Consider the following 71824-nt stretch of genomic DNA (forward strand, 5'->3'; position numbering starts at 1 on the left):
AAGCTGCAGAAGAGGCTCAAAAGAAGGCTAAAGCAGAAGCTGCAGCCGAAGCTAAGAGGCAGAGGGAACTAGAGAGAGAAGCTGCACGTCAGGCATTGCAAATGGTAACTGGATGTGTCATTACATGGGTGGAAGCATTATACAGCCTTGTATTTAATTTAACTGCAGCTGATGAATATCTGGGTTTGTGCAGATAGAAAAGACCGTTGAAATTAATGAGAATAGTCGGGTTCTGGAAGATCTAGAAATGTTTAGGGCTGTTGATGAACATGTGACAAATTTCACGGAGGAGACCAGCGCGGAGCACATTGAAGACGAGCTTGCCCGGCTTGGTAGCTTCAAACTACAGGGAAGTAGTAATCCCTTAGAGCAACTTGGTTTGTTCATGAAACTGGATGATGATATAGAAGAAGAAGAAATCGAACCTCCCCAGAGTGCCCCAAAACCAGAATCAGCACTTGAACCAGAACCTGAGCCAGAAAGGGAACCTGAACCTGAACCTGAACTGGAAGGGGAACCTGAACCTCAACCTCAACCTGAAGCAGAACGAGAACCAGAACCAGAACCAGTAAATGATGCTGAACCAAATGACGTTGAAGAAGGAGAGATCGATTGATCTGTTTATCTCTTCATGTTATTGTACTGACCGAGAAAAAAATGGTGGTTCTGAGGCGCGCCGAGGCGGAGACTTGGGATGCTTCTATTTGGATTTGTTGGTCGCATTATCTCTTTCCTGAAAGGGAGAAGATGGGCTTAGCTGGAGAAGAATTGTCAGCAACACAAATTGAGTGATGGATTGGGCTTTTCGGCTTGTTCTTTGAAACGAATTTTTTTTCTTGATAGTTTCTTTTGGGAAATTTAGCGGGCGAATCTCGAATATAACGCGATTCGATCCAATTTTGCTGTGTAAAAAGAAAAGTTTAATTTTAGGTACAAGGGTCGGCTTAGAATTGTAAAATATCAGCCTCCTCGGACTATTTTGGCATTCTACCCATTTTTATTTTTTCCTTGGGAAAATGATGTCTTCTCTTGTTGGAGTTTTTAGGAAGGAATAATGGCAGATTTGGATTTTAGAAACACGTTGGAATATCTTGGTTTCGCTTTTCTCATGTTTTTTTCCTTCTTATATTTGACATTCTATGCCCTGTCTTTGTGTTGGTTATCATTTTCGAAACATGCGAGTCACCAGCACATTTATGGTCGTCTCCGTCACCGCCTCTATACCGGTCGTTGCTACTACCGTCATTGCTGCCACCATTACTTCCGCTCTTATCTCTAACGGCACACTTCGACCACAATGTCTAGTGGACACTAAAAGAGGTGGCGATGTCGTGATATACATGAATCATAACTAAAATTATAATTGGGATCCTCAAAACCTTACGCTTTGATACTATATGGCATGATCCAATCTTGATGTTCACTCGAATATCAGGGTTGAGACGTGTTATCTAATGCCCCGATTACTAGTTATAACAATTGTTTGTAATGTTGAATTGCGATAATAAAACTAAAAACAAAAAATTACTTTTGTGAGTTTCAAATCTTAGTTTAATTTTTTTTTTTCAATTTTTTTTTAGCAAAACTTTTCAATTTTTTTAATGAAAACAAAAAAGAAAAAGTTATCTTGAACATTTAATTGATCATGTTTGAAACATAAAAAAATAAAAATTTCCTTAACGTCCCAATTCAAACGACACGTCGTTTTTGTCGTCTTGTACACAGTAGAATAGATACGCATTGCTCACCCAGAAGCTGCCTCCTGAGAGAAACTACGGCCGCCCATCTTTCACATTCTTCCCATCTTCTTTCTCTCTCTCTCTCTCTCCCCCTCAGAACTTCGATTGATTCTATCTTCTGGCGACCGTACTCGCATCTCTTGCTTCTCTCTGTTTCTCGCCAGCCATTCTCCTACTCTCAATGGCGGCCTCGATCGCCTTCAATACCGTCGGAGCTCCGGCCCGACTCTCCCGCCAATTCTCCATCCGCGAAGCTCCTATCCGCTTCTCGGAGGGCTCAAACTCAGCCACGCCGCGCCGGCCCGATTGTCGAGCTCCTCATCTTCCTCCTCCGGCTCTGGTACTCGAAGCGCATTTTTCACGTCTTTGTAAATTGAAGTTTGTATTGGAACAATTTGGTGATGTATTAATTGAAATGTGATGAAATTTCAGGCATTAGGGCACAGGTGGCGGCCGTTGAGCAGTCTAGCTCTGCTGTGGCTTAGAATCCGAAGGTGGAGGCTCCGGTGGTTATCGTCACCGGAGCTTCTAGAGGAATCGGCAAGGCTGTTGCTCTTGCTGTTGGCAAGTCTGGTTGTAAGGTCTCTCACCATCACCATCACCATCGTCATTCATCATCATGATCATGATCATCATCTTCATCATCGTTAATTCTTGAGTTCGTAATTTTACGGTGATTCATAACGTTGCACACTTGAAATGTGAGGTCGAATGTCAGCAATTGTAGCAACTTTATGACTTGATCATGTACCGATTGCTGACTGCTTCGTAGTTGAAATGTTTTGTTAAAGGTCGCATTTTTAACATATTTAGGGTGGTTTAATTAAATGCTGTAGATTGAGGCATCTCTGGTGGTCAAGCTCTAACATTTGGCGGTGATGTCTCGAAGGAAGATGATGTAGCAGCAATGATTAAGACGGTAACGTGCCCTTTTTTGGCTAGCTTTGTGTTTTTGGGTTGGATTACTTCTTGCTACATGACAACATTTGAATTGAATGAATATAGGTGGTTGATGCGTGGGGAACGGTTGATGTCTTGGTAAATAATGCAGGTCAGTCGCCATCACTTTGCTTGCTGTATTTTAGAGTCGTGTGTCGCCTTTCCTTTTGATTTCAACTTACTGGTCTACAACCCTTTTCAGGAATTACACGGGACGGCTTATTGATGAGAATGAAAAAATCCCAATGGCACGAGGTTGTTGATTTTAATCTTACAGGTGTGTTTCTATGCACACAGGTGAGTATTCCGGGGGAATTTGTTTATCTAGTAATTCTAGTTGTTCAAGCTTACATTTGTCGGATTTCTGAGCGAGGTTGTTCGTGCTTTCTGCAGGCTGCGGCAAAAATTATGATGAAACTGAGAAGGTAAGCACATATGTTCTTCCCTTCTTGTATCGTTTCAATTGAAAAATCCGATTTGCTTTTAGATCCGCTTAGTTATTCATCATATTGCAGGGAAGAATAATCAATGTAGCATCTGTTGTTGGTCTTGTTGGCAATGTTGGACAAGCCAACTACAGTGCTGCAAAGGCGGGAGTTATTGGATTCATGAAGAGTGTTGCAAAGGAATATTCGAGCAGGAATATTAATGTATGTCAGTAGTTATGCAGTTCAATCTTCAAGACATTAAACACGCAAGCAGATAGATTTTGACTTTCTGTCGTATCGCAATCTTATACTTTGGGCCCGAAAGAACATCTCTCTAAAGGTTTATTTTCTCCTAGGCCAATGCTGTTGCCCCTGGTTTTATCGCATCTGATATGACTTCCAAGCTCGGAGAAGACATAGAAAAGAAGATCTTGGGGAGCATCCCCTTAGGTGAGAACACAATCAATTGGCTACCAGTTATTTAAGCATCAATTGAAATTTGATTGATTCTTCTTCCTTTGTTCACCCAAACTTCAATTCTTAATTTTGAAGATTAGGACATAAATTAGATATCAATTTACGATTCTTTCAGGGCGATATGGTCAACCTGAAGAAGTGGCTGGACTGGTGGAATTCTTGGTGCTTAATCCCGCTGCCAGCTACATTACCGGACAAGTAATTTTTTCTTTAAGATCTGATATTTTGCCTTGGACAGATAGGAAAAGGGCACAGTATTGATCTAGTTTTTCTGCTCATCCGTTGTAGGTCTTGACCATTGATGGAGGGATGGTGATGTGAGAGGCTGAGTCCGGCACCCCTACGAGCTTCGTCCTACTGAAAGTTCAAGGGAAGAGAGGCTTTTCTTTACATTCCATTCTTGACGGCTGCTAGTTTCAACGAGGAATTGAACAGACAAGTCGAAAGGATTTTGTTACTTGGTATTTTTAACGGGGATTGTGTCCGCTGATCGCTGCATGTATGCAAGACAAAAGAAGATTACTTTCGAGTAGCGGTTTCGATCCAAATCGGGCAATGAGAGTTTGTAAAATTTGGAGTTCGTAACAAATTAAAGCTTCTGTTATTTCTTCCCCTTGTCGTTTACATTTTCTTTTAATCTTAAATTTCTTCCGCTTGGGCATTCCAATTATGATAGTTTTGAAATAAAAAATTAGGAGCATTTTTATTCTCACCATACATCTAAAATGAGTCTTGCAAACCAATTGTTATTCCGTTAGTTTTCCGTTCAATTTGAGGCAGCTTAACGAAAAGGGTTTGGGTTAAGTTTGTTGTAACTAAAAATCGTCTTATAACTGTATTTAATGAAAAAAGGCTTACTTTAATGAAAAGAACTTAAATTTAATGAAAATGACAAAAGTTTAACATAGTAAAAAATAATATAAACTAAAGTAATCAAAATAAAATAAAAAGTGATAAATCCGTCACACTCTCCCTCACTATTTCTTAAACTGACTATATTTGAAACTGAATATGTGTACGTACTACACTATTTCTTAAACTGAACATTTACTGTTTCTAAAAAACCGAGCACAATACTATTTTGGAAGCTGAACACGGGTTGGAGTGCGCCTTGCACGAGCTTTTGGTCGGATTTTATTTATTTATTTATTTTCCTTTTCTTTCTTTCATCCTTATTATCAAATAAAGTTATTCGATAGTTTTTTTGTTAAAATTCAAATTTTTGAAGTTTTTTTCATTAATTTTTCGTATTTTATACCACATAACACACTAACGTAAAATTTAACATAAAACATATGGAAGGATCTAATTAATTTGTGAGACTCATTTTCAAGTTTCTTTACTTAAAACTATACTTTCATCTCATCTGTTTATTTCAACCTAACAATTTTTATTTAGATGTGTAATTAGCATGTGCACCAAAAAAATCCAAACAAGGAGAGAAATTTACAAAACAATGATAGCCCAAAGCCCAACAAATAATAATAAATAATAAATCTCAAATAAAGAAGTTTAACTATAACTAGTTTTTGTTACTTAAAATTATGATCTAGTTGTATTTTTCTTCACTTGTAAGTGAGAGCTTTTCGGTTTAATTCTTGTCAAAAACGAGATTGAACCACATCATCGCTCTTAATATAAATAATATCGGTGGTTCAAAAAATAAAAAATAAAAAAACTCTACTAAAGTCCATATAAATAGGATCAGTTACCCTTTCCATATCTCCTAGGGTTTCTTTTTTCCGAAGAAGAGAGATGAATTCAGACGCATGCAAACACTGCGGGAGGCTCGATCACGCCCAGAAAGAGTGCAGGCTTCTGAAGAACAATGTGGGTGCTGCAGACGCAATCGAAGTCATCAATGACGCTCTGTTTCTCACCGTCGACAGCCCGCTGGAGTCCTGGATCTTCAGCACCGGCGCGCAGTTCCACTGCACCCCGCACAAGGGGATTTTGGAGAAGTATACCGCCGGCAACTACGGCAAGGCCTACTCCATCACAACGGATCCTGGGCTGCACATTGTTGGAAAAGGCGACGTCCGGATCAAGTTGCCGGGCGGGGCGAGGTGGATAATCCACAATGTGAGGCACATTCCGGGTTTGGTGCGGAATTTGATTTCGGTTGGGCAGTTGGATAAGGAGGGTTATGCTCTGCAAATGTCTAGTGGGAGCTGGAAGGTACTGAAGGCAGGAGAATTGCTTTTTACTTATGAATTTGAGCTTCCTCCAGGCTTTATCTCGATGATTCGGTCTGATTAGGGTTTACATAATTATCTCAGTTGATGAAGAAATGCTTGATTAGTTGTTTAATTAATTAATTAGTAGTACATCGTTAATCCCGAATCAAACTCTGCGAGCCGTGTGTTAGTGTTTATATTAGCGTTTGAATGTCGGTTATCTATGGTCTGTGCATTGCTAGCCAATCCCGAATCAACCTCTGCGAGCAGTGTGTCAGTGTTTATATTAGCTTTGGAACGTCGAATTATCTATGTTGTGTACGTTTTTAATCGTAATGAAGATCACTATTTTAAATACATTGTTCAGTTTATTTAATTATGATTGACAATCGGAAGAATGTGCTTGTCGGTTATGTGGTTAATAGCGTTTACCCTTGCCGCCGCGTCCCTCTCATCCCCGAGGTTGTAGCTTTCTAGGTGCAAATCCTGCAACCCTAATACCGCTTTTGTGAATGCCACCAACTATTGCTGCTGCTAAGCAATTGGGATCCCCATTTGGTACAAATGCTTGTGGTACAAGAAAGAGCATTTGTTAAATCGCATCCTGCATCTGCTTGCATTTTGCTGTTGGAAATATCTAGAAATGGCACGTAATTGTGCAAACGAAACGTCTTAGTTGCAATTCATGGCATTGCTATTTTACATTGCCCCAACTTCAGCTGCAGTTGGTTCAAGGGTTCATCATGAACATCCGCACGGGTTTTGTATTCTGCGGCAATTTTCTATTTCACCTGTTTCCGTTTTTCAATCAACCGAAAAATGACTAATTTCTGGAATGCAGGGAAAGTTTTCTTCGCACCATTGAAAGGCTTTAGGCATTACCAGTCTGCATTCAGTGTAGAGTTCCGTGACTTCTCCATGCTGATACCTCATGACTCGTATTGGTTTGCCACCAACTGCTGCATCAATCATTTGAAAATCTAAAAATGTTAAATAAAATTTGGGGTTTTCTTAGTTGTTATTATGTAAATAGTGTTAAAAGTTTTAAAGAGACATGCAGCGGTTCACCATTAATAGCATCGATAATGTCCCTAGTTAATCACTAGTGTGATCAATATGTGTGAGATTTTTATGCAAAATGCCTCGATGCAATTAGAAGTGAAACTATTTAATTTAAAGTATGATTTGTTTTTTGAGATGGCCGATGTGAGACTTTTTACTTTAGTCAACAATTAATAAATTTCTTTGCTCTAAATTGGTGATTTGTGGCAGGTTTAGAAGAATTTCACTCTTGCATCCCAATTACATTTAAGTTTCTCTTTACTAAGGGTTTGTCTTCAGTAGTTCGGATTACTAAGTAAGTCAACTTTTTGTTGATTAGATTGGTAAGTAGAAAAAATATATATATTTTCTCAATTTAACCATGACTGCTATTTTCCATACTACTTAATAGTCTAGGTTGTTCAAGAAAAATTATTTACTAAAGGAGAACCCAATACAAAACAAATAGACCATAAGAAATCCATTAGTCAAGCCCCAAAAGAGACACTCCACCCCTCCCAATTGCAAGGGGATTGGGCGATTCAATCCACCAAGACAAACAAAATGAGCTCCACTCCAGCCCAAACAAGTCGGGCTACAGTGAAAAACAGGAGGCCTAACTACTCACTCGGGCCGAAATCGTTCAACCCACTGCATGAGGCAATCTGACATCAAGGTGACTTCACCCACAATGCAATTTTTTTTGTGCTAGGCGATTGCGCTTCACGCGAGTGTGGACGAGAGTCGTCCGACCAAAATCTAAGCAGCAGGCCCCCGCTGGAGCATTCTGGGTTTCCGGATCGTTGTTATTTTGAGGGGTAGATTGTTTGCCCCTTCTGTTGGATGTTATTTCCATCCTCTTTTATTTTGTACGATTATAGTTAAATCATGTTAACATTTTATATTATTTTTTTATAGAGATAATAAGATAAAAATAATAAAGATATAAAATATTAACTTGATTTAACCGTGATTGCACAAATAAAAGGAGATGCCAACAATCTGCCACTGTTATTTTGTAGTGCCTCAACCGCAGCTACAGTTGGTTTAAGCTTATTTATTGAACAGCTCGTAATCTGCAAAAAATTGCATTCTAATGTGCTCCCTTTGATATTGATAAGTCAACATCGACGATTTACAAAAAAAAAAAAAAAAAAAAAAAAAGAGCAAAGAAAAAATGGATGACTTTTGAATTGAACTGTTTCAATGAGAATTCAACATTGCACTACGAGATAATGAAACATATCACGAAAAAAAAACATTCCAAAGGGAAGTGTCACTTCAAATGGATCTAGCAAATATTGCATGGGCTAGCAGCGTGATTTGTTCATAATTAAATATCATGATCTTTATTAAAAAAAAATTCCATAGGGAAGTGTCACTTCAAATGGATCTAGCAAATATTGCATGGATAGCGAGATTTGTTCATAATTAAATATCATGATCTTTATTAAAAAAAAATTCCAAAGGGAAGTGTCACTTCAAATGGATCTAGCAAATATTGCATGGGCTAGTAGCGTGATTTGTTCATAATTAAATATCATGATCTTTATTAAAAAAATTCATTTCCAACGTAGTTGAGTCGAGAGAGCATGTTAAATCAATAACGTGAATTGCATGCAACATTAATAATGGTGAATGGTGGGGTTTATGAACTAAATGCTAAAATTGCTTTATACCCAAAAGCGATAAGTGCATCTGTCAATAAAATCGCTCAATAATTCAGTCTTCAATTGGTGCTTTTACAAATTGATTATCCGTTTTATTTTAGTTTATTTTACTTTTGCTTATTTCTTTAATATTTTTAAATTCGTTTTTCTGATTTTAGATCTTAAAATCAACATTTTTCAAAACTTTGTTTCAAGTAATTAATTAAGATTTGATTTTATATAAATTATTCATTCAATTCTTGTGGAAGACGACCTTACTTGAGATATACTACGAATACATTATTTTCTTGCAAGTATTTTTAAGTGTTTTTATCCTTACCTTTGCAAATGGTAAAAATTTTATCAGTTCTATTGATGGTAGCAAAAATGTGTGCTCAAGCCATATTCTGCCTGATTTTAGATATGTGACCAAGAAGAAAATGTAGGATCCACAGGCGACGGCACAAGTACTTACAGTTCTTGCAGAAGCTTTGAGGAAATTGGAATGGTGTTTAAGCAGCCAGACTACTTTTAAGACAAGGCAAGATTTAGCCAGAAGGCTTTGTATTGAACCAAGTGTTCAGTGGACTAATCCATCTCTTTCGAAAGGTTTGGCAATAACTCTGCGTAGGTTTTTGTAGGCTTCCAAGCCTTCCTTCCGCTTAATATAACTGTTGTAACCTTTCTCTTTATTAATTTATGTTTATTACCGTATTTACTAAAGGTGATAATAAACATATAATTACTAACATTTTTCCTTCATCTTTTTATTTATGATCCCACTACCAATTTATTCTTTAACTACAATCTTTCTTCTTCCATATTTTATATCTTGTACTTATTGGCCAGGTAAGGGTGTTTTTGTCGTCAAACTTTGGACTCATTCCTTTTTGTGCATATAGGTTTGAGTCAAACAATAATTCACTTGGGTTGTTGTATCCTGAATAAAATAAGTCAAAAGATATATTGTTGCATCGGTGAACTTTTTTGTGCTTCTCTTAGTAGTATGAAAATGATTTTTCTATGTTCTAAATGCAATGGAAATGGATATATAATGTACATATACCACATGAAAAGTATGTGCAGAGATTCGCATGTCGATACACAAAGATATGCACATATATGTTGCGTGTAAGTATGTCGGTGTGCCTATGTATGCCTATGTACCAAGACATATATATAGATAGCCCGATGTGGAAGTGTGACAAGGATGTGATGTCTGCAAAATATATATATGTATATGTGTGTGTGTGTGTAGAGAGAGAGAGTAAAGCAAGTGTCAGTGTCGGTGTGTGTGTATATATATGTATATATATGCGAGTGTGTGTGTGTGTATAAAAGCAGATGGGTGTGCAGACTAGGTGTTTGGTAAGAGAGACATGCTTTTAAGCTTCTATGCTGCAGCTGATGCTTTCGTCAGTTCGACAAGATGGGATAAAGGTTTATATAATATATATATATATGTAAGTGTCAGACAACCTTCTTAGTCAAATTTTCGTTAGTCAACTTTCGTAAATCATACGAAGGTGTCAATCTACTTTCGTAAACCACAGCAAGGTGTCAGCCGTCGTTCTTAAATCATATGAAGGTGCCAGGCCACTTTCGTAAACCACGGCAAGGTGTCAGCCCTCGTTCGTAAATCATACGAAGGTGTCAGTCTATTTTCGTAACCCATAGCAAGGTGTCAGCCTTCGTTTGTAAATCATACGAAGGTGCCAGTCCATTTTTGTAAACCAAGGCAAGGTGTCAGCCCTCGTTTGTAAATCGTACGAAGGTGTCAGTCCACTTCCGTAACCCACGGCAAGGTGTCAACCCTCATTCGTAAATCATACGAAGGTGTTAGTCCACTTCCGTAACCCACGGCAAGGTGTCAACCCTCGTTCGTAAACCATGTGAAGGTGTCACGGGAAGTTGTCAAGCCTCAGCCCTCGTTCGCATAATAGAACAAGGGAAAAATAATCTTTCGTGCACCAGCATTGATTTGAATGCCGCTAGAAAAGTGAGATAGGAACAAGATGTGTGCTCATCACAACGACTTTGGTCATGCCACCAATAATTGTCGAAGCCTAAGGAACCAAGTGGAAGCTATGTTAAAGAAGGGGATGTTGTCACGGTACCCCGTAGAATCAAAATACAAATGTAAGAATGACAGAGGACTTAAAGCAATAACAGGAAACATCGACGCGGATGAGAGATTGTTGGATATCAATGTCATACATGGTGGACCCCAACCGCCTGAGGGACGCAAAACACAATCTCGATCGCAAAGACGAAAAACCGAGAAGTCTAGACACGTGCACAACATAACATCAGCCCCTGAAGCGTCCAAAGCATTAGAGAATCTCGAAGTCATCATCTTTAGCCAAAAATACCTCAAAGGAATTCAATTCCCTTATAATGACGCACTGGTCATGACACTACATGTTGCCAATTCAAGAGTGAAAAAGGATAATAATTGATGGGGGGAAGCAACACAGACATTCTATTTTGAGCATATTTAGAAGGATGAAATTAGACAAGAAAGAGATAAGGCCAAATCCAACTCCCATTTATGCGTTTGAAGGAACTAAAGTCCGAACCATTAGAGACGTGACTCTTTCTGTCACTACAGGAGGTAAAACTCTTTTCGTCATTTTTGTCATCATCGACGCACCAAGTACGTATAATGCCATTATAGGAAGGGACTAGATCCATCAAATGGATGAAGAAGCGTCAACCAGATGTCAAGCAATGAGGTGTTTGTCGACGAATGGTCAAATGACAATCGACATCAAAGGGGATTAGCTAAAGGCCAGAAAGTGCTACATCGTGGTAACAAACATCAAGACAACCAGGGAAGTGCAATAGAGCTCGGACTTGCATGAGAATAAACCATTATAACAATTAGAGGAGGATCCACCACAACAGGATTAGAAAAGTGATGATCAAGAACCCCCGACTTTAGAACCACTGAAGAAAGAGGTTTTGGATCCAATCGATCTTGAGAAACGAATATGAGTGGACTTCCTCCTATCTGATGCGGAAGTCGAAGAGTTGCTGAAATTTCTGAGGAGCAACACTGATGTTTTTGTATGGTTCCATAGGGACATGCCAGGAATTGACTTGGAAATGGCATCTCACCAGCTGAAAGTGGATCTGAGTTGTCCTCCACAGCAACAAAAGTAGAGTCAGATTATTAGTGCAGAAGTGGATAAACTCCTCGAAGTTGGATTCATTCGTGATGTCTGGTGCCTAAGTTAAGTTTCGAATGTCGTGGTGGTAGGCAAGAAAGAAAAAGGAAAATGGCACATGTGTGTGGATTACACTAACCTGAACAAGGCATGCCGGAAATACTGTTTTCTAGTTCCAGAAATTGACCAGACGGTGGATGCTATGGCCAGGTACGCACTATTATCTTTCTTAGACGCTTATTCCGGTTATAACCAAATTCTTATGGTTGTTGAAAATCAAGAGAAAACTGCTTTTATCACTAAGCATAGGTTGTATTGTTACATCGTCATGCTTTTCGGACTCAAGAATGCCAGCTCGACTTATCAAAGGTTAGTGATGTGAAATATTCTAACACTCAAATTAAAATTCTATGATTGTAGTATATGAAAGTAGGGATCGTTTTAGGCCGGGGATTATAAGGGATGCTAATCTACTCTAAACTGACTTAAAAACACTTAACTAGACTTATATGACTCAAAACAAACTAAAAAGACTCAAAACACACAAACTAAGTTAAATTGACTCGAAATAGACTCTAAGAAGTTATTTGGATGAATTTTAGACTATTAAGACTCAAAACACTAAATTGGACAGATTTGAACACGTTTCTAACTAATCTAACATACGTAATTAAAGGGGAGATTGATTTGGACAAAATTAAAGTAAAAACAAACAGATTTAAAGACTTAAACAACTTTGGACAAAATTAAGGAAAACTATGGATGATAAGCTAGCTAGAGGGTCCTTCTCCACACATGACACACATGCATACAAATCGATTTCCAATTATTATTCCTTTAAACCATGAATGACAATGGCCCAAGTTAATTGCATCACACAAACAACCATCAGATTTTCCTTATTTCATTGAATTGAATGAATACGCATTACAACCAAATTATCATTCTCAAGTTCCCTACATGAAACGCATGACAGAGATACATATCAAAAGCCATTAAGTTCTGTGAAAATCATAAGCATTGACAAGGCATTCATCACTATGAAACGCATGAGACTCCTGCCAAGGATTCACTAACACAATCATAACTAGTGACTTCCACTACTTGTGAATATAAGTGAATAACTATTGCGTGAAACTTCCTTATATTCTAGCACCAAATTCATGTATGCAAACTAAGTAGGCCTCCTTAATCAACATACAAGAATAAGTTATCAATCAAACAGATAAGTAAATCGCATTCATGATTTATGAAATAATAATTGGATGAAATCAATTCATATCACATATATGTTCATGGCTTTGAATTCACCTCTACCTAAAATGAATTTAGTTCCTTATGTTCGCAAAACAAAGATAATTAAATTTAAACATTAAAAACAAAGATAGAATACACCTAGAAACACTCCAGGTGGCTCTTCCTTCCTTCCTTGCTACCCACAATGGGGATTTGTGTGAATTTAGTCTCTTAAGGTGTGGTGGATGGTGTGGTGTGAATTTGGGGTAGAAGGTGGTGGTTTATGAGTGTTGCGGCATCATGTATTTATAAGGTGAAAGGAAGACACGAAATTGGGCTGAAAATGAGAGGAATTAGGACTCCAAATCACCAAAGAACAAGGACATTTTCAATCAGATTCCAAAGAGGACGAGGAATGGTCCTTGTGGCAGATTCTAGAACTTCTAGAAGGGTTACATGTAGCATAAACTTAGGGCACGAAAATAGGGCTTCTAGAACCTGATATTTAGGTGATTTAATGTGAAAATGAGTCATCTTTGAAGTTGGAATTAAGGTAGGAAAAGATTAGGATAAGATAAGATAAGATAAGGTTGATAAGGTTTGGATAAAATAAGGAAATTTGGATAATATTCCTTCTTTGTAGCTGATTCCTTATCTTCCAAGTCTTCAATTTAATTCTTCCAGATCTTAATCACATTCCTAGCCTCTCTTGATCTTCAAATTCGTCCATCCACCTTGCTCCATGCATGTGCAATCCATTCCAAGCCCAAAACTGCTCTAAAATGCTCCAAATTGCACTTTCTTGCCAACTTTGTCAATTGAACCTAAAAACACACGAAAATAGCTTAAAACACTCTAACAAGTAGAAATTAGCTATGTAAATGCAAGAAAACAAGCTAACTAAGTCGTACAAATATGCTCCTATCAGTTAGTGAACAAGATGTTTAAAAGTAAAATCGGAATTACAATGGAGGTTTACATTGATGATATAGTCGTCAAAAGCCGAGAAAGGTGCCAACACATCAATCATCTACACAACACTTCGACGTATTGAAAAGATATCGCATGCGGCTAAACCCAGAAAAATGTGTATTCGGTGTATCATCTAGGTGGCACATAGTGAACAAACAAGGCATTGAACGAAATCCAGCGAAAGTTGAAGCCTTGTGTAACATGCCGAATCTAGTAACACCTAGAGACATTCAAGTGTTAACTGGGTGAATTGTTGCCTTTAGTCATTTCATTTCACAATTATCCGATCGATGCAAACATTTTTTTTCAAGCCATACGAAACAGGAGAGGAGGTGCGTGGGGGCATGAGCAAAGAGAAGCTTTCAAACAACTGAAGAAGTATCTCACAAGCTCATTGTTGTTGACTATCCCCAAGCAAGGGGAGCAGTTGTGCATGTATCTAAAGCTAAGCAAATGAGCAGTAAGTGCTGCGTTATTCAGAAAGAAAGGTTCGATTCAACAACCCATATTTTACGTGAGCAAAAGTTTAATTGATGCAAAGAAGAGGTATTCGCCCACTGAGAAGGTGGTGCTGGCCTTAGTAACCGCAAAGAAGAAGCTTCGTCGGTACTTCGAGGCACACACCATTGTGGTGTTAACTAATCAATCGATCAGGGCTATCTTATCTAAACCGGACTTATCAGGAAGAATTACGAAGTGGGCCATCGAACTTAGTTCATTTGACATAAAGTATCGGCCTCAAAACGTAGCCAAATGACAGGTAATTGCTGACTTTCTTGTAAAGTGTTATCTTCATGAAAGTTTGCAGGGTGAATGCTAGGAAATTGCGAAAGTCAACCCTAGTGAGACAAAGTGGAAGTTGTATATAGATGGGTCATCCAATCATGCAGAAGCTGGGGTAGGGATCATTTTAATTTCTCTTGAAGGGGTAGACTTAGTGTGTTCAGTTTAGCTGGATTTTCCTGCATCAAACAATGTGCTAGAATATGAAACCCTGATACTAGGCCTCGAACTTGCGAAACAATTGAAGATAAGCCGTCTTACCGTGCATAGCGATTCACAACTCATCGTCGACCAAGTAACTGAAGAGTATACAACTAAAAATGTAAGGATAAAGACATATCAGCAGCTAGTTAAAAGGCTGGTGAATGGATTCAAGTATTTCAAGCTAAAGCAAATACCTAAAGAGATGAACGAAAGAGCATTAGATAGCGTGCGCGGCGTTAGCCATACAAGAAAACCTAGGGGTAACAAAAGTAGAATATCTGTACTCCGCAAGTATCAGAGCAGTAAAATTAGATGTGATGCAGATAGACAGGAAAGGGGTGAGACTTGATAACCCGTTGCTAGAGCAGGCTCAAGTTAAAGATGATGACTGTTGGATGACGCCAATCATAAACTACTTAACAAAATAGATCCAGCCAGATGATCTTGTGGAAGCGAGAAAACTCCGAATGAAATCAGTAAGATATCCAATCCTCAACAACACATTCTATGGGAGGTCATTCTCAGGACCTTACATGAGGTGCTTAAATCCAAGGGAATCTGAATGGGTCCTAAGAGAATTACATGAATGTATGTGTGGGAATCACTCTAGAGGAAGAAGTTTAGCACATCAAGCATTTACTCAAGGCTATTTCTAGCCGTACATGGCTCAAGATGCAGAGCAGTATGTAAGAAAGTGCAACAAATGCCAGAAATATGCCCAGGTTATTAGACAACCCACCGAAGAACTCAATCCAATCGTAAGACCGTAGCCATTCGTAAAATGAGACATGGACATCGTAGGCCCATTGTCGAGGGCGCTCGGGAATAACAGGTTTGTCTTTCTCGGCATAGACTACTTTACTAAGTGGGTAGAAGCAAAAGCGTACGTTTCTATTACACAAGATGATGTTGTAAGATTTGTATAGCAAAACATTATATGTCGGTTTGGTATACTAAAGGCGATTGTGACGGATAATGGGATGCAGTTCGACAATCGAAGATTTAGAAGTTATTGCACAGAGAAAGCGATCACATTACAATTCTCCTTCAAAAGTTATCCCTAGGGCAATGGCCAAGCGGAGAAGACAAATTGAACGATTTTTTATTTGTTAAAGAAAAAGTTGGAATAACGCAAAGGAAAATGGCATGAAGAACTCCCTAATGTACTGTGGGCTTATCGTACCACAAAGCGGAAGCCAACAGATGAAAGCCCATTCTCTTTTGCTTATGGAACTGAAGTGGTTATCCCCACATATGTCGGTCTACCTATGATCAAAATATCAATTATGGAAAATGGCAAGAATGATCAGTAGCTCGCCTATAACCTCGACTTAGTAGGGGAATAAAAGGAAATCATCGCATTATGACCTGCGAACTACCAGAACCAAGTTGCCACTTATTTCAACAAACGGGTCAAGTCGAAAAGGTTCAAAGTAGGTGAATGGGTATTGAGAAAGGTCATGGAAAACACAAAAGATTTGAATGCAAGGAAGCTTGGACGCATATGGGAAAGACCATATGAGGCGACTGAAGCCTTCAAAAATGGAGCTTATAAACTCAAGCATGTTGAAACAGGTCTCTGAGCTTGAGATGAATTATTGGAACTATCGTCACTAACCGAACTGAAGGTGGGAGGAGCTGACTGCTATTGCATGGGTCTAAGGGTTGTACCGAAAATAGTCAGCGAACCACGCCTAGACTTTTTGGGCCTATCCGCCAGAGGACGTTTAACCGATCTGCTTGCAATTCTAGGCACTGGAAGATCACAAGAATACGATACAATGCAACGGGACAGGGAAAGGTTAGGAGGTAGTGAAGCCATAGTAAGAGAATAATTCGAGTCGGAGTTCGTGTCCATTTGCCTTGTCTCCTTGTCTTCTTCTTTTTCGTCTTCTTCTTCTGAGCCCTCCGTTCAGGAGTCGGTCACAAGTACGGGAGAGTCTACGCTAAACTGAAGCTCAATATCAAGAGCGAAGATAGATTTAAGTAGGGGGTCTGGGGGCAATGACCGGTTGACCAAACAATACGAGAAGTAAATGATAAAGTTACGGAGAGTGGTGATTTGAGTAAGAGTGTCAGCAACTTCTCTAGAACTCCATATCTTCCTCGTCACAAACCTCTTTAGCCAACACTTTCGGTCTTTGAAGATTATCTGTTCGGGACCATTCGATAAAACTACGAAAGAAGCTCATGGTAAGTTATGTTTGCGTATTTACGAATGAGTCTATTGTCTTTCGCAAGTTACGCGACAGTTATATTATGGGTTAGGTGTCAATAAGTTATGTGTCAGTCCACGTTCGTAAATTTTGCGATGTCAGTTGACGCTTGCAAATTATGCGAGGATAAGTATGAAGAAAGCTAGTAAAGCATTCGTAAGTTAGGTGAATGAAACGAATGCTTTGGTAAATTTACCTTAAGTAAATTTGGCCTTAGAAAAGTAACTTCCACAAATTTTATCCCTAGCAAGAAATGCTTAAAGTTTTAGCCTGGCTTAAAGAATATAGTTTCAAGGCCTAATGATCCAAAAACTCAGTTTTCCTCTATTTTGCATACTTAAAAAAGGAAAAATGGGGCATTGTGGGAGGATAAAATCCGGGTTTGACTCATGGGCCAATACCAATCATCCAAAGATGGTGCTATGCAAGATAAATTATGAGGAAAGCCCACAAGAAGTATACAAACGCAAGAGAGGCGTGTCTAGATAACTACCTTTCTACCTCCACTACAGAGGACCACTAAGGAAGAGGGAGAGGAAGATAGGTCATGGTACTTGTTTCCCAAGCATATAGTCCTATAAATATGGAGAGAAGCCACATAGCAAGGTACGTAATCAGAACCCGAGAGAAACCAGAGAATAGAAAATCAATCGACTAACTTGAGCATTGGAGTATCTTTTTAAGTACCCCACCTAGGCAAGCTATGGAGAAAGACTGCTCGGGGACATATCTAATGAAGGATTCGACAAACATGAGGATTGCGGCAACAAATCTGTGGAGGTATTTCTTCTCGTAGGAAGTTTTGCTCCAACAGTGCTCATTCCTATTTATGACACATCATTTAGTTTGCAAATTTGGTTTCACAATTTTATCTTCGTAACATTACCCGAACTATTTTTGAGAAAATAATTCTCCATCATCCCCGTGGACCGCTTATATCGGTTATCGCCCCTTGTGAGTATCGATGAGTGAAATGGACATCATACAGAAAAGGAAAGGACAGTTTTTTAAAGGAAGAAAACATTTTATTATATTTGCTATGCATGAAATTACAATGTTTATTCACGTTTCTTAACAAAAGTCTGCTTAATTATCCTATTTAATAAGAAATTAATATCAAGACCAGTATATAATAGTAATTATTAAATATAAGTAAAAACTCGTTTGGAAGTGTTTTTAGAATAACCGAAAATGTTTTACAAAATGTTTATGAGTACTAAAAGCACTTAAAGTGCTTCCTGTAAAAAACATCAGTTATGTGCTTCTTATAGGAAGTACTTCAAATATTTTTTCAAAACTCACTTGCATTTTTACTGAACCTTGATTCTAAAAATATTTTGACAAAAAACGAGCCATAAGTTATGAAGCACATCGGTGAAGTGGGAGCAGGGATGAGGGAAGGTTCCGCGATTTGTGAAAACTTAAATAAAATTTTCACTTATGGACAAAGCAAATCCTTGCACCACAATCCCTTTTACACACACATATGCATAATACTACTCGATCATAAAATGCGAACTAGCACATATTGATATATATATATATATATATATATATATATATATATATATGATTTATGGGAAGATCCTCTCCGGACCTAAACCCACCGGATCCTTCTTCTTTGAAGGCCAAGTCGGCGTCGTCGGCCTTCCCTGAGTCGGCTTCATGCTTCCCCGGAGATCTATTTTATGATGACGCGATCAGTTGCTGGGAATAGGCTGGAACAGAGGTCAGCGTTGGACATCTAGTCGTAGAACGTGATGAAAGCAACAGTAGCACCATCGTTCATGTACGCTTAATTTATAGACTGAGCTCAAGGTACCATTACCGATATGACTTGTCGCTGAAGCATTTGGTGGCTACTATGATCTCAGCCAGTGAAAATCGGCCGCATAATTCCTGCTACTCGCCTTCAAAGAAGAAGGATCCGGTGGGTTTGGGTCCGGAGAGGATCCTCTCCCATGATTTATCTAAAACGGCAATACGAAAGGTGAATCCTTGTTATTATTCACAGTTGGCTCGATCATAATTAATATGCTAAGTTTTTTTTTTATTTTTTTACTAGAAAACCTGACGATATGAGATAGATTTATTGATATAAAAAATAAGTTACACTTAGTTTGGAAAGGATAAAAATCTTTCCCTTCGTAAAGCAAGAAAAACAAAATACAAGAAAAAAGGAGGGACAGACATCTTACCCCTCTAGAAAAAAAGAAAATACAAGAAAAAAAAATACATAAGTAATTAAGCAAATTGACCAAAAAGAAGCACACTACATAAGTAATTAAGCAAATAATATTTAAGGCTAGTTATGGATTAGCAAATGGCAATCCAGAACCACTGAACCTCTCATCTATGATCTGATCCATACGTTTTGCCATGTCATCAGTGAAGAAGTTTTTCCAATCCCCAACTTGGCCTTTCCTGAAGAAATCACTGTTCTCGACTACAAGATTGGCTTTAACAAAGTACTGTTGCGTCCTGGAGGTTTTATTTATCTCCAAACTGCTCAGATTCTCAAAACTACAAAGCTTTATGATCTGCTGCACCACCCCTTTGCTCTCCTCCTCCTCTGAAAAAGGTTGACCCAAGAACTCAGCCAGTCTCTTCACATTAGCAAATGGCTCCTTCCTCAGATCCTCATATTTTAAGAACAAAACTTGCTCTGGCATTTCCAAGCTTGCTTTCCAAAACCCTAGCACATGGTCCCAATAGGGCCCGTATGGGCAGACTCCGCGGCAGAAAAGGTCAAATGCTTCCTCTAGTGAGAAGGGTGTAAGTCCTGTGTTTACTGCTTTAACTTTGCTCCCGAACTTCCATAAAGAAATGAATACATCTTTAGGGTTGCGGCAAACGTAAACGAATTTTAACACACCGCAAGTACTACTAGAAGTAGTCACAGATTTTGGGAACAAAGAGTAAGGCAGGTGGGTCGCAAAGAGTTGAGCTAGTGCTTGTAGGGATAACTATCAATCATAGCATCACCACTATCACGATCGTCGTGATGATCATGATCAAGTAAGGTTACGGAACGGCTGTGATCATGGTTTCCAAGCATTTTATCCATCTCCAAGAAAGGAAAACAGTCGTGGGGCCCAGTTGTGAGCAAGGGATGGTGAGGAGAGGCAGCATCATAGAGGCTTCTGTTGAGTGTAGCAAACATGAGTGCTCTAAGCCACGTCGTACCTGATTTCGGAAGTGTGGCTAAGAAGTACATGGGCAACGACCCACGGGCGGCGCTGGTAGAACTTCCGGTTGTTTGGAATAAGTTGAAATGGTGTTGAAGCTGCACGGCTGCTTTTAAGGCATAGGTAGGGGTTAGCCAGACCCCTTTGTACTGAACCAATTGTTCAGCGATCCAACCCTTCTCTTTCGGAAGATTTGGCAGCATTTCTCTACATATATCGGCATCAATTTTCCGGTAGGCTTCCCCGTCTTCCTTCACCTCGATATAATCGGTTTTAGGAACAATAGGTTGGGACGTCGAAGCTGAAGTCATTTGGGGGATAATGCAGGATATCTAGGTTTAGAAGCCCTACATATTCTCTAATATATAGCTAGTGATTCTAATGTAAGCAATGACGTGATTAATTAAAATATAAAAATAATGCTACGGTGATATATATAAATATATATATATATATATATTCTCTAATCAATAGCTACAAGTAATGATTAAAATATAAAAGTAATATTACAGTCACCAAATTTGTATATAAAATTTGTAAATTAAATTCTGTATCACTAATATGAATAAGCATGTAAATAATAACTCAATTATGAACTCTTATGTCATTTAATTTATAAAATTTGTATACAAATTTATGTTCTCTAACACTATTCAAAATATAAAAGTCTAGCCGGACTACGTTTATATGGAAAAAAAAAAAGGCCATCCGATCAAATGATTCGAACCTTCCAAATTTCATCCAATGATAAAAAATTATTACAGCTTTTCGTTGAGCTGTTGAATGAAATTTGAAAAGTTTGTATCATTTGATCATGTGATCTTAATGGAAAAGATCTGGAAATGATCTGTTTCCCGTTTGTATGGCTTTAATTGCCATCATTTTTGGGTCCCACTATTAATATAATTTAAAGAAGAATGCTGGACGGACTGGATTACTACGTGTATTTGCCTTCTATTGCCTTTATTATTGGGTCCCAGTCCAACTATAAATATAATTTAAAAATAATAATTTTTAAACGAAATTTCTCTCTCGTCCTCTATTCCTCACCCACTCTATTCCCCACCTTCTCTCCATGCAAATGAAACCCAGAAAGTTGTAAAAAATTTCTGGTTCCTTCCATCGCTCAGTATTTCTGGCTCAAGCGTCTCAGCGCCTCCAAAGACAGCAGCAATGTTTTCCATCCAAGAAATCAAATTTAATGTGGTATGACACAGCATAGCATCTCTCTCCGTTTCTGCCAAATTTGACAAGAACTTCAAATATTTTTAATTCATCCAAATCGGGCAAAGAGAGTTTGTAAAATTTGTAATACATAACATATTAAAGCCTCTGTTATTTCTTCCCCTTGTCATTTACATTTTCTTTTAATTTTACATTTTGGATTGTAGGAAATGAACAGATATGGATGTTCGTCCCCAATTCCTTGAAAGAAAGAGAAAATATACATATGCAAGCTCCTCACAAAAAAAAAGGGATTCGCCATGCGTAAAACATCCATTCTAAATATGTAACGAAAGTACATATATCAAGTCAATGTTTTTTCTATATTCATTTAATCCAATGATGCATCAAATATAAAAATTAAATTATACCTCTACTTTGTAACGTTTTGATTTTGTTTCATCAGCAGCTAAACCAAAATTTCGACAGTTCCCAGTATAATTATGTGAAAAACCAGATAGCAACACCATGTAAAAGTCATATTGGGTATCCACACCCACACCTATCAATTTACACATAAATTTGAACTTTGAATTACTTGGGTTTCAAAAATATTTGCACAAAATTTTAAAAAAGATGAATAAATTAAAACAAAGTAATATCTACTGGCAATTGAGACTGACCCAAACCTATTATCAAGCTCTGCTATGCGAAATAGAGACGGGCCGTGAAGAGAACTGTGCAGTATCGACAAAGTCTATAACAACCTAGAAATTTACCAAAGTCAAATTTACAGCCAAAGAAGCAATTATTTACTAAATTACAAAGAAAAATCTTCACAAAATAGTGTCTAGTTTTACAAATAAATGAAACCCAAATTAAATTTCTTGATAGATTAACTTATTAAGAAAAAACGTATGAATCCTACCATAAAAAAGATGTAAATTTTTGCATTGGCAAATGATTCATAATCTAAAAATGATATCTTAAACAAAATACATTAATCCAAGTCAAAAGTTTCCAAATTTAAATCAACTAATACGAACAAAATATAAAACATGATTCATTGTTTCTTTTTGCATTTTAAATCGCATGGTGTTTCCCAATATACTATTGTCTTAACATTTCATATACTCATGCATTAGATAAAAAATGATACCATGCTAAAATTACTTGGATTGCTTTATCACGGTTTAAGGAAGCAACCCCAAATCATAGTATCTACATATTTTTTCAGATTATCTAAAACACACTTAAGCAAAACCATCACTTCTCCAAAAACAAAGAAATCAATCTTCGAACACCAAACAAAGATTCAAACCCAGAGCTAGTGTAATTCACCAAAAAAATTGACAGAATCGATTGAAGAAAGTGCGAAAATTATTAAACCTGATCTTCTGGATGTGATGCGGTAGGGAGAAATCACATCAACCAGCAACCACTCATGCATCCATAATCTTCCAATACGCAAGAAATCGAAATAAAAATGGAGCTCCGAAAATCACACGAAACATAACTTAAAGTTGTGAATCAACATAGCACAGAATTCTGAATAGATCTGCTTGTCTAATAACAAATCAAATTGACAGTAGCAATTCTTTGTTCTACGTTCTTCCGATGATGATCGGGCAATACTGTTGTTAATGTAAATAAAGGTAAAGGACACAAACCTATAACAGCTAATTCAAATATATCCCTTTCAATATATAGACTAATTCAAAGATCTGCTCTTCCTGGATATATAGGGAAAGGAATAACATCTCTAATGTTGTCAATACCAGTAGCAAACAGAACCATCCGTTCAAATCCTAAACCAAAACCACAATGTTTGACAGCCCCGAAGCACAATAAGTCAATGTACCACTCATATGGCTCAGCAGCAAAGATAAAATCCTTTGCAACACATAAATGGAAACACCAAGTCATCCAGCACCAACACCATCCAAACCATAAAACAACGTAGCAAAGACACCAAAATTAAAAAATAAATAAATCCCACATATTCGACTTTCACATTATAGAAAACACAACTTTCACAATATTAAAAAGTACAGTTTGTTGCAGAAAATGCTCAAAGGAAAAAACCGAAATTATTTACCTTGAACATAATTGGCTTCCAAGCTTGTACATAGAAGCCCCAAAAAATGAAGAGCAAAGTGACCTGAAACAAACACAGAAGCAAATCATACAACCAAATAACATATCTAAGGATATAAACAAAACACCCAAAATTACAAAAACTAAATTCCAAAAAACGTAAAGCAACAGGTTCTGAAACGAAAAACACAAACAAATCATCGATCCAGACAACAGATCTAATGATATAAAGAAAATACCTAGAATAAGAAGAAAAAAAATCATCCACAAATCCCACCTCAACATGGAAAACTACTAGGAAAAAAAAAGAAAAAAAAAAAGGTCAAAAAATACTCACCAACAAAAGATGGTGGACCTTGGAGGTAAGGCCATATCCAACTGAAGGCTGGCCAGATGGCTCGTTTTAGCTATGTCACAAAATATCATCTCCAACCAAGGGCCAAAGGGTCATAGGGCTAAATATAATTTATTATTTAAATTTAAAAGCTACAACTTAAATTTAAAAACTATAAATTAAATTTAAAAACTACAAATTAAATTCATAAAAAATAAAATACAATTTGGCCCAAATTTTTTTTTTTGAATCCAACGGTAACTAGCCGTTGTATTTGAAATTTTGCCCTACTATTCTTGTCGGATATAACCAACAGAAATAATGAAAATTTTGGCCCGTGCCGGTGCTGGCTGCTTTGGGCCAGCCGGTTGGCCATTTGGCCCTTTTTTGTCCAGTGGGGCCCACAAGCCCTTTGGCCTAGCCCTCGGTTGGAAACGGTTTTCGGGCTATTTTTGGCCTTTTGGCCCTCTCGACCCTTCGGTTAGAGATGGCCTAACAAATCCACCCTGATAAAATGGAAAAACCAACCAAGACAAAAATTAATAGAAATAAATTATTGAAATTAACACCCAAATTCTAGAAATGAAGAAAAAAAAAAACCTTAATATGGAAATTGAAGCTTTACTTGCAGATCAGCAATGGCAAGAAGCTTTACTTGCAGATTTGCAATGGCAAACGACATCCAATGGTAGGGTACGTCAAGAGTGAGAGAGACAGAGCTGAGAGATGAGTGAGAGATGCAGAGAGAAGTCGAGATTTAAGAGTGATAAAAGCAGACTTTTGTGAGAGAGAAAAGTGAATACGGAAGGAAAAGTGGAGAAAATGTCGAAGCAGAACCTTTTACTGATGATCGATGCATGGGCAAGGTGGGAAAATCCAGAAGATGGAGCGATGATGAACGCGTGGGCGAGAAGGGTAAAGCGGCCCTTTTACTGTGTGAAAACGTAAAAAGCTGCAGATAACAAAGCAATCGGAAGACATTTTCGCCATTTTACTATTAATGAACAGTAACATTGTGTTTGGGTTTTAGTGTATATAAATGTGTCAATAATCAATGCTAAGCCCACTCTTCTACTCTTTTAATGTATGTAATTTCATTTGTTAAAAAAAAAAAAAAAAAAAAAACAGTCTTGGTCTTTTTCTTTAAAATTTTTTTTTTGGTTAGCTGCACGCCCTGTGATATGACATCAACATGGTGAATAATGTCATGTTTTGGTTTTTTTCTTTTTAATATTTTAATGTCTTGGTCTTTTTTTTTTATTAATTTTTTTCTGGGGTAGTTCCATGCCATATGATATGGCATAAACATGCTAATGCTTAATCGGCTGGTACGAAATATAAATTTTAAATCATCTTTGGATGTTAGTGTTCGAATTCCGACAGACTAGAAAATTCGAACTTTTGGCTTGTGTGAAAAAGAAATCGAATTCTTAATTTATATGAGGTGGGCTAGCCGAATGAATTAATAGGACGGTCGAATTCAATTTGAATGGTAGTTTCGAATATAATATTAGGAATGTAATTAGCAGATGAAACTTCGATGGCTGCGAATATTTTCCATAGCGCAAATGAAAGACCAACATCTCACATGGCACCATTCCTAACTTTAGACAAATTATATTTTCTATACTACAATTTCAGGTGGCTGTACCCCGCACAACTTATATGGTAGGATACGTATCCCATGGATGTAACCAAATAATAGTTGTGTATTGAAGACCGGCACTGTATTATCCGTTTTTCAACTTATAATACACTTCCATGACATCAATGTGTCCAAGTGTTTTGTGAGGAAACGAGTTGAAAGTTTGAAACTCGCATCAGAGAATTAAAAAAACCTTACATGATAAGAATTAGACTATTCTTCTATTGCCGACTAGTTCACTTCAGATTAACAGAAGTATACGTAATATTAACCAAACAGTTCAAAAAAGATCGGTAGAGGACGACTTTTGAATTGAACAGTTTCAATGAGAATTCAACATTGCACTGCAAGATAATGAAACATATCGGGAAAAAATCCAAAAGGAGGAGTCACTTCAAATGGATCTAGCAATATTGCATGGGCCATTAGTGTGCTTTCTTCGTAATTAAATATCATGATCTTTTTAAAAAGAAAAATCATTTCTAAAGTAGTTGAGTAGAGAGGGTATGTTAAATCAATAACCTGAATTGCATGCAACATTAATAATGGTGAATGGTGGGGTTATGACCTAAAGCTAAAGTTGCTATATAGCCAAAAGCGATAAGATTATCCGTTAATAAAATCTATCAATAATTCAGTTCAATTAATGCTTTTGCAAATGGATTTTCCAAACTGTTTAATTTTAGTTTATTTTACTTTTGCTTATTTCTTTAATATTTTTAATTAAATTCGTTTTTCTTATTTTAGATCTTAGAATCAACTTTCTTTTTCTTTTTTTTTAACTTTGTTTCAGTAATTAATTAAGATTTGATTTTTGATAAACTATTCATTCAATCTCTGTGCAGAACGACCTTGCTTGAGCTGTTATACTACGATTATCTTGTTCTCTTGCAAGTATTTTTAAGTGTTTTTATCTCTACTTTTGTAGATGATGAAAATCCTATCAATTCTGTTGATGGTAGCAAACATGAGTGCTCTAAGCCATGTTCTACCTGATTTTAGATATGTGGCCAAGAAGAAAATGTAGGATCCACAGGCGGCGGCATAAGTACTTGCAGTTGGCGCAGAAGCTTTGAGGAAGTTGGAATGGTGTTGAAGCAGCAAGACTACTTTCAAGGCAAAGGCAAGGTTTCGCCAGAAGCCATGGTATTGAACCAAGTGTTCAGTGGCCTAACCGATCTCTTTCGAAAGTTTTGGCAGTAACTCTACGTAGGTGTTTGGTAGACTTCCAGGCCTTCCTTCTCTTAATATAATTGGTTCAGGAACAATATTACGGGTAAGGATGACAACAGTTCGACTTAAGGACGGAAATGCTATATCCATCATCATAAATATGAAAATTAACCATATCCATAACCACAAATTAACCATGGGAGATTGTCCATAACCAACACCAGGTAACATCTTCGTCAAAAATAAAAAAAATTATATTCATCCAATTAACGCACTATAATTTAGTAGATACTAATTTCGTCATTAAATAGCTATGTCCAATAGTAAGAAGAAAAAAAAATGACAAACTTGAGACATTTGATATATAAAATGATTCAATGAATACATTTTGTAGGGTATAGAAATAAGAGTATTGATAAAACATTGATGATGTTGGCTGTTGATATCTCCCATAAACATGATGTTTGGTGCATAATGAATATAGTGTAGGCTTAGGTGAATACTATTTTATATATATATATATATATATATATATATATCTGTGTGTGTGTGTATTATATAATACCATTTTGTTGTATATAAATTATATTATATATTAATATATAATATTCGGGTCGGATTTGGAGACAGATACGGATTCGAGACCCCTTTAAACATTCCAAAACCATAACCGAATAGAGTTCACGGTTTTTCCCCATATCCATAATATACTTGAATTTTCATATCCAAATTCGTTCTATTTGGGCAGTTATTCATGGTTATCGAATTTAACGGTTTGAATTGTCACCCTTGATTACAAGGGCGTGACTTAGAAGAAGAAGGTTGGGACGAAGCTGAAGACATTTTGTGACATAACGAGAATGAGAATGATCTAGCTAGGTGTTGGTTCATTTTTAATATTAAATTAATTATAATTGTCATTATTTGGTGGTTAATGATAAAGTAAGTTTACTTGTCATTATTTGTGATTAGTAAGAAATTAAAATGTAGACTTATCTTTTAAACTTATTTTAAATGCTGACTTCACTAAATTTTTTATTGTGTTCTTAGACCAATTTCTTTCAGTGCAGTCAGCATATAAAATAACGATTGCAGCTAAAAAAGAGCGTGAGAACATTACAGTGATCAATCCAACTACCTTCAGAAGATAGCAAGGTGTATTTGATATCGATGAGTCAAAATCGACAGTTCGCGATCAAGATGCTGCTGCTTGCAAGGAAAACTCAAGTGGAATGTGGTTGCAGGACCACCAGTACAAGCAAAGCGAAGTGTCGATCTAAACTAGTAGGCTCTGCACAGATAATTCATTGTCAAGAATAACAGTTTTGGAAATAGAGAAAAAAAAACATAAACAAAATAACAATTGATATAGTATTTCGTTTCACCATATATAATATGATAATAAGTTATATATAATATGTTAATCAAACAATTCAATGATATTTTTACAAAAAAATTCATAGAGGATCGATGACTTTGGAATTGAACGGTTTCAATGAACATTTAACATTGCACTACGAGATAATAAAACATATGGGAAAAAATCCAAAAAGAGGAGTCATTTCGAATGGAGCTAGCAATATTGCATGGGCCAAGTGTGATTTCTTCATAATTAATATCATGATCTTTTGAAAAAAAATTCATTTCTAAAGTAGTGGTGTCACATCCCGGTCCAGGCTTCCACCACATCTCAGGCTCAACTTCACCGTAGCACGATATTGGCCGCTTTAGATCCCTACCACACCCTCACGGTTTTGTTTCTAGAAACTAACACAACACTTCCCTGTGGATCACCCATCCTAGAAATGCTCTCGCCCCATACTCGCTTAACTTCGGAGTTCCTACGGAACCTGAAGTTAGTGAGCTCCCAAAAGGCCTCGTGCTAGGTAGGGATAAGAATATACATATAAGGATCACTTCCCTAGGTGATGTGGGATGTTACAATCCATCCCCTTTAAGGGCCCGACATCCTCGTCGGCACACCATAGCCAGGGTTAGGCTCTGATACCAAATTATCACATCTCGGCCCGGGCACCCACCATATTTCGGGCTCTACTCCACCGTAGCATGATATTGTCCGCTTTGGCCCCCTACCACACCTTCACGGTTTTGTTTTTGGGAACTCACACGAGAACTTCCCAGTGGGTCATCCATCCTGGGAATGCTCCCGCCCCGTACTCGCTTAACTTCGGAGTTTCTACAGAAACCGAAGCCAGTGAGCTTCCAAAATGCCTCGTGCTAGGTAGGGATGTGAATATACATATAAGGATCACTTCCCTGGGCGATGCGGGATGGAACCCAAAACCAATGAGCTCCCTAAAAGCCTCGTGCTAGGTAGGGATGGGAATATACATATAAATATTACTTCCCTAAACTATGTGAGATGTTACAAGTGGAGTAGAGAGTGCATGTTAAATCAATAACGTGAATTGCATGAGCAGTACTAATGGTGAATGGTGGGGCTTATGAACTGAATGCTAAAATTACTATATAATAAAACTCTAATCAAGTCTGTATAAATAGGGTCACAATCACTATTCTTGTCTCCTAGGGTTTTCTTTTTTTCCGAAGAGAGAGAGAGAGAGAGAGAGAGAGAGAGAGAGATGCCTTCAGCCAGGGGCATAAAAATCGAGTCTGAAGCCGGAAACTGTGGCTGCGGAAAGTGAGGAGATGCATGCAAACACTACAGGAAGCTCGATCACGCCCAGAAAGACCGCAGGCTGTTGAAGAACATTGTTGAATTATCTATGTTTTGTACATCACTACTCTCGAAATAAGTTATGCGAGCAGTGTGTTAGTGTTTATATTAGCTTTTGAATGTCGAATTATCTACATTGTGTACATTTTTAATCGTAATGAGAGGATCACTATTTTAAATACTTTTTTTAAATAATTTAATTTGAACATCACACCAGAAGAATGTGCTTGTAGGTCATGTGGTTAATATCGTCTACACGTGCTGCATCGGCCCTCTCACCCCAAGCTTCCTGCAGCCCCAATATTGCTTTTGTGAATGCCACCAACGTTTGCTGCCACGCAATTTGTATCCCCGTTTGGAGAAATGCTTGTGGTACAAGAAAGTAAGGGTGGGTTCAAAAAGCTAAAAACAAAAAACAAAAATCGAACCAAAGCTACTGTTTGTAGATAGTCTATAATGATTGGGTAATTTATACAGTTGCTCCTTAAAATTGGACATTTTAATAAAAGAGTTCTTGAAATAAAAAATTCATCAATTTAGTCCTAATATGAGTTTTGCAAATTAATTTGATCATTCCGTTAATTTTTCGTTAAATTTTATGTTAGTACATTGATGTGACACACGAGTATATCTCACTTAATTTAATCATATAGCGCCAAATGTTTTAATCATAAAACTATTATGTTTAACATTTTATAACTAAAATGGGCAAATGAAAAATAAAAATAAATAAAAAGTTAAGAAAAGAATAAACCTCGTCAAGACCACCACCATAGCAACTGTCCATTTTGCAATTCGGATTCCTATGAATCGATTGTCACTTAAACTATAATTTCATATCATCAGTTCATTTTAATTTAGCAGTATTTATTTAGATATGTAAATAGTATGTGTATTTGCTACTTAATACTACAGTCTGGTGTTATTCATTTTTACTTGTAAGTGAAATGTCTTAGGATCAATTTTCGCGCAAAGCGAATTTGAACTACATTATTGCTAGCCCATTGTGAGGCTAAGCCCAACTTTTCTCCCCTTAGTGTAGATAATATCAATTGTTCAAAAAAAAGTATGTGTATTTAAGTAGTTGTATTAAAGAAAAATTCAAAGAGCCACTTAAAATTATAGTTTAGTGGTATTTCTCTTGACTTATAAATGAGAGGTTTTACATTTGATTTTCACCAACAGTGAATTTAAACCACATTATTACTAGTCTATCGTGAGGCTAAGCTTTCATGTTAATATACATAATATCATTTATGTTATTTCTTTTGTACATAAGATATTATCTATACTGAGGGGAAGAGGTTTAGTCTCACAATGGACTAACAATAATGTGGTTCAAACTCGCTTTTGATGAGAATTGAACCTAAAACCTCTCACTTACAAATGAAGAAAATTATCATTAGATCATAGTACTAAGTGGCAATATCTTTTATTAAGAAGAAAAAAAATTCCAACAAGAGGGAGACTTACATAGAAAGATAGTCCAAGTCCCAACGTATAATAAATAAACAAATAAATAAAATCTGATCAAGTCCTTAAGACCAACTCCAACCTTTGGAGTAAGTTCTAAAATTTACCATCTATTCTCCCTCATTTCCTTCTAACCCTTGGGCTAATTTGGGGTTATGGGTTAGAAGCTAAAATTGGACCAAATTCTGGCCACAAATGTTGGCTGGGTTAGTGGTGTGCCCACATGTGAGAGTGGACAACTAGATGTGAAGCCCAGTCACCCAGGCCTCACTCTCAGACGCGCTAGCTGCAGCACCAGCCAAACCCCACCCACGTGGGCAAGTTCCCCACCTGTTAGTAGACATAATGAGCCTAATGGCTCTTTTTTTTTTTTTTATCCAACAGCACAATTTAAATGGGTTGTTGGTTGATCCAACATTCCACGTTCAAATTTTTTATTTTTTATATTTATATATTCATCGAATCTAACGGTTGAGATTGAATATAATCAAATCTAATGGTAAAAAAAAAGATTTAATGACCCAAATTTAGATCCAACAGATAATATAATTATAAAAATTATTTAACTCAAAATTAACTCAAAAACTCTATAATACCTATGTATTTGTTCAAATATCCACACAAAACTCACTATTCTCCTACAATTCTTCCAATTTTTCTTTCTACCATCTTCCAAAACCATTTCTTCCCATTTCCAAATTTTTCAAGATTGAAAAAATCATATTAGAGGTTGTAATTGGTCATTTGAGGAAGATGTTGTTTTATGCTTGACATGAGTTTCTATTAGTGAAGATGGTGCCGTCGGCAAGAATCAAAATAAAAAGGTTTTGTGGGCTAAAATAGTTGATAATATTGGAAGAACGTGCAAAGACAGCACAGCAAGAACAGCACAGCAAGCACAGCAAGGAAAGTGCACTGACAGCCACAGACAACACAGCAAGAACAGCACAGCAAGCACAGCAAGGAAAGTGCACATACAGCACAGCAAGGAACGTGCAAGTGCATGTGTACTGTCAGATTACAAGTGTGTAGGGTGTAAAGCTTTCAGCTTTCTTTGTATTGTGTATAAGTAGCCTTCTCATAAGGCTTTCCTAGATATGAAATCAATTACAATTCAAATCAGAAAAATCAATATGGTATCAGAGCAGGAAAAATAACCTGCTTCTGCATCGCTATTGTATGGCTCAACAACGGAGGTTGAGACCTGAGGAGACTCTGAGTGAAAAGGTGCAGATCAGTGTCAAACTCACATTGTAAATTTCTCCATTCCCAAGTATGCTTTCGCAACAAACTCTGTCAATGGTTCTGGTAGTGACCGTCAGAATCCGAGGTGCATAACTGGAAACCGCTTTCGGAAGAGGCCCAGAGTTTCCAGCAGAGGTCAGAAACCCAGCAACTCAGCTTTCCGAGCCAGACCATCAAGCTCCCACTTTTTCACCTCAAGCTCCCTCTCAAGCTCCAAGACCCACGAGAGTTTCCAGCAGAGGTCAGAAACCCAGCAGCTCAGCTTTCCGAGCCAGACCATCAATACTCGCTGCCGCTGCCAAGCCTAAGGCGAAACCGAAGGCCAAGCCGCAGCTAAGCCAAAAGCTGCTGCTACGAAGCCCAAAGCGGCTGCTCCGGTTAAGTCTAAGCCTGCTGCCAAACCACCAGATTCCTCACCGTAGCTGGGCTTTCTCCTGTACCCAGATCCATACTCGGGTTCCGGTGCCTCATTTTTCCCTTTCTGTACGCTCTTGTGGCTCTGTCTCTCTGTCTATTGTTTTTATTCTAATTGTTTAAAAAAAAAAGAAAAAAAAAGAAAAAAAAAGAAAAAAAAAAGAAAGAAAAAAAAGAAAGAAAAAAAAAAGAAAAAAAAAAAGAAGAAGAAAAAAAAAAAAATTCTTTCTTTATTCTTATAGGTCTTTATATGGCGGAAGAGAATTCTTATTCGTTTGGAGATTCCCAGATACCTTCCTCCTCAACCGTGTCTGAGGTGGATGTCAATCCAAATCAAAGATTAAGCTCGGTCTTGTTAAATGAGTTTAATTACTTACCTTGGTCGAGAGCAGTGAGTCTTGCCCTAGGTGGAAGGTCCAAGCTAGGGTTCATAAATGGAAGCATCGAAGTTCCTGATGTTTCTTCACCAACTTATGAAATCTGGCTTTGCAAGGATCAACTAGTTATGTCATGGCTCCTTAATTCCATGGAACGTAAACTAGCTGAAATATTCAGTTATTCTGAATCATCATTCAAACTATGGCAGACAGTCAAGGAAATGTATGGCAGCCAGAACAATGCTGCACGTGTGTTTCAATTGAAGAAGAACATTTCCAACATACAACAAGAAGGAAAGCCCTTTGTTCAACTTCTAGGCAGCATGAAGAGCATGTGGAATGAGCTGGAAATGTATCGGCCTCACACAACTGAGGCGTCTTTACTACTGAAAAGGGCAGAAGAAGACAAGATATTCCAACTCTTGTCAAGTCTCGATCCAGGATACGAAGACCTACGAAGCCACATACTCATGAACCCCGAACTACCTTCCTTCACCAGCGTATGTGCAACAATCCAACGTGAAGAAGTACGAAGGAAAGTCATGAACACTGGCACAAAGACCAGTGTAACTGAAGCAAGGGCTTATCTAGCCAACGAAAGAAAATACAAAGTGAAGAATCCACACTTAAAGTGCCAACACTGCAACTATACTGGTCACGTTAAGGAGACATGCTGGATTTTACATCCAGAATTAAAGCCAGAGTTCATGAAGGATAACAAGGGCTCACAAAGACTGAACTGTGCACCACATAGAGCCAACAATGCAACTACCTCAACCTCTCATAGGTCTGATGCACTCAAGAGCTTCACTGCAAATCCAGCTGCACTCATAAATGAGTTTGCAGTGTATCTTCAAAGCAAGAAAGAAAGGATTAAGAGTGACCAAACGGTCGGCTTTGAAGATGGAAATTCAATAGCTTTGCTAGGCAAGTTTGCTGGATTTCTGACAGAAACACAACACATGGCCCAAGATGACATGCAAGGTATCATGACTGCTTTTAAAACTGCTCTTAATGTAAATATGATGCATGATTTGTGGATTGTTGATTCGGGTGCCACAGATCATATGACCAACCATGTTTCTAAGTTTCACAAGTTTGAAAAATTTTCAAAACCATCTCAAGTCTCAACTGCCAATGGTGAGAGTTCTAAGGTTTTAGGGAAGGGAAATATCAACTTAATATCGGACAAAATTGAGTCAGTAGCCTTATTTGTTCCTTCTTTTCCATTTTAACTTCTATCTGTGGGAAAAATCACCAATACCTTAAATTGTTTGGCCATTTTCTCTCCTCACAATGTCATTTTTCAGGATTGCCTCACCAAGAAGATGATTGGTGAAGGGTTTTACCTTGATGGCCTCTATTACATATCAAAAAACAGTTCCAGAGGATTTCAAGCCAAGTCCAGTCCTTCCCAAGATAGTCAATTGTGGCATCAACGTTTAGCTCATCCTTCCCAACCTGTTTTATCTTCCTTGTTTCCAAACTTAGGTAATGATTTAATTTCGTGTGAAACATGTCATTTGTCTAAAGCCAATAGATTGCCTTTTACCTCATCTTTATCTAGGACTAGTAAAGTTTTCGAACTAGTTCACTCAGATGTATGGGGACCAACGTTTGAATCTTTTGATGGTTATAAGTATTATGTAACTTTTGTCGATGATTTCTCTAGAGCCACATGCTTGTACCTTTTAAAGTCTAAGAGTGAAGTGATTGAAGTTTTTAAGGATTTTCATAATCTTGTTAAGAACCATTTTTCCTCTCAAATTCAAACCTTAAGATCTGACAATGGCACCGAATATATGTCCCATATCATGTCATTATATTTGAGCAAGCATGGTATCATGCATCAAACCAGTTGTGTCGGCACACCTCAACAAAATGGTGTAGCTGAAAGGAAAAATCGTGACATTCTGGAAAAAACGAGAGCATTAATGTTACAAATGAACGTACCAAAGAGATTTTGGTCACAAGGAGTCATGGCGGCTGTGTACATCATCAATAGACTTCCTAGCCGAGTCTTGGGGTTTAAATCTCCACTTGAAGTCATGAAAGGAAGAAAAATCGACCTTTCACATCTTAGAGTCTTTGGCTGTGTCTGTTTTGTTCATATACAGTCACACCATCGAGATAAGTTGGACCCTAGAGCTCTCAAATGTATTTTTCTTGGTTATTCATCAACACAAAAATGATATAAGTGCTATGATCCTCAACTAAGAAAAATAATTGTATCTAAAGATGTACGATTCCATGAAGCTAACCCTTTTTTCAGCAAATCACATGAAGCCACAAGTCAAGGGGAGTGCATCTTAGACCTAATTCCTCTACCAAGAATCTGTACTTCTACACCTCCCATTGAAGTCAATAATGAAGGTACTCATCCTGATAATTCTGTGCATGATGATGACTCGGTGCATGATGATGACAACGGCAACATAGAAAATCCTCAAGGAGTGGATGACAATTTGAATGAGGATGAGACAAACCTCCTAGTACCTCGACGCAATCCTCGACGTGATAGACAACCTCCCACAAGGTTTCAAGATTTTGTCACATATAAACCGAGGCATCCAATTTCAAATTGCGTGTCGTATCAAAAGGTAACTCCATCTCATGCTGCCTTTCTTAACAACATTTCAAGTCACAGTGAGCCTCAAAACTTTTATGAGGCTAATAATCAAGTTGTGTGGAAAGAAGCAATGAGAGAAGAACTCAAAGCACTAGACCATCACAAAACCTGGAGCATCACCAAACTTCCACAAGGAAAAAAGGCAGTGGGCTGTAAGTGGATCTATAAGATCAAGTTTAATTCTGATGGTTCGATTGAGAGGCATAAAGCCAGGCTGGTGGCTCGAGGATTCACTCAAACATTTGAGGTGGATTACAAGGAAACATTTGCTCCTGTTGCAAAGATGAACTCAGTAAGGGTTCTATTGTCTGTTGCCGTCAATAAAGGTTGGTCTATGTATCAAATAGACGTGAAGAACGCCTTTCTACATGGTGATCTTGAAGAAGAAGTCTATATGAGATTGCCACCAGGACACCCTCAAAGCCAAGAGCCTAATTTGGTGTGTAAGTTACATGAGTCAATTTATGGACTGAAGCAATCACCACGTGCTTGGTATGCAAAACTAAGTACCGTTCTTCATAGCATTGGTTTCAAAAGGAGTAATGCAGATTCATCATTATTTGTTCGCACAAGAGCTGCAAGCAAATTAGTTGTGTTGATATATGTGGATGACTTAATAATTACAGGTGATAATGCTGCTGAAATCACCACACTCAAACAGTCACTTCAACAACAATTTGCGGTTAAAGATCTTGGGGTGTTGAAGTATTTTCTTGGAATCGAAATGGCATCTTCTTACAAGGGACTATTTCTTAATCAACGAAAGTACGTCATGGACCTACTTAAAGATGCCAATATGAGTGATGCCAAGCCTGCACTTACCCCTCTTGATAGCAAGCTCAAGCTTGACTTGGGAGGCACGCCACTTTCGGATATCAGCCTATATCAGAGGCTTGTCGGCAAGCTGATCTACCTAACGATCACTAGACCAGACATCTCACATTCAGTAAGTATTGCCAGTCAGTTCATGCACTCTCCCACCATCGAGCATCTGAACCTTGTCAAAAGAATCTTACGTTACTTAAAAGGGTCTGTTGGTCGTGGCATCCTCATGGCAAAGAATGACAACACTCAAATCATGGGGTACTGTGATGCTGATTGGGCAGGAAACGCAATCGATCGCAAGTCCACCACCGGTTATTGTACCTTTGTTGGTGGAAACTGGTCACGTGGAAGAGCAAGAAACAAACTGTCATCGCAAGATCAAGTGTCGAAGCTGAATATCGTGCAATGCCCTCAACCGCGTGTGAGCTGATATGGCTAAAAGGACTTTTATGTGACTTAGGTGTGTTCACAGCTCAACCAATGACCTTATTTTGTGACAACCAGGCTGCCATGCACATAGCATCAAACCCCGTCTTTCATGAAAGGACGAAGCATATTGAAGTCGACTGTCATTATGTCCGTGAACAAGTACAGTCGCAGGTGATTCAGACACATTATGTAAAAAGCCTCGATTAGCTGGCTGATATATTCACCAAACCTCTGGCTTCTCATCAATTTCAAACACTCCTCTCCAAGCTTGGATCCATCAACCTACTGGATCCAGCTTGAGGGGGAGTATTGGAAGAACGTGCAAAAACAGCACAGCAAGAACAGCACAGCAAGGAAAGTGCACTGACAGCCACAGACAGCACAGCAAGAACAGCACAGCAAGCACAGCAAGGAAAGTGCACATACAGCACAGCAAGGAACGTGCAAGTGCATGTGTACTGTCAGATTACAAGTGTGTAGGGTGTAAAGCTTTCAGCTTTCTTTGTATTGTGTATAAGTAGCCTTCTCATAAGGCTTTCCTAGATATGAAATCAATTACAATTCAAATCAGAAAAATCAATAGATAAGTTCAATGAAAACTCCAACGTCGGCCGAATGAAAGTTGGTGGTGTTTACGATCAGTTGAAGGTTATCAACAAAGCGTGCACTTTATGGTAGGGAAGCTTGGGGGCTGTGGTTAACATGGTCTAGTGGAAGAAGCGCTGCATAAGTGGTGAGTTTCTTTATTGATATTTTATTTGTCATGTACATAATCTTATTTTGCAACTAATTATATTTATGTATTTCTTGCATAGGGTGACAGAGTAATGGCAATTTACAAGACAAGAACTACGCCAAAAAAATCAAGCTTTTAAGTTGCATCATGTTTGGGACATCCTCAAGGATTGTCCGATGTGTGGAACCGATGCGGAACAACAATAGAGAAAATTATTGGTAATGAAGCCGCAAACACAAATAATATCAATAAATGTGTCGATTCGTTGAATAACTTCTTCTTTTGCAAGGTCTCCAAGCAAAATGAATCAAAGAGAAAAGAAAAATTCAAAGATTCAGTTAGTGCAACGATTTCTGCCGGGTGAGGCTCGGTGGACCATCCACAATGTTAGGCACATCCCGGGTTTGTGCGGAATTTGATTTCGGTGGGGCTGTTGGATAAGGAGGGTTATGATCTGTAAGTAGATTGTCGGACGAGGACTTGGAAGCTATCGAAGAGAGGTGAAGAGCTTTTCACGTATGATTTCGAGCTTCCTCCAGGCTTTATCTCGCTTATTCGGTCTGAGTAGTCTGCTGATGAAGATATGCTTAATTAGTTGTGTAGTAAGTAAATTAGTAGTAGTACATTGCTAATCCCGAACCAAGCTCTGCAAGCAGTATGTTAGTGTTTATTAGCCTTTGAATGTTGAATTATCTATGTTTTGTCGCTCCTCCTGAATCAAGCTCTGCAATCAGTATCTTAAGCCTCGTTTGGCACATTGTATAGAGTACCGGATATAACTAATTATACGAAATCGATTGTTTAGTGCGTTTATGTACTAAATAGTTTTCGGATAATTAATCCGGACCCACCAATTTTATACGGTACACGCCCGCTTATCTATATCCTCTCCACAACCTCGGTATTATGAGTCGGGTTCTTCGTTTTTGTCCAACAATCTCTCCCTCGTTGTGCATCGTCCGTGAAGTCCTCCCCATGGACTGGATCTAATCGAAGGACTAACAAGTGCAGCAATGGAAAATATAGAGACTGGATTGGCCATCCCAGAGATTCCATTGCCACCCTTCTCCTTCGTCTCCTCCTCCACTTCTTTGAATTTGGAACTGAAAGTTATGGCAATGATCTGAGATTTCCACCAGCCTTCTCTCTTCTTCATCTCTTGTCTCAATTTGATTTATTGGATTGGCAAAGTTTTTCTTCACTCCGTTCGCGGTGAGGTGTGCGATGTTGACCCAGCCCCTTTCAGACTCTTAAACATAATTAATTCTTATCAATGAATTAATTGTTAGGAATTGAGATTTCCACCACTGTTATCAATAGTATGGTGGCGGTGGTGTTTGTCGGGCGGCGACCTGGGTTTGTTTCTTCTTTCCTCTGGTTCTTTTTGTCGGTTTAATGGATTTTCATTGTTTATTTATTATCTTTTTTTTTCTTCTTTTTATCTTTTATCATTTTTTTAAATTTGATTTTTTATTTTATCATCAAATTTTCATTTTAACATCAATTATTCTGTTATTTTTTTTAAAATATTATAGTTCGGATATTATCTGATATACAGATTAATTCGATGCAGCACCAAACGCCGGATTAATTTAGTCAGTATTATCTGACGACTATTTATCATTTCCAATTGAAATAGTCAGTACAGTCCAAGCTACCAAACGAGGCTTTAGTGTTTATATTAACGTTTTAATGTCGAATTATCCATAACGTTTTAATGTCGAATTATCCATATTGTGTACATTAAGAGCCATAATTTTTTTCTTGAGAGGACTAGCTGAAATTAGTACTATAAATTTATATTTACTTATATAATAATTAATATAAAACAAGAACACAATAAACTATTCTTAAAATTATAACTCTAACCCATAAATTTAAAGATCATATAAGTAGTTAATCTATTAATTAAATCAAAAATAAATAAATAAATTAAGAGCATACAAATGTGACATTCATTGAAAATGACAAGGGAAAGTAAGGAAATATAGAAATAAGGATATAACTGTGGATTTAAAAATTTTATTCTTCTTCTTTTAGTAAGGAGCACGGATAAATTGCATAAGGTAAAGAGGTATTCATCAATTTCCCCCCTGAACTTGTGACCATTGGCCAATTTTCCCCCTCAACTTTAATTTTGGCCAATTTCCCCCTTCAACTCTCATAATTAGTCAATTTCCCCCCTTAATTTGGCCAATTTCCCCCCTCAACTTTCAAAATTATTCAATTTGCACCCTACTGTTAATTTTATTTTATTTTAATTTTCCATCTATTCTTTTCTTAATTTTCAATCTTTCTAATAACTTCCAACAAAGTACTAAAATTAACATAAACTCACCTGCATAATATGGGGTAAAATGTACAAAAACATATTACAATTAGTATGTGATATGGGTTGATTATAAGAAAAAGTTATGAATCGGGCTTAAAGCATGTAGAAGAAGAAATAATAACAAAAAGAAATAATAATCCTAAACTCATGGATCAGACATATTTCAAGAAAATGGGTTATTCTTAATAAGGAGTTGAAAATTATGAATAGACTAGCCATTTTTTCACTAAAGCTCGATTCTCTGCAATTTACTTGAACTTAGCTTTCGCTTTTATAAAGAAAATTGTATTCACATACAAAAATTTACACATCAATCCTTTTCTTTATCAATTATGTATAGTCAAAAATCAAATAAAATTACTCCATACTGATTTATTATGACTAATAATACTATCTATGACAAATTGTAAAATTCTAAATTTTAATCTATTTGTAATAGGATAGAGATATAGGAACATGATTAACATACATCTTATTTAGCTTCTTACATACACTTGTTTAATTATGATCAAATTAAAAAATTAACAGTAGGGTGCAAATTGACTAATTATAAGAGTCAAGGGGGGGGAAATAGGCTAAATTAAAGTTGAGGGGGGAAATTGACTAATTATAAGAGTTGAGGGGGAAAATTGGCCAAAATTAAAGTTGAGGGGGAAAATTGGCTAATGGTCACAAGTTCAGGGGAGAAATTGATGAATACCTCTAAGGTAAATGATTTTTAATATAAAATATATTATTTATTTTCCATCCTCTACTATATGTACATTTATTTATATTGTTCTAAAAGAAGGTAGATTGTTTGCCCTCCTATTTGGATACCATTTTTATTCCCTTTTATTTGTACAGTCATGGTTAAACCATGTCAACATTTTATATTTTTATTATTTTTTATCTTATTATCTTTATAAAAAAATTAATATAAAATGTTAACGTGGTTTAACGTGATCGTACAAAATAAGAGGGGATAAGAATGGCAGCAAAGCAGATAATCTGCCAGTGTTCTAAAAATCGTCTTGGACGGCGTCCAGGCGCTGAGCGTGGGAGGCCCGATGCGCTTTAGGGCAAATCGTTTACAGAAATCGGTGGGGAGTTAGGCGGCCGTCTAGGCTCTCCCTAGGCGGTCTAAGCGATGCTAGGCAGCATCTCTAGGCGGATGAATATCGTCTCCTTCCACAGCTGGCTCTGCAACTTCGGTTTCGAACTCCCTCTTCTACACAGTGTTCTGTTTTCGTCATCGTCTTCTGCTCTCCTCTAATTCATACTATCTCGTTTAAGCAGACTCACATCTGCAGCTCCAACTGAGAAAGGAATTTGAAGAGGAAAATAGAAGAAAATTTGCAAAAGGAGGAAGACGAAACAAAAAATAAAACCAAATAGAAAAGTGTGAGAGGGAAAATGGGAAACGGAAAAAGAAACCCAAAATAAAGGGTTTTCTCTTTTATTTTTTTCTTGATTTGCGGGTTTCCGCTCACCTACGTACTGTTTTTACTGTCATTGTTCACCACTAGCCGTATTATTATCTATACTATTATTAAAAAAACCTTTCTTGTCAACTTTTTTTTTTTTTTCTTAATTTGTTCACACATTATTGATAAAAGAAGGGTAAAATAATAATTTTGTACCTTTTAACAAAATTACATTTATATCTCTATTTTTCTTATTTTATCATTTTTTTTATATTTATTTTTTCAATTTTACCTTCACTTTTGATGCAGAATATTTATATAAAGAGGACAAAACAATAATTATGTAATATTAAAAAAAATGTACTTAGGGTTTAGCACTTATTAAAAAAATTATTCACACATACAAAGTGTGTACTCTCTGCTAGTTAAATATAATAACTTGCTTTCTTTACATTTTTTACACTTAAATCTTTGATAAGGATTCAGGCCTTCGGTAATGTGATAGAGGTGGAGTACATCTTTTGCTCTGGGCTCCAACATTTGGAAGCGGCTTGGGACTGGGAGAGGTGAGTGGAGGGGTCGTAGGCATTTTTCTTAATGTTGTATTAATTTTGCTAACACCAAACCATATTAAAAAATCTCCAAATGAGATGTCAAAATTTAATCCAACGACTAATGGTGAACAATTGAGCCTAAGGATCAAATGATTCAGGACCGTTGAAATTTGATGCAACGACTACAAACAGGGGCCCCTCTAAAAGTTATAATAATTGTAGCTGTTGCATCAAATTTCAACGACTCAGATCATTTGATCCTTAAACTTAGTTTTTTAGATCCGGAGAGGATCTGGGTTCTATCAAAATCTAACTTTTTTTAGGTTAAAATGTTCATAAAAATAAATTAGGATAGCTCATTGTAAGGCTAAGCCCACCCATCCTCTTAGTGTAGATAATATCACTTGTTTAAAAAAAAAAAATGGTACCCTGATACTTTTTTTTTTTTCTTTTCCAAAAACCCCTATGCTGGGCATTCAAATCTTAGGCTCCAAGTCCCACTTTCCTTGTATTTCTCCATGTTTCACATTTCATGGAAGTATCCGATCATGCTCCTTTATTCTAGCTCCACTCCCCTAAATTTAGGATTCATGGGAAGTGGCCCATTGCTTGAGCCTTAATTTTTGCACCCACAATCTTGTGAGATGATCGATGTGAGACCTTTTACTTTATTCAACAATTAATGAATCTCTTTGCACTAAATTGGTGATTTGTGACAGGATTAGAAGAAATTCACTATTGTGTCCTTATTACATTTAAATTTATCTCTTCACTAAGGGTTTGTCTTGAATAATCCGGGCTAGTGAGTAGGTCAACTTTTTATCGTTGAGATTTGTAAGTAAAAAAAAAAATAGTATTTTCTCAATTTAATCTCATTTTTAATACCATTTACTCATTTAGTAGTCCTGTTAAAAAAAAAATTATTAAAGGACAACCCAATCCAAAACAAATAGACCAAAGAAATTCACTAGTCGATCCCCAAAAGCCCAACAAATATTAATAAAATAAAATAAAAAGAATCCCTAGTAGTCTCCTATAAATGGGACCATGACCCGTCCCTAGGGTTTTTTCAAGGGACCAAAACAAAGGGCAAAGGGGGAGAGAGAACGAGAGGCAAAGCAAATATGGAATCAAGCAACAGCGGCATAAAAATCGAGGCCGATCTCGGAAAATCTGGCTTCGGAAAGTGGGGAGACGCATGCTCGCACTGTGGGAAGCTCGATCACGCCCACAAAGATTGCAGGCTGCTGAAGAACAACGTCGGTGCCGCAGACACCATCGAAGTCATCAACGACGCTCTGTTTCTCAGCGTCGACAGCCCCCTTGAATCCTGGATCTTCAGCACCGCCGCCGAGTTCCACTGCTCGCCGCACAAGGGGATTTTCGAGAAGTACACCGCCGGAAACTACGGCAAGGCCTACTTGGGCCTGAACAACAGTTCGCTGGACATTGTCGGGAAAGGCGACGTTCGGGTCAAGTTGCCGGGCGGGGCGAGTTGGATCATCCACAATGTGAAGCACATTCCGGGTTTGGTGCGGAATTTGATTTCGGTGGGGCAGTTGGCGAACGAGGGTTATGCTCTGCAAATGTCTAGCGGGAGCTGGAAGGTACTCAAAGCTGGAGAATTGCTTTTCACTTATGAATTTGTGCTTATTCCGAACATGATCACGGTTGTTACGTCCTCCAGAGATTAGGGTTTATGATCATGTTTCGGGCTTTGGGTTTACGGTTTATAACTACATGGTTTGATGAAGAAGAGCTTGGTTGGTTGGTTAGGTAATTGGTACATTGTCGTTGATCGAAATCGAGCTCTGTTAGAATTATGTGTGAGTGATGATATTAGCTTTTGAACTTCAAATTAACGATGTTAAGTACGCTTTTAATCGAAATGAAATCCCTACTCTTGTCAAGGCTTCCGTTTTTATATTGTTCATGTTGTTCGATTGTGAATTGCTCCCACCGATCACAACTATTATTATGTTTTGTTGCTTCCAAATGGTATACAATGTTTGTAATGGTAGAATTTACCAGTTCTTCAGGCGCGCTTTGCTGCGAAGCGTATAGAATTTTCCTCAAGGCCCTATACCACACGCTTGACCAGGACTGGCGTTTACCAATCAGGGGATTGAACCCTCTGAATTTCTTGCTGCTATTGTCCAAGCAAGTTCTGTGCCCATTGCTGCATTTTCAGCAACGGGTCGAGCATGGAATACTGGTTGTATGTGCTGGGGGAAATGACCGATCCATGGTTTGCTGGAACTGACTGATCGAGAGTGGAATAGCCATCTACTCCATAGCCCCGGCGAACCTGAGTTACGCCATTAGGGAGCCGTCTCCTCCATGGGCATTGTGCAGCCCGGTGGCAAACTTAGTGCAAATTGTACAAGACGGCAATTTGGTGACCATGCGTACGTGGCTTGACTACATGCCGATCGGCAATGCAGCTGGGACTTGGCCTTGAATCTATCGTATAAGAGTTAAATGTAGCAAGTTGATTACATCTCTCGCATAAATGCGTCCTACTTGAGGTTTGTTGTACAATTAGGTTTAATTTTCTTTTCACATAACGAATTAGATTGAATCGAAAAAATAATATGAATGATGGAGCTCAAGGCAATGCTGTTGAAACGTTTCCCATTAACAACAAGGGAGGGTCTGAAATTGAACTGTATATCCATCAAACAGGCTATGAACAGATGCTAAATTATACAAAGCAATAAGCAGGTCCTAATATTATTAAAGAAAGTTAAAATTAAACAATTGGCTGATTACCAAAATAAAAATAATAATAATACTATTTGTTGTGTAAACTCGAACTCAATCTCACGCTGCAGATATTCAAGAGTAGAATTTGAAGTTCTTCGCTTGAAGTATGAGGTTCCTTAATGCCCCGATCGGAGCTAAAAGCATCAGTGACACTCCAACTATGATGCAGAACTGTCATTGCAACAAGCAGCACAAAATTGTTAGTTTCAAAAACGAAAGTATGTGAAGAAAAGAAAAAAAGTTCGCTTTCTTGAGTGCCAAGCTTACCCAATTTGCAAACCAAGAAAGGCCAAACTTCTTTGGTTTGTAGATGATAAGCCACATGATGCAAGGGAGCTGCAAAATGATCGAAAAAAGAAAGTTCAGACGCTTTAATTTACGTGGGAATAGAGAGTTATTGTAAGCTTGGGCAATGATTCCTTACATAGTATGTTGTAGGAGCAAATGCAAATCCTCCGAAGAAACCAAGAAGCCCGCCAAAGAACGGGAATGTAATTCCAACGAACAAGGTGAATGCTGCATCCGCAAATATGAGTATCGATATTATTTACATTGTTGATCACATCTCTTACAATGTAAGGACTTATGTATGAAGTCATTACAAGTTTAAGATTAAATAAATGAGCAGGAAAATGCTACTTACCAACAATCACATTTCGTGTTACGAAGCGAAGGACCAAAGATGGCTTGAATTTCATCTTCTTCAACAGAAATAATTCCGCCATGTCAAACACCGGCATTGCGTAGACCTACATATATGCATTGACGAAACTTGTTATGCAAGAAAAAACACCAACTCATCAGATTTTTTATGCAGATCATAATTTAAAGTAGTAGTGTACCTGATAACTTCCAATGACATGAACAACAACAAAGCAATTCGCAAGAACGATAAGCCAAGCAGGCTTCTCCAATGATATGAGGATATTATCCTCGACGTGGTTTCCAAACACCCAGTATCCGATGAGAGCCACAGGGAAATAGCACATTGCGACCACAATGTAAGCAAGAACGACCCCCTTCCACATTGGTTTTTTGGACGGCTTTTCAGGCGTGGAAGGAATCGTTGCTTGAATCTCCAAAACCACATTGTGGCCAGCAAAAGCAAAAGCTACGTCTCCCAAAGCACTAAAGAAGTTGAACGTATTCCCTGCAGGGGTTGAAGCCCTGGGACCATACTGCACTTGTGGCTCCACCCCTTTGTGCAGAGAAGCTCCCCAAGCAATGGTAGAGTAGCTGTTGAATTGGACAAGGAGTCACAGTTAAAAACGACATCGACTAACCAAATTCTGCAGATTAATTTGTAGGCAGACGGAATTTGAACCTTTTTAGTTTTACGCTAAATGGATTAAGAGAAGTTTCTTGATTTTTAACCGAATACAAATTACTTCGAACATGAGCATTCCAAATTGGATTACTTCGAACACGTTCATGTAAGTTTTTCTTGCCAATATGATTCGTCAAGCAGGTGGAGTTGCATATATCTTTTCAAAAACAGAATTGTTATTAGAACTTCAAAAACGTCATTCTGCACTACTCTTACTCTTCAATTTTTTACAAAGTGGAAGAGAGCGGGTAAACCTTTCCTGAGTGCAAACAGCAGATCCCTAAAAAAGTTAAAAAAAAGAAAAAGAAAGAAATATATATACACACCTCAATGACATGACAGCAGCGGCAAGAGAAACACTAGCAATGGAATTGAGGCTAGGAAGGTGGGAGAGAACAAAGTGAACAGATGCAAAGATCATGATGAAGTAGCTGGTTTTGATAGGCTTACAGTCAGGGCACACAGTGCTGTGAATCTTCTTCAAGGAATTGCCACCTGTAATCATATAAACTATGCAAGTTCCAAGTTCCACCATCAGTTGCTGGGGCACCACAATGTAAAGCCCTAGCTTTTCCCCAAAGGCATGTTGCCCTAACTCATGGTACCTATCAAACCTCTTGCCAGGTACAATTTCATGCATTTCTACCATCTGCCATAAGGTGTAGAGTGTAATTATCCACGAGAGAACCAGCACTGCAACTCCAGGGCCCCTAGTACAAGAAACACATAAAAACTTATTAGATGGGGGTGTCCTCGCTCTTTGTGTTAATATTACGTTTTTTTTTTTTTTTTTTTTAACACGAGATTAAGCGGTTAGGAGCATTCATCAATGCAACTCAGGGATTGTACAGTTTGTCTACAAGAGGCTATAGCCCAGGTACGTAGCTATTCAAGGAAAATAAAAATTATATCTTGTGAATGAAGTTCACCCAAATAAGCTAGTGGGTTAATCCAATTGGTAAGGCAATGTGCTCGCCTCTTTGCACTTGAGTTCGAATTTCCTTTTTTGTCGATAGATGTAGTTTAGAATAAAAGAAAATTATCCCTTTAGAAAAATGCTGAGGAGAATCCCTTGATTAAAACACACAGATTTGATTCTTAATTCTAACTCTATATTTCATAATATCTTTAAGATTTTCCCTTGATATGTCTCCCAGAATTCATATTAGCAACCAACGAGCCACCCTTGGAAAACATATAAACATTGATCATATATGTTATTTTCTCATAGAGATGGTGAGAAAGTAATGAAACTATATATATATATATGTGTGTGTGTGTGTGTGTGTGTGTATGTATGTATAGGTTACTTACCATCCAAGGTGAGACATGGCATAGGGGAGGCCAAGAACACCAGCACCAACCATGGCAGTGACATTGTGGAATGCCGAATACCACCACGTCGCGTTCCGCGATTTCGTGATCGGCAGCCACTCGTTGATATCTAGCACCTCCTTCTGCTGCTCCTCCTCTCTAATTTCTCCACTTCCTCCCATCTTTTTTTTTGTCACAGATAAATCTCAGTGACAGCAAAAAATCACAAATATTAATCCCACAAATCTCCTTTTCCGGATGGAAAACAAACAATTAGGTCACTAACCCAGTACAATTACGCGACTGATTACTTCGAGCTTGTTTCCTAATTAAATTGAAATTGTGTACAGCGGTGCTAATTAACTAATATTCTGATTGAAGGAATTTCAGTCGCCCGATTGAAAAAACCTGATTTACCCTCTTGATTTTTCACTGCAAGAAACACAGCGGAAAATTTTCAGAATTTTTTTTCGAAAAAGAGGGCTGTGGAATCTGGAGCGTATCTTTATTCAACGAGTCATTGTATTTGAAATTTCCTGTCCCAAAATCTACAATCCTGATTGTCTTGGGACAGGTGTCAAGCGCTCGTGCAATCTGCTCTAAATTTGATGCTTGATCGAAGGCAAAGATCTTTCCAAAAGGATCAAGTCAAAGTAGGAAAGGTCAAGAGAGAGAGAGAACGAGAGGGGAGAGAGAGAGAGAGAGAGAGAGAGAGAGAGAGGAGGGAATGAAGGACGAAACAGTTTTAAAAGATGAAATGCAAGACTCCCCTCACATTAGCTATTTATTCAGGAATTTACGGTCGTCAACCGTCGGAGGTTCGGTTTGGACAGCCACGCGATGTAACTGTATGCAGAAGCTGCATACACCAACCACGGAGATTCTGTTTCAACAACCATCCACGCGCTTACTGTATGTAGAAACTGCATACATCAAACGCGTGGACGATTGTTATTAACGTTTGTAACAAAACTGTGAGTCAGTTGCAAGTGTACATCTCGCATTAGTCACCGATTCAGGAATCAGAGTTGTCAACCGCCGGAGTTTCGTTTAATTTGGACAGCCGTTCACGTGCTTTAAGCGTACTTGGAAGATGCATGCACTGATCACGTGGACGACGGTTCATAATATTTGTAACAAATCCAAAGCTAAAAACACTTGACTGCAGAAAATGAAAAATCTATACAAAGTATCACTGTGGTTTACAATGGAGTGAAAGCAACCTGAGAGACAAATTGCGCTAAAAAAGCATCCGATTACATAGCAGGAGACCGCCGGAACTAATTCTCTGTTGTTGTTTCAACCTTTCGAAGAGAAAATCGTCATTGTTCTTAAGATGGAGATACTCATCCATGTCAAAGCATGAACCATTTGACCCACTGAGGCGTGAGTGGCACTCGTAGCTTCTATATCCTCCCACTTTACTTCCTGTATCTTCCATGTTAATTGACAGGGCGTTGATTATTCCAGGGCTCCAGCTTCCATGACTGCTAGCAGATTGATTACTTTGATCTTGCGCATTTGTCACTCCCTGAAAATCGAAATGATAAGAAGAGAACATCACGAACCATCCCAATATTAGTCGAAACGGATTTGACAGATAAGACTGCATTTCAATACTGTCCAGATGCTAGAACTTATAATCCCAAGATGAGCTAATCAGTTATTACCTTTGGTTCGTTCTTCTTCTTGCATCCTATTGGAGTAGCATCGTTACTAGTCTCCCACTGCAACCAAGGTAGTGCAACTCCATCCATCGCAACAGGAGGAGGAGTAGACAAAGCTGGACTCTGATAAGATTCGTGCTTTGTTATTCCTCCTATGCTTGAACTTGTATCGCTCCTTTCCCCATCAATTGATGATATATCCGTGTCTTCCACATTTGAAATGAAATCCTCAATGTATCTCTCCGCCTCCTCAGTCAGTCGCTTAGACACTCTACCTCTGTCGTTACTCCTCTGCAAAAGTGAAAAGCAGGAGGTAAATAACAAAGTAAAACAAAGACAATAAATCCGAAGAAAGACACAGTAACATGTAAATGTGCAGTGTGTTTCAGACAGAATGGTACCCTTCTGGTTCTTGATGGTCTGTCTGCAGCAACAATGTTCTTTGGCTCGGGAAGCAGTTCTTTGACAATCTCAGAGAGCTCCCTACTATGTTGTTCCTCCTGTACTATTTCAGCTAATAAATCTTGTTTTCGTTTTTCTGACTGTCAATACATGGAAAAAAGAAAAATATGATTGTCAGTACTAGTAGCCAAACTTCTTTCAAATGACATATGATGCACAGTAGTTGCATTCAACATTCTCGCCCAGAATAATAAATATTAACATGGCAGTTTGGCACCCCCGGTTAACAACTTCAATAAAAACCGATAATAATCTGCCCTTTATATCCATACAATCAAGGCCATACTCTTACTTAACTAAACTAAGCCTTTATAGTAACGTTAATACCTGTTCCAATTTGGAGGAGTAATTCTTCCTGATCGAAGAAACAGCCTGAAGTACATCTTTCCTGTTAGAACGTAAATCACCAGGTGCTGAAACAGTAGATTTAGTTTTCTCACTTGCCTGAATAAGATAATATAGAACCAAGTTTAGGAAGCATAACACAGGAAGAGAAAACTCTAAAATCAAATAGGGATGAAACAAATGTCAACAACAATATAAAGAACGCTAAATACGGACTAGTTCAAGTTCTGTCCGGATCTCTTCCACAGCATATCTAAGTTCTTTCTGCATTACTTAATAAAATCCATTTTTAACATCATTACCAGCAGGGTGCTCTACCTAAAGGGTGACAAATAATTAAAAAATAAACGACTAATATGAATGAGCTACACTGCGGTCATCATCATAACATAAAGAACTAAAACAAAAGAACTACAGCTGGGGTGTTATCATTAGATAAGTGTTCAACATTAAACCTTCTCTGAATATACAGCTCGGATAGTTTTCTCCACTCCATTTTTGTTGGAATAAGCATCCCTCCCCTCATCATCTGTTAGGACCGAAGACTGGCTCTGAAAGGTCCAAACAAAACGTCTCAAAACGTAGTTCAAAAAACATTAAACAGCATAAAATGAAAATACCAAAACTTGAAGAAGTCAGACTTACAGAGTAACCCTCATGGCACTTAAAATCTTTCTGGCTAAGAGATCTCCTCAATCCCAGTCTAAAATTTGAATCAGTTGACTTGCGGGACAAGGGTGTCTGATTGTTTCCACTAATGAAGTTCCTCGACTTAGAGGTGCTGCGAATGTGGGTATGATCTAGATCACTCTGTCATTAAAAATACAACAAATAAACTCACAGATAAATGAGCGGTAGAATTACACTAATCCGACAAAGCTAACAAGGATCGTTTAATTTTAACAGTTTAAGATATGCATTATATCAATTCCTTCAATCACGATACTTGTTCAATGGCCTTATACTGTCTAAACCATCTTTAATTACACATTTCTAATTGTAATTTTAATTCGAATTAGCAGTAGTTTAAAAATAAATAGTATCCAAAACGTTTTACAATGTGCATTAAATCAAATAAATCAAAATTCAACGGGAAACTAAAAGCATAAGAACACAAATTCTCACCTCAGAATCGCTCATCTGATACCGAGCAACCGAAACCGATCGCCTTCGGCTCGAAATACCCTTACTTTCCGAAACTACCCTTCCTCCAGCTGAGTTAGTACCAGCGCTGCCCCTCACATCACCACTACCACCACCAACTCTCGGACCGTGCCTCGACACCGACCTCCCTCGTCTATGCAAGGCACTGGCAGCAGGAGTAGCTTCGGAGCTCCGCGCAACCGAGCGGCCTCGGTCGGCGGAGGAGTCGAATAGCTCGACGGCGAGGTCATCGAGGCTGATCTCCGGGAATCCCGAGCCTCTGACCGTGTTGACAAACCTCCCTCTGCTGGGAACCGGTGTTTCATCGTAATCGTCTCCCGCCGGCTTCCGCTCCGGCAACCCGCGCGAGAAGCAGCTCAGGCTCCGGGAGCGCCGGTGAGACGACTTCCGATTCGACGAAGCGGAGTCTTCCGCCGGAGCTATGGATGCTCCGATCGGCGTCCGCTTCGTCGTTGATTTGAACGCCGAGGTCGCCATTCCCGATACGAATCGAACAAAACAAAGAAAGCAAATGTTTAATCACATTTTACAAATTTGATAAATTCACATTTAGAAGGTGAAGATTTAGGGTTTGAAGGTAAGCAATCTGAAGGTTGTCAAAGAAAACGACGGATGCAGATTGTAGAGAGAGAAAGAGAGAAGAGAGAGAGCTCACGAGGTAGCTGAGAAAGTGACGTCAGAGCGAGAGAGAGGTTTAGGGGGGGAAAGATGGGCGGATAGATCGACAATTGGGGAGAATTTGAATGACGGAGTACGTTGGGTTTAAGGACTCACGTGGATTGGGCCGGACGGACATTAATTTCCAATCTTTTATTATTTTCTCGACGGGCTTTTTGTTTTATTTTTATTATTTATTTTTGGATATACTGTTCTGGCAGATTGTTCCACTTGTCAATTTGTGAGTGAATTCGTCGGGGAGTAGGATTCTAACCCATCTCTCTTCTTCCATCCATTCATGTTTAAACAATTGTAATTACGCCACGTTTACATCTTATTTTAAATTTTTTATATAAAAAATAAGACAAAAAGAATAGTGTGAGAAGAGAGGATGGAAGGAAAGGGATCATATTTAAACGATTGTAATTACGCCATGTTAACATTTTATTTTCCTTAAAAGCAGCTTTAAGATCCAAATTTTCAATTGCTAAGTAGAATATGACAATTAAAATTCCTAAAATAGCCCAAAGATTAATATTTTTAAGCTTAAAGATCCAAAACTCTCCATATATTATAGCCTAAGAAAGTCTTGTACTTGGCTTCGCCAGTGTTTAGTACGAAATGTGTATTAAATTAAAATGTGAGAAATTATTCTAATTTCTGACTTCTTATGCGTTTACACACAAATACATAATTAAAAAAAGCTTGCTGCTTAATCTATAATCCAAACCTTAAAATAAATAAAATAATAATAATAATAATAACCAAAAATTATTATGACATAATTTCCCACTCGCAATAGGGAAAATCAAAGAATTGAAAAAGGAATGGAAAAGTGGTTAGAGGATCAAACGCTCCACTTGATGAATCTGATTCTTCATTGCAAATTACAAATTTTCGGATTCTTTTATGTTGATAAACGCAGGAACTTAGCTCAAGAATCGGATTCTTAATCCACATTCCCATTCCAAGTAAACCTCGTTTTAATAAATTTTATGACGAATTCAAACACTTCTCCTTGCCTAGAAATTTTTCAAGAACTTGCCGGCCCGGAAAGCGACAGTTCTACTGAATAAAGTTTTTAATCTTTTGTTGACTACATAAAGTTTTATGAAGTGATAAACCGACGACATATTTACATCAAAGTAATCGAAATAAAAAAGCGTAATTGAGTTTCGATTCTGGATACTCCATTGTTATTCAAATACTGGTAAATCAAAAGTTTAGTGGGGCCCTTGAATTCCCTACAATTTGACGGTAATTGAATTCCAGATTATAAAATATGAAACGTATTAATAAATGAGCCATGAGAGTTATAAAACATGAAATGTCTGAACCAAAACAAATATAAAGCGAAGAACATAACAAGGCATGGAACAATCTCACGTCCACCACAAAACTTAAAAACTTGGGGCAAAATTCATCACCCCCATGACACTCAACCTAAATAAGCTACCACCCCTTTCGGGATACACGATTTATTTTTGCACACTGCATTTTACTTACTAACATGAAGGGAAACGTTCACCGATGCGCCTAAATCGGCAAGTCTTCGTCTGGCTGCCTTAAGCAAGATCAACAGATGCGATGTAGGAAATCAGATCGACCACACGGCAGCTACAAAATCATCAAATTAAGCAAACAATATGAGAAAGATTACCAACACATTTAAACACTACAAAACCGAGTAAGATGATGTTCTAGAGTAAGGCCGTGGCGTATAAGTTATAACACGAAGGCGGTGTTTATTACCTATATCCCCACTCGTTGTCATACCACGAGATCAGCTTGATGAAATTATCGTTCAAAGCAATTCCGGCTTTTGCGTCAAAAATACTTGACCTGCACCATCAAGATGAAAACATCAGATTTGAGTACATTGCCGCTACCAGCAGCAGACAGGCACGAAAAGATGGAGGTTCAATCTTCAAAACAAAGCCTTCTTTTCTCAATCACCATTAGAAATCGATCCTTTTTTTTGCGTATCTTAAAGAACAGACCGCGCCCCAAACGTCCATCCATTCCATATCCACAATTTCAGACAGAAATTCAAAGTACGAAGTTTATCATTGTGTACCTGCTGTCGCCCACAAGGTCGGTGGAAACCACATCATCTTCGGTGTAACCCAGGATTCCGTTCAGTTTCCCCTCAGACTCCTCCCTGTGGAGCATCAAATAAAATCGAAAGAGAAAAGAACATCAATCAGATAACGTTGCATAGACACGGTTTGGTAGTATTTTCTAAAATATTATAGCAAGAAAACTCTTCTGTTCCCTTACTTGATAGCAGCTTTTACTTCATCATAAGTAGCTGCTTTTGCCAGCCTCACTGTAAGGTCAACCACCGAGACATCGACAGTAGGAACACGGAATGCCATTCCCGTCAATTTTCCGTTCAGGTCAGGCAGCACTTTACCAACAGCCTTCACAAACCAAAATACGTAATTAGTTTTCATGCTCGCAAGTAAATTACAAACACTCGAAAGAGAAAAAAGTGCTCACAACCGAACTATAACATCATAGAGGTTAAATATCTGTTTTTACCTTTGCAGCTCCAGTACTGCTGGGAATGATGTTGAATGAAGCTGCCCTTCCACCTCTCCAATCCTTCGAAGAAGGTCCATCAACAGTTTTCTGGGTGGCTGAATCATGGTAACAGAAAAAGCGAAATGAACATACGAAACAAAACCGAAAAAGCAGAATAATTGCAAAGCAAACTCCGACCAAGAACCCACCAGTAATGGAGTGAACTGTGGTCATCAGACCCTCCACAATACCGAATCTATCATGAATAACCTACAAAATTAAACATAATCACCATAAGACATCAAATTCTTCCGTCAATTTAATGCCTTTGAGAAACAAAAACATATAAAATCAGAGAGATATAAACCTTCGCAAGGGGGGCAAGGCAGTTGGTGGTGCAACTAGCATTGGAAACAATATCAAGATCTTTCATGTAGTCCTTCTCATTGACACCGACAACGAACATAGGAGCGTCTTTGCTGGGGGCTGAAATGATAACTTTCTTAGCTCCACCCTGATAGTAGAACAAAGAAACTCCGTTAAGCAATCAACAAATGACCACAACACATTCACCCGAAACCAAAAACTTCAGAAAATAGCAGATAAAATGCAAGATAACCCTTCAAATCAGATGGGGAAAAGCAATTTTAATAAACAAACAAACGAATTCTAGCATAAACCAACTCCATACTAATCCAATAGTTAAAAGGGCCATAAAACAGAGAATTACATGTTATCCCGCCATAACCACCCGGTAAAAAACCAATTTCTAGCATCAGAAACTCCAAACTTCAAAACTCAATTGGAAAAAGCAAAATCTCGTCATTAACGAGAGGAATTTACATGTTACCTCACCATAACCACCCAGTAACAAACCAAAATTTTGATATTAATATGCAGCAAACATAACATAACATATCCTATCAATGAAATTCTGTACATAAGATATATATACCACCAAATTACACAAAATTTCGAAACTAACAAATGATATTACAGGTTATGGATATAAATCACAAAACATAAGCGTTCAAGCAAAGTTCAAAAACTGAATACGTAATTTGCCAACCTTCAGATGGGCAGCAGCCTTTTCCTTGTCGGTGAAAACACCGGTCGACTCAACGATGTACTCAGCTCCGCTCCCGGACCACGGGATCTCCACCGGGTCTCTAAACATTTTGCATTGCATACATAACAATATAATCACACGTTCAAAAAATTCTCTTACTGAATTTCATACAAAACTAAACTATTTTTAGGCGGGAATTGTATAATATACCTGACAGCAAAAATAGAGACGGGCTTGTCACCAAAGAGAAGGGTGTCTGCGTTCTTCAGCTTCACATCGTTATGCTTCCAGCGGCCGTGGACGGTGTCGTAGTTGAACATGTACACCTGCCACGCACACACACAAATAAATAAATAAACCAGTAACCATACTTGGTCAACTAATCGGACGGCTCAGAACTCCGATCAAATATACTTGGACGATCACGATCACTTCAAAATAAAAAGCACAAAATACAAACTATCAACTCAAAAGCAAAGGAGCCACTTGATACCATGAACTAGTAAGTGGAAAGTTTTAGATTACGAGTTTGTAACCAGCTTTTAACTTATTGTAAATATATCATTGTATTTAGAAAGTACAAACGAAAGGAATGAAACAAAACCATGTAGTCGCCGGTGATGAAGGGATCGTTAATGGCGACGAGTTCGATATCCTCTCTCTGCAGAGCAATTCTAGCGACCAACCTTCCGATCCTTCCAAATCCTAATTTCCGAAAAACAATTGAAAAACCATAAATAAATAAAAATTGATCGAATTTGCATCAATTTATACGAGAAAAAAAAAGGCGGGAAAATTGAAAATACCATTGATTCCGACCTTGATCTTCCCTGCAACAAAATAAAATTTCAGATTAAATAAATGTCGCGTATAAATTAAATCGAATAGAAATTACACCAAAAAAAATAGGGAGTATGAAAATATTATCAAACTGTTTACCCATGCGAGCAGATTGGATAAAAAATTTGAGTAAAAAAAAATGAGAGAGAGTGAGCGAAGTGTGGAGTGAGCGACACCAAAGAGATGTGGTAAGTTTTATATATAAGGGCGGGGCAATGGGAGACCGGAATAGCCGGTTACTAGCATGCTGGTGGCGGTCTCTGATGCTCAATGCAGCGCCCGCGTGATGGATCGTTAGATTCGGTCGTCCTGGTAATCAGAGACTCAAGTGATTTATATCGAGCGTTGGATTGTGCGTCAGGATGAAAGGTCATGTTGTAGCGGTACTTTGATTTTAGGCGCTTTCGGGAAGGTCAGGGAATCCCGGAATTGTAATAATTTGCTTTCGTGAAGAAAAAAGATAGAAGTAGGGGATGGTTTGGATGCTACGTTAGGTTTTAGTGCCCAAGTGTCTTCCCCATATTTTCCTAGTGCGTTCAGAATATTAAATCAGATCAACTTTTTATCTTTTATGCAAAGTTACAATAACAAAAGGTAATATTAGGAATATCAAAATTTTAAATTAAAAATTTATAAATTAAATGATATGTCATCAATAGAAGATAAATACGTTAATCAACACTTAAGTAATAATCCAATCATCAAAAATCACATCATTTGGTTTGTACATTTTGTTTAAAAAATTTGGTCTCCCTAACATTATCCATAACTTCATTCCACTACAAGAGGTTGGTTATATAAATTCTAGAAACTTATTGTGTACGGTGTTGCATCAAGTCTTCTGTCAACTCTAGGTATTCTATATTTTTGTTTGTAGTCTATTTCAAAGTCTTTACAGGTTATCTTCTACCCATCTTAACCGATTTTTTCTCATCATGTTCAATTGGACCCATCTCTACTTAGCATGGATATCCTTGTTCTTAATCCTTTTTTTTGTTTTGTGGGTCCACGCATTCAATAAAGCATCCTTATCTCCACTGTAGTCATTTTTTGCAAGTGTTGCATTTTAACCGTCTAACATTTTGTGCTATAAAACATCGCGGATCTTATTGTCGTCCTAAATCAATCGAAATGGAACAAATCTTTTTTTTTTTTTTTTTTCTGTTCTAGTTATGTAACAATTTTTTTGTCAAATTATGCAAAGATATTTGGTGTGATAGACAGGACGGAATCACGCAATGAATTAAAGTATTGTACACATCATCCACATATGTCAAATTTTAAACCATTTCTTTATATATAAAAATACTACTAAACCGTAGTTTTAAAGATGATCTTAAATCTCTTGGCATTTGACTGAGAAGTTTGGTTGAGGAGAGATTCTTGGGCATGCATGGTTGCCCACATAGAGTGTTGTTACACAAATATTATTAGCACGGGGTCTGAGATGGCAGTATCCATATAGCCACCAAATTAACCATCGATTTAATAAAAGTTTCGGTTTATCCGTCCACATACTCAAATAATTATATCCAAATCTTCTTCAAACGGTTCTCTAGCTCCGATGAGACTAAAATATAAGGAGTTTCTTGTTTTGTGAAGTTAACTAAATATACCAAGCAATCAGTCGACATGATCAAAGATTTTATGTGTTCAGATTTGTATTTGTTTCATGTATATTAGCACATCATTTAGATGGTAAATGGTAAATTCAGTTAAATTGATGTTTCAAAGTGATTGATCACCTAATATATATATATATATATATATATATAGGCACAATTTAGCAGTATGTTTATCATTATCTTGTGTTATATATGGCAACGAACCCTTTTACCAATTATGTATGGATAGCTATTTAGAACTTGTGAACATGACACTGTAACCGACAAAACTGCCTTTTTCATGCAGTATGGATTGTGCTATTGTTAGAAAAACTCAGACGTTTTATCACGTACAATCCAAAAAAAAAAAAATTTTGGTCGAAAGAAACCAAAATTATCTAAACAGAATAAAATATATTAGTCAATTCAAAACAAGAAAAAGGATTTTATTTTTTATTTTTTGATCATTGAACAAGAAAAAGACATTGAGGACAAGGAAAATGACTTATTGGTTGCAGCAAAATGGTCCGACACCCGAGATTATTATAACCTAATCCCTACTACTACGTTTGGATTTTTTTTTTTTATTTACAAATGATAGCGTTAATAGATTAAATTGTTAGTTAAAAGGAAGAGAGGAATTGATGGGAATCGATCTCGTACCAATGTGCATAATTATAATTGCTTTCCGACACTATAGTAAAACGTCATATACAAGTTTGGACAATTTCTATACCTCGACCATTTCATTTTCTAATACAATTTCTATACCTCGTACCAATGTGAATAAAATTTCATTTTCCTCCTTAAGCTGAATATTTTGTCAAGTAAAATTTTATTCAGACCTAACTATTCTCTTTCCATAAACACGAGCAAGTGGTTCAGTGATAAATGACGGATTGCGAAGCTTCCTTCAAATTAAAAACTAGAGGTCTTGGGTTCGAAATCCGCTACTAGTGTAGAAGACAGACTTGTGGTCAGGGGGGGCTAAAATGCCTCTGTCAGTCTTCTCGGCCCCGGAAGAAGTGGACAAATGTGGCTTGCCACCAATTGTCCCTTTTTTTGAAGAAAAAAAAAACTATGCTCTTTCCATACTTAATTTTAATATTTTTTTCACTTATGAACTCTCTAACAAGGGGTCTTCAAATTTCAATTCCTTTACTATAAAGTTATAAACGCTCACTCGCTATTTCTTCAAATAGAGTATGCTAAATATCTACGGTAGCATTCCTTTTAACTTAATTACTTCATTAAACCCAATTATCTTCCTTTTTAACTAATTTTTTTTTTTTAGTCTAGATAGAGTGTTTCTCTTTCTAAAGTTGGTAGAGGTTTGAATCTCCCTTTATCATTGGAGACTAGATCACTCACTTTGCTATTAATTTGGGTATTGAGACGGTAATATTCTCGAGTCTATAACATACAAAGAGCGTAACATGATGACAGACTGCCTTGCTTATCTAAGAAGCAGCCTTGAGTTGGAGCTTAATAACCATCTGTCGTAACCCTACTAACCTAAGTATCTTAAGACGTATTTTAGTGACCTCACACATCAAACAATGTGATCAGATTATAACTCTTTGACTCACCTAAGATTAAGGTTCTTCACACAATCAATTACTTCCCTCCTTAGTCTACCAGGCTCGGCAAGAGAAGTACTTTCGTGGCCTTTTTCCATTCACTTATTTTTCCTTATGTTCACATTTGTTTACACTCGAATTTTGAATTATTCATTTAAATGACGATCCATGAGCATAAATAAGCAAAATTGTACGAAAAATGAATAACTGCGGAAAAGGTAAATAAATGGCCCAATAATTTGTCCAACTCCAACACAAAGCCATTTGGGCCTGGTGGTTCGAACCCTCCGGAGAGGAAAGGGTGTCGATCATCTCTTGGATGATCTTTCTACACTCCTTTGTTTTCTTCTTCATTGCCTATCGGGATGGCTTGTTTAATGGTAGAAACTTGTTTTCAACTTTTTTTTTTAAATTGAAATCCAAAAATTATTTTTGGGAGTTCTTAAAATTTGGCTTGACTTTGAATTTTAGTTTTTGAAAAAATATATATCATAAACTAAAAGGGTGGTGTTATTCAGATATCTCTTGTTACTTTCCATACACTCCTCTTAATTTTTAGCCGTCATATCAAATGAATTGAAGAAGATAAAAAAAAACCTAAACTAATGAGATGCGAATGAAGTAAAAATAAGTGCGTGAATAGTACCACCCAAACTAAAATGGTTTTCAAATAGGGCATTTGGTTAATTATAATTGTTTGAATGTTCACCGCATTCCGTGTAGACTTGCAATATAAACTATATATGAACACATTCTTCAGAAGTACTTGCATCGTAAACTAATTTGAGCTTTCTTTCTTAAAACAACCACATTTTTCTTACCTGGTTTGAATTTGGAGGCTAAATATCTACTAATCTTCCGTCCATGAATCCGAGCTGTGACTGAGAGATTGCGTTGTACAGTTACAAGACATGCATGCATGACAATATTAGGTGTTTTCTTTTCCTTTTTCTTTCTGCATTACATTCTGATACCAAATCATTTTTCTCTGTATTCACTTAATTTGCATTGATCGTCTGAACTGAACCTGGGAGCATGCGAAGCAACATACGAGTTTGAATAAAGCAAACAACTTAGTTTTGTTTGGTAGAGTTATATTTGATGTATATCCTGAAGCTTGCTTCTTCTTGTCATTGCAATCGTTCAGACAAGCGTGACAAGAAGCCTGATGCAAGTTTCGGGAAGAAAAAAGGCGCAGCATTAAATAGGTTTGTTCTCTCTATCTATGCAACTAGTAATGGTGAGGAGAGGATCACAAGACGCAGCCGCGGTGAGTATAATTAATCCCTAAAGCTTGCATCCTAATTTTACAATTCACACCCATCTAAGCTTGTTGGTAGCAGAGGTGCCACGATAAATTTAATTAGCTATATAGAAAGTAGTCACACTCCTTATAATTCCTCACAAAGTTTAGTCCAACACCGATGTGAGACTTTTGAACTTCACATTCTCACAGCTACGTACTGCTCCTTCCCCATAATCAAACTACCCAACTCTTTTTTGAAAACACACCAGAACAAAACAACAATCAAATAAGGAATTAAGAGCACATATAGCGGCTAGATATTATTTTGTATCTTTTCAATTATTAATACTGTTTATACACATAAACCAAACACTTGTTATTGACACTTTTTAATACAAGTTGATACTATCATTGTCTGTGGAATACCCACTTGTATTAGAAAGTGTATCAACTGTATCATTTTTATGTGTTTCAATAACATTACTTATATTCAGTAGAATAAAAAATTAAATGAATTAAGACAGATACCTAAAAAAGAGGCTCAACAAATAACAAAGAGCTAGGGGACATTCATAGAAATGTAGGAAAACAAACATCCACAATGCGGTGACTGATTTGTATTTTTGTGCCTTGAAAGAAACAAGGGACTAAACACCAACCAAAGCAAATGCTTGTATTCAAGGGTCAAATGAACCAACCCAAATGGCTTGTTCTCAGAATGGCCAACATCCCATATTCTGAAAGTATGGCCCCTCTGCCCTGCATGCTAAGTTCATCTCCAACCAAAGGAGGACCAGAAGTCTCTATTTAGCTCTATAGTCCTCTAAAAAAATTATATTTTAATGAACAGTATCATGTCATACTTCATACCATCTTCAACCGAGGGGGCTAAAGAGTCATAGGCCAAACATAGCCCTATGACAAAAAACCATCTCCAACCGAGGGGACCAAAGGACCATAGGCCAAACAGAATTTATTATTTCTGTTTAAAGACTACAACAACTTAAATTTAAAAACCTACGCTTGTTTGAGAGCTTCCCCTTACACTATATTCCGAGACCCATCTATAAGCCATGCAAAGAGCTTCATCTTCTTTTCGGGTCCAAGCCCTACCTTTCGTTGCATATGTGTCCATTTGAAAATTATTGAAAAAATGAAGGAAAGATTATTGGAAGAGGTAAGACAATAGAATGTGAAGATTGAAATAAAATGAAGTAAGATAGTATGAAATGGTGAAAATTATGTGAGAAATGGTGTATGAATGATTTAGGTATTTATAGGAAAAAAAATTAGATTTTTTTTTTTAAATTTTATCTGAAAAAATAAAATTTCAAATCCAACGGTAACCTGGCGTCAGCTAGCCGTTGCTAGCTGGTGTCATGCTGATGCCATGTAGCCGTTAGGTTTGAAAGTTTGGGCCTGACTGGGGCTGGCTTGCTGGCTCCTTTGGGCCAGCCGGTTGCCTTGATTTGGTAGTTTTGGCCCGATGGGGCCCACAAGCCCTTTGGCCTAGCCCTCGGTTGGATACGGTTTTCGTGTCATTTCAAGCTATTTTTAGCCCTATAAACCTTTGGTCCGATCGATTGGAGATGGCCTAAGAATTCTGGGTTCATGAACCATGCCCCTCTCCTTCTCTTACTTATCCATATCATTCACATTTCAAATCAAAGATATCTGCATCTACTGATTGTGAAGTTTGGTCACTTGGACCCTTGTGTTAAATGAATTATAACCATGTATTTTGCTCCATTTTATTTTGTATATTATTTTATCAACAAAACAATATATCTTATGATTTATGTAAGCATATCCCCAATAATTTGTTTTTTTTAAAAAAAAATTGTATTACAATAATTTAGAGGAAATGGAGTTTCAAACTCAAAAAATAAGGGTAGAAACTCAATACCCTATCCACTAAAATATTGGACCATATGCAGGGCTGATTCCCAATCATGTAACCCTAGATGCAACTATAAGTATAAAAGCTAAGCACCAATATATTTTAAATATACACCATTAGAATGTTTTTTACAGATTGTGAATGAAAAACATACATGGAAGTGGTGGCTAATCTAGTGTAAACGGCATTCCTTTTCAATCCACCGCATTTTGATTCAAACATTCTTCTATCCTCTAATGTAACTTAGAATAGTAATATCGCTTATAATTTTAAAAAAATTCATACATTCGGACACAATTTCCTGAAAACAATAACGATTCTTACGTGTAGTCTAAGAACAATGCATTATATTGAAAGAGAAGAGAAAATCATTTTGTGATTCATGAAACTAATGAGATCAAAGTCTGGTCAATTAATTGAAACTTAGGGCATGATATATGGTAGGAAAATATATGACATGTGGGTCGTAAAATTGAAGGGTATATAGAAATGAAGGGAAACCTTCGGCCCGTATGGATCGTAGGCCAATCAGCATCGAAGAACAAGAACATAAACACATGGTCACATGGCCTTGCACGTGAAGATCTCGTCACTCTATAGAGCACGACAAAAATACTAACTTGGGAAAACCATAACTAGTATAATAACGGCCTAGACTTTCTTATTATTGAGAGATAATTGAGCAATAGTCCCTTAATCAAAGTTTTGGTCCTTAAATTAAAAATTCATGAGTATTAATGTGAAGCAATAATTCTTTTGGCCAACTCCGGTTTACATTTTTTGCCCTTTTAAATCATTTTATTTTGATGGAAGTTCTAATAGAATTAGCGAAAATGACTTTTGCTCCACATTATAACAAGTTAAAGGACCAATACTTATAAATTTTTAATTCAAGAATCAAAACTCCAATTGACCCAAACTTTAGGACCATTTCTCCAATTTTCTCTATAAACTATTACATTGTCTTCTAATTAATTTTTAAATTTCGATAGAGCTTTCATTTTGTTGTTTTTGGTTCTACAGCCAAATACCAGGCATGCACATTGTATACTTTAGGATCTACATACACATTATACATATGAGATATGCCAAAGGCAGTCGTTTCGTTCACAAGTGTACCCTACATTTTATCAACTGTCGGGAATCACTCACTTCCGTGCAGGCCAAGCACAACTATCTGTAAATGTTCTTATACTTGTCAAGGGACTAGCTCTAGGCTCTTAAGTTTTTTTTTTTTTTAATCAATTCAGTCAGTTTATTTTCAACAGCTAAGCGATTATATTTGTTGATAAATGATTGAGCATTGTTCCAACTAAATTAAGAGAGAATCCTATGTGCCGACCGGAATATATACCAAATGGAAATCATGGCTACAACCTTAATAATAATGATAATGAAGAGATATAATATATGCTAATAAGAGTATTCTTTTCTTAAAAAAAAAAAAAATATATCAGTTGGTGGCTAACTCACGATAGTTTACTTTTTTCGAAAGCAGAAAAAAACTCATAAAGGCATTTCAATCTCCTTCTTATCACCATCGTGTGATTAATCAGGGCCAAGAATCGAACCAGAACAAGTCGTATGATACAAACCTGAAATTTGCTCCAACCAAAACAATTTAAAATGACATTCTGCCAGCCTGCAACATGACCTAACCTTGGACTTTGGTCAACTAGGGTATAGGAAGATTAATCCCCATTCCTTTAGGCAATTTACAATTGAAGTCAAATTACATTCCATACATACATCTTACTTTTTCTCCCCAATTTAAAAAAATTAGGGTTTGGTAGTCAATTCCTTTGCATAGTGTTATTTTTACTCTTCCTGTTTTTGAATTTCACGATCAACCAACTTTCGAGTACACTTTACATAGTAATTCAATTAACCATCTATCGCTAAAGTATTCATTCAAACATTATCGTTGCGAAAAAATTCCAAATCGATGATTATCTAATTACTGAGAAAACATCATGTTATCATCCATTTAGATTAATTGTAGTGCATGCATGCGAGGTTGTTGTACTGGTGATTTTAAACGCATAACAGACCAGACACTGAAACATGTGGGCAATAATGATATTATCCATTTAACACAGAAATGTCCTCCTCTCACATGCAGTATTATCTTAAAATCTTCCCCCAGGAACAACCCAATCATAATGTAAATTCACCAAGGGCATTTTTGGCATTATCACAAAGGTTAGAATGCTTCCTATAAATTGAGAAGTGCATGTATGTCTGTTTCCCCAAGCAAAAGTACCCTATCGCCTTATTCATCTTTGTCTCTCGATCGCTCTTTTGAATTCGTTATTCTTTAATTTGAAGTTGAATTAATTCCGCTACAGGGTAAACTACCGACTCTCAAGCCCCCGATTGATTCTACTGTAACCAGTTAATAAGATGGTGTCTAAAGTGGAAGAAGCAATGAAGAGAAGGCAGCAGCAGCAACAGCCACAGAAGCAGAAGCAATTAGCAAAAGTTTGCAAGTTCAAGAGGAGCACGTCAAATATTGACGAGGATGGAGCTTCCACTGCCATTCTCTTGCTTGCTTGCATTGTCTGTGCACCTTCATCCAGATATAGCTAGCTAAAATAATTGAATAGATTACATTTTTTATAGATAAAATAAATTTTCAGCTTATAAAGCTAGTTAATCTTTAAATGCCTCGTATCCTTCCCTTACTGTTTGTTCTTCTCCTGCTCTAGTATATGAAGTACGAATATTTTCGTTCAGCATATAAATTCTATGTGCGTGTGTATTTGTAATTCTTCCTTTTGTCTATAATTAATCAAATTTGGACGAAGATTGTACGCTATGCTCTGATGCATAGCATGCGCATGCACTGGAGCAATGACGTGTTGATTGCGCGCGAAGGGATTCAATGATCACTAATCCAACAATCAAGGATTTCGATGTATACTGTGCTCCGGTGCAGAAATAGTATAATCATGAATTATATTATCAAAACATTTAAACCATGGCTAGTACTGGTCAACCTACTTATGCTGGGAAACTGAAAGAGATACACAAGTATCGTTGCAAGGTCTAGCTAGAGAGCAGAGACCTGCTTCTTGGAAATTCTGAGGGAACATTTTATGTCTTTGTTTTCCTTTTATTAGAAATATTAACGAAACACTTTCGGTACTATTTATTTTTTACCAAAATGACATTTTTACCTTGAAAAGTTATTCCTGGTACTATTTACTTACATATTTATTTTGTCATTTTCATTCAAACTAGAGTTTTTGAGGATTTTTCATTAGTTTTTATTTTTATTTTTTTGGTGTACCGTTTCTCTTGATCCAAAAGTATAATGTCGACGTATGGCGGGGCTGGATGGAAAGTGGGATTAGTCTGTCAAACAAGACAAGTACACAAGAATATTTAAGATAATTTTCCCATAATTATAGACTCAAGATTGCCAATTCATGGTGACCAAAGGAAAAAAACATGCTTCTGACTGATTATCATTTTGCCGCTTAGTACTACGGTGGGTGATATTTCTTTTCACTTGGAAGTGAGAGATTTTAAGTTCGAATCTCGTGGATAGTGAATTCGATACCAAATTAGGCTACTCATTATGTGGTTTAGTCAAACTCCTCATTCCCTTAGTGTAAAAATATCGATGTAATAAAAAAATAAATAAAAAATAAAAAATAAAAACTGATTATCACTATAGCTTATAAGTATGTTCTTCAAACCTGAATTCACAATGGGTTTCCGTTGCGTGGGGCTGCTGGGGCATAGTCATTGGCCATCACGTACCATGAATGTAAAATCATAAATTTGCAATAGACAAAGGGAGCAAACTTATCATCCGGTGCAAGAGGCTCATAACTCAAGTTGTTAAGAGCATTCGCTCTTAGGATGTTCTATGTTCGATTTCGTTTTCATGACCAATTAGGGACCCAACGGGTTTGTAACCAGCAACAAGCAGTTTTGGTCTTTTAGATGATGGATCAGCACATGTTCTGTAGCACAGAGCACATGGGGTAGCTCTATCCCAAACTCCTAATTGATATACACATATCACATAACAAATAATGCATCTAGTGTTTACACATTAAAAAAGTTATAATGTTTTTGTTACCTTTTATTATTTTTATTTGGCAAGTGGTGGATTCAACGATTAGGGACTTCTTCAATCCACTGTGTTTCATGTTTAAACTTTCACCTTTCTATAGTTTGTAATTTAGTGAAGTAATATCACTTGTTGTAATTTTTTTTTTTTGCCACTAAGTATTACGGTCTAATGGTATTCCTCTTTACTTGTAAGTGAGAACACTTAGATTCAATTATCGCCAAAAGGCGAATTTGAACCATATTATTGCTTAGCTCATTGTAAGGTATTAGCTTACTCCCTCACCCTTTTGGTATAAATACTATCATTTATTAAAAAAAAAAAAATCCTAAGTTATAAGCATTTAAGGGCAATAAGTTTGAGATAAGATTTAAGCTACGTTTGTTAGAGAGAATTGACATGAAGAGAATAATGCACTATATTCAAGGCATATTAAAAGAAGAAATAGATGACAACTTCAATTTTGTCAAAGTAAAAGGTAGAAGATGAATCACAGTAAGAAAATGTTACTCATTGTAATCCTCACAAAAATAGTAGGATTAATAGGGCTAACTTCCCTCCATAATTACTACAACTTTTACCTTTATTAACGCAAGGTTCTTTCAGACTCATTAAAATAATATATAGTTCTTGTCGGTTTTAATGCGATGGACTTGAAGAGAGCCCACTAAAGGTGAGAATATGAAGGCATTGGTCCTGCAAGCCAGCCCAAGGAATCCAAATGACAAAACACCACCACAATAACGAAAGACGATTGCCATCACTGACCGCTCATAGCCCTGAGTTGTCTATTGACAATAAGAGACGAGCGCAGAACTTAAAGTGGACAACTTGAGCCAGTTGGCATACCTAACAATGCATTTGCCATATGTGGACAAAGAAGTCATGAAGCCACGCAAAGTCATCCAACTGTCTCAAGCAATCTACTTTAAGTTATGCAAGTGGTGTGCTCGGTATGTGTTGGCTCGGGAAACCATGCAAGTAGCACTGTGTAAGTGTCACTTCCTCACCACACCATTATGAGTCTAAGACTTTTGGGGCTGACTTAGGGCCTATATAAAAGGGTTGAATGCTCCTCAAAAGGGGTTGGATCCATGAGAGGAAAATTACATTACATTATTGTAATCCATATCAAATATATATCAGATCACTGTAGTGGGCGTAGCCTTTTTTTTTTTTTTTTTTTTTTGGGATGAACCAGTTAAATCCTTTTGTCTATATTTTTTTGGTTGATCACATTGATTTTGATTGACCTCCTAGTTTTGAGCGTAACAACCTTCAATTTCGACAAAGGGTTGTTCTCTCGACTTTTCTCATTTCTCTTCTCTTTTCCCGATCTCTCTCCCATTATTTGCGTGCATCTTATATTGCGCTTTCTACCCAGATCCAGGTTATTCCCGTCTCAAGGTCTCTTCCTTGTTTTATGGCTAGATTCGGGGTGGGGTTTGAATTTGTGGTTGTTGGGTCCACCTGCGTCTGTTAGATTCCGTGGTGGGGATACTCTCCCTTTACTCGTCTGTGGCTGCACCACCATTGTCAGGTCTAACAACGGCGCTACCTTGGCAGAGCAGATTTGGCGGCAACAACACCGTGGTTGATCAATCTGGTGGTGACACCATCTTGGTTAACCAGATCTAGTGTTTGCACCTCATGGGGCGATCAAATTTGGCGTTTGATCCACCTCATAGTACCTTTCAAATATGGCAACCCCACCACCTCCCTTGATCGTGGATGTTGCGGATCCAACTGGAGTGGCGACATTGCAGATTGATGTGGCTAGAGTGTTACTGGAATGAGTCGGCCAGTGACTATCTTCTGGGATAGTGTAGTTTTGTCATCTTGCCTAGCGAGTGTTGTAGCCGCGCTTCGACGATGGCTAGATGTGATCTTCGCCTTTGAGCATTAAGATTTGTAGTCTCATTTTTCAACAATGACTTTACGTGATCCCCTAAAAATTACTTTGCATCTAATCAGTTACTCTATCCAAGCCAATCATCTCTAACAAACGCATGATATAATTAAGGTTTAAGCTCTTTCAATGTGACATTAAGGTAGGATGGAGAACAATGAAAAATCAAATAAATTCCCAAGTCAATTTTCAGCTAGATGGTTTAAAATCATATATTCATGCCTGATGATTAATTGTCCTGTTAGTGTAGAGCCTAATTAATAACTTTTAGTGAAGCTCAAAACAGTGCCTCCTTGGAACCTCTGCATTCCCAGCTAGCCAGAAATGGACAGACAATTCTTAAAACTTAATACATTGCTCTTAGTAAGAATCTGAACACCCAGAATCAAAAAATTCAGATATTCAAATGAAGAGGAAATTGATGTTTCTAATCTATTACTTCTTTTGGGTCAATTTATGTTTTTAGTGGATTGGTTTATATATGCATACAATGAAAATAAATTACTATTGCCCAAGTCGATATCATTTCTATTTCTGTACAATTTATATTTTTATAAAGGTACTTAGTTGGTCTTGTTCATTGTTAATATATATAAGTATAGGAAATCTTTAAGGGAAATGATATTTTTTTATATATATATAAAAATGGGGATTAGTTGTGGGGTCCACATTACATTGAACTTAACGATCCGAAGCGTCTATATTTCAAGTTGCACCTCATAGATCATCCTTGCAAAATATTAGCTAAATCGAAAATGTTTAAAACGTCTAATTGGGTTCAAAGAAGTTAACGAATACTTTGTTATATAAGAAACAATGAAATTTTATCTTGATAATTAAATAGGCAAATGGTTTCGGATTGAATTGAATTTTTGCAAGGATGATTTATGAATCGAGACTTACGAATACTTTGTTATATAAGAAACAATGAAATTTTATCTTGATAATTAAATAGGCAAATGGTTTCGGATTGAATTGAATGTTTGCAAGGATGATCTATGAATCGAGACTTACAAAATAGATGGTTTGGATCGTTGAAGTTCGATGTGGAGTGAGTCCCACACCTAATCCCTATTTTTTTGAAAAAAATGGTGATCCCTTTGCATAAAGGGCCTGTATAAGTATATATGTATATGAGAGGATGGATTCGTGACATCACTTATTTTTATATAATTTTTTACCTATGTTTTTGTGTGGTCCACTTCGTAATGTATTTCAACGATCCGAACCGTTTATCTTTTAGGTTTTCCTATCATGTCTACCAAAATCCCCCCAAATTTGAACTCATACGACTGTTGGATGTCCATTTTCATCACTACAAATGATTATCTTAATTGTTTTGGATTTGTCTAATTATTTTGCAAGAATAATCTATGAATGATGTTCTTAAAGATAGACAATTTAGATCATTAAACTACATTACGGAGTGGACCCCACAAAAACGTAGGGCTCACATCACATCGAACTTTAATGATCTGAATCATTTATTTTTCAAGTTGTACCTCATAGATCATCCTTACAAAATATTAGCCAAATCAAAAATATTTGAGACATCTAATTAAGTTAAAAGAAATTAACGAACACTTTGTTCTATAAGAAATAATTAAATTTCATCGTGATAATTATATAGGCAAATGATTTCGGATTAAAATGAATTTTTGCAAGGATGATATGTGAATCGAAACTTGTAAAATAAACAGTTCGAATCGTTGAAATTCGACGTAGAGTAAACCTTACAACTAGTCCTCATTTTTACCAAAAAATAGAGATCCCTTTAGAGAAATGGCCTCGTGTGTGTGTGTGTAGATGCTAACAGAAATAATATTAGAATATGCTACACTGTTCGTATCGATCGATGACGCAATGGATGACGTGAGTTGTTAATTATAAAAATGAAGAAAAATCCACAAATTATTGTTCAAGAATCGCAATATAAATTAAATAATACAAAGATGCAACATGTAGAAACGTAGGGGGATCTATGCGTCGCAATGTACCTCCAGTTTTGCATGCATCTGCTTGTTTTTGCTCATTGTTTTCATGGAAGCCGGCAAAAGAATAAATTCAATGAAAAATGCATTGGGAGGCTGGTCTGGTCTGCATGCTACATGTTCAACAATCCCCATTGAATTGTTCATAAATCGGCCTGCAATCTTCCTACACGTGCTTAAATTGTTCGTAAGTACGTAAATATGTGCAACGAAGTCGGAAATACGAATCGCTGAATGGAAGAAGATGAGGAGATGGAGTTTACGATCCATGAAAATGAAACTTGGAAAGAAACAAAAACAGCACTCTAGGAATCGTCACAACCTAGTGTGGCTGAAAAGGGTAGTAAAGAAACAACGTTGTTTTCCGCTGTAAAGAACCTTAGTTTACCCGAAAACATTGGAGGTGTAAAGCTGACTGGAGCACTACCTCACCAATAAGTAATCTAGATTGATGTATATGAAATGACTCACAAAAACAACTTGTTAAAAGCATGTCTCACACGTTGGAAATCTGATCAAGATCTCTATTGCATCAAGGCTTTTTGTATAAAACCTCGTAACTATTGAATTACGCAGGTGATCAAGTTAGGGCCTTATTGATGTGCTTAGTAGTGAGCCGTTGGATCGTCCCTTTAACTTTAACACAACTTATCTGTGGAAAGAGAAAAAAGATTGAAGAAGGTTCAATGGGGCAGGAGGCCGCAGAGAATAAGACAATGCAGAAAATGACAAACCCTAAAAGGTGTTTGGATTACAGATAACATAGTTAACTCCCAGGAGAGGAACAAACTATAAAATCCAAGATTATGGGAGTGTGACATACATAGACAAGCCTTGTCCTTGGAGAGGTCTTTGCCGTAAAGTTTATTGACGAGTTTTTCTGATGTTTTGTGCAGGTAGACACCATCTGTCCTAACTCTTCCCTTCGTTCGAGTTTTATAATCTCCCTTGTAATATCCGAAATTACAAGAAGATCGCTAGCTATTTAAGTCCTTGCTGCTTGGGATTGGGGTCTTTCAGGGCTTTAGTGAATATATTTTGAGAAAAGAGGAGGGAGAAGAGAAGGATAGGTATGAGAGATGGGGCCAAACCGAAATTCCTGCCTAAGGAGTACATGATCAATAATGAAAGGACTAATAAAAGGAGTGTCCTTGATCTCATTACTCACTCTGCTGCCTCAGCCATGCCTTGCTATCCTTATCCATACACACCCTTTCTGGAGGAGGGCGCTACAGTTTCTATCCTCCCTTACTCAGACGAAAGCGGAGACCATAAGAGGCTGAAAAAGAATATAAATATCTCCGACAGTCATAACAGCCTTTATAGTGGTGGAGGAAGCGAAAGTAGTTGCATTACTGACATCAGCCTCAGCCGCAGCAGCAGCGCGAATAGCTTCAAGACCTTGCCAAGGCTTCATTTCAGGGATCATATTTGGACTTACTCACAAAGGTACCTTGCAGCTGAGGCTGTTGAGGAGGCAGCAACAGCTATGTCCAATGCCAAGGAAAACAGAGCGGAGGAGGACGGAACTGCTGATGGGATGAGGCTTGTTCAGCTCCTAATTGCTTGCGCTGAAGCTGTTGCTTGTCGCGACAAGTCACATGCCTCCGCGTTACTATCTGA

At 37.4% G+C, this 71824-nt stretch overlaps 5 protein-coding genes, 1 long non-coding RNA gene and 2 pseudogenes across 8 annotated transcripts in view; 3 read left to right on the forward strand and 5 right to left on the reverse strand.

The window, feature by feature from the left end:
- The window catches only part of LOC103929128 (transcription factor GTE10), a 6215-nt gene extending 5136 nt beyond the window's left edge, over window positions 1–1079 (forward strand). The window contains 2 exon segments of the mRNA XM_048589098.1: window positions 1–104; window positions 194–1079. The exon segment at window positions 1–104 is cut by the window's left edge and continues 27 nt beyond it. Of these exon segments, the coding sequence (XP_048445055.1) occupies window positions 1–104; window positions 194–616 (527 nt within the window). The 3' untranslated portion in view covers window positions 617–1079.
- Window positions 1080–1739: 660 nt separating this feature from the next.
- Window positions 1740–4295, forward strand: LOC103929127 (annotated as a pseudogene).
- A 15015-nt stretch (window positions 4296–19310) lies between these two features.
- Window positions 19311–20530, reverse strand: LOC103929126 (annotated as a pseudogene).
- Window positions 20531–22754: 2224 nt separating this feature from the next.
- Window positions 22755–24604, reverse strand: LOC103929125. 2 transcript variants are annotated; one of them, XR_007260106.1, is made up of 3 exons: window positions 24415–24604; window positions 23482–23544; window positions 22755–22840 (listed from the first exon to the last, which is right to left on the reverse strand). It is a non-coding gene; the product is annotated as an uncharacterized LOC103929125 (long non-coding RNA). The 2 variants fall into 2 exon arrangements; XR_007260107.1 differs by lacking the exon at window positions 24415–24604 and adding an exon at window positions 23818–23919.
- Window positions 24605–43171: 18567 nt separating this feature from the next.
- On the reverse strand, window positions 43172–47640 carry LOC103929124 (lysine histidine transporter 1-like). The gene is made up of 7 exons (XM_009338275.3): window positions 47158–47640; window positions 46170–46553; window positions 45359–45752; window positions 45160–45265; window positions 44941–45032; window positions 44784–44852; window positions 43172–44687 (listed from the first exon to the last, which is right to left on the reverse strand). Exons 1-7 carry the CDS (start codon window positions 47337–47339, stop codon window positions 44589–44591), a joined length of 1326 nt encoding a protein of 441 aa, XP_009336550.2. The 5' UTR covers window positions 47340–47640; the 3' UTR covers window positions 43172–44588.
- A 662-nt stretch (window positions 47641–48302) lies between these two features.
- On the reverse strand, window positions 48303–51826 carry LOC103929123. Of its 2 annotated transcripts, none has more exons than XM_018642989.2 (7): window positions 50757–51826; window positions 50277–50441; window positions 50087–50182; window positions 49614–49730; window positions 49226–49366; window positions 48828–49115; window positions 48303–48688 (listed from the first exon to the last, which is right to left on the reverse strand). In XM_018642989.2, the coding sequence occupies exons 1-7, from the start codon at window positions 51270–51272 to the stop codon at window positions 48398–48400; spliced, it is 1614 nt and encodes a 537-aa protein (XP_018498505.2). In that variant the 5' UTR covers window positions 51273–51826; the 3' UTR covers window positions 48303–48397. The 2 variants fall into 2 exon arrangements, with proteins under 2 accessions (XP_018498505.2, XP_009336549.2); XM_009338274.3 differs by having other exon boundaries at window positions 49614–49733.
- Window positions 51827–52780: 954 nt separating this feature from the next.
- Window positions 52781–56117, reverse strand: LOC103929122 (glyceraldehyde-3-phosphate dehydrogenase, cytosolic). Its single transcript, XM_009338272.2, has 12 exons — window positions 55987–56117; window positions 55854–55877; window positions 55652–55752; window positions 55258–55373; window positions 55048–55147; window positions 54346–54492; window positions 54188–54248; window positions 53997–54094; window positions 53733–53875; window positions 53530–53613; window positions 53205–53294; window positions 52781–53069 (listed from the first exon to the last, which is right to left on the reverse strand). Exons 1-12 carry the CDS (start codon window positions 55988–55990, stop codon window positions 53018–53020), a joined length of 1020 nt encoding a protein of 339 aa, XP_009336547.1. The 5' UTR covers window positions 55991–56117; the 3' UTR covers window positions 52781–53017.
- Window positions 56118–71273: 15156 nt separating this feature from the next.
- The window catches only part of LOC103929148 (GRAS family protein RAD1-like), a 1781-nt gene continuing 1230 nt past the window's right edge, over window positions 71274–71824 (forward strand). The window contains exon 1 of the mRNA XM_009338298.2: window positions 71274–71824. This exon is cut by the window's right edge and continues 1230 nt beyond it. Within this exon, the coding sequence (XP_009336573.2) occupies window positions 71274–71824 (551 nt within the window).

This window comes from the organism of the source record quoted next, unplaced genomic scaffold (genome assembly GCF_019419815.1).
Source record: "Pyrus x bretschneideri cultivar Hongxiangsu unplaced genomic scaffold, Pyrus_bretschneideri_v1 Contig3, whole genome shotgun sequence".
In the NCBI taxonomy this organism is placed as follows: Eukaryota; Viridiplantae; Streptophyta; class Magnoliopsida; order Rosales; family Rosaceae; genus Pyrus; species Pyrus x bretschneideri.

What these genes read in the sequence shown, in the direction of transcription:
- LOC103929122 (XM_009338272.2), bottom strand. An exon ending in CACAGTTCACTCCATTACTG is followed by an intron (nt 54,095 to 54,187) that starts GTGGGTTCTTGG and finishes ACCATGATTCAG; the next exon opens with CCACCCAGAAAACTGTTGAT. An exon ending in GAAGTAAAAGCTGCTATCAA is followed by an intron (nt 53,614 to 53,732) that starts GTAAGGGAACAG and finishes GATGCTCCACAG; the next exon opens with GGAGGAGTCTGAGGGGAAAC.
- LOC103929123 (XM_009338274.3), bottom strand. Translation starts at nt 51,272, where the DNA reads ATGGCGACCTCGGCGTTCAAATCAACGACGAAGCGGACGCCGATCGGA. An exon ending in AGTGCCATGAGGGTTACTCT is followed by an intron (nt 50,183 to 50,276) that starts GTAAGTCTGACT and finishes TGGACCTTTCAG; the next exon opens with AGCCAGTCTTCGGTCCTAAC. An exon ending in GACCATCAAGAACCAGAAGG is followed by an intron (nt 49,116 to 49,225) that starts GTACCATTCTGT and finishes TCACTTTTGCAG; the next exon opens with AGGAGTAACGACAGAGGTAG.
- LOC103929124 (XM_009338275.3), bottom strand. Translation starts at nt 47,339, where the DNA reads ATGGGAGGAAGTGGAGAAATTAGAGAGGAGGAGCAGCAGAAGGAGGTG. An exon ending in GCCATGTCTCACCTTGGATG is followed by an intron (nt 46,554 to 47,157) that starts GTAAGTAACCTA and finishes TTCTTGTACTAG; the next exon opens with GGGCCCTGGAGTTGCAGTGC. An exon ending in AACACGAAATGTGATTGTTG is followed by an intron (nt 45,033 to 45,159) that starts GTAAGTAGCATT and finishes TTGCGGATGCAG; the next exon opens with CATTCACCTTGTTCGTTGGA.